The following is a 71,603-nucleotide window of genomic DNA, read 5'->3' as shown; positions in this document are numbered from 1 at the left end:
TAAAATTGCAAAATAACACAAAAACAAATAAAGTAAATAAAGATAGATCAAACCTGAACAAAATTTAGCTCTGATACCAAATGATACGAACCTAGGAAGACCTGCTCCTAAACCCGTATTATATTAGCCCGGATCTTAATTAAGTTCAAGTTCTAATGGAATGGACCTCAACCCCTAACCAACCTGTGGTTAGAAACCTTGGTATAATGTAGACGCCACAATAGGGGATGGAAAACCTATTGATAAGTCAAGCTAAAACAACCAATTCTCTAATGGTGTTTTAGGTGTTCTCAAAGAACAAAAAGATAATTAATCTCACAAGTATTTTCTTAATCAAATCAAAGTTGTATTCTTATTGAAAAATAAGCCTTTTAAATAGCCTACAAATCCACAAAATAAAACCCTAGAACATAAAGAAGACCGGCCACCACACATAAAGAAACCTAGTTGGCCGAAACTATACTTCCTTTCCTAATCTAAGTTTGATTAATTAATTCCTTTATATTAAATTAGAAATTAATTAATTTACAATGGAAAGAATAAAATAAAAACCTTCCTAAAGTTATTTGTCTAGAAAATAAATAAATAAAAGACAAAAAGTAATGGTAGTTTCCTAAAACAAAAAGTAAAAACAAATTAGGAAACTAAAAATGCTAGCCTTTTGATCAAGTTGACTTTGATCAATCTTTGACCTCTTTGAGCTTCAAATCAGCTTCTAGATTCTTTTTATGATGCCAAATAAGCTGAATATGAAGTCCCACACGTTGTCCATGCTTGGAAAAATAAGAAAAGGCTAATACAGTAAAGCCAGCAAGCAATACAGCAAATTCGGCCAAATTGTTGATGCTGTCCGTACAATCCCTTTTTGATTGCATTTGATTTAACTTGATTCCATGACCTATTAGGTATATGTATTGAACCCATAAAGCATTGGAACCATTTCATGCTTCCTGGACTCCAAAAATGTACCAAAACCGTCACCCGGGTCCGTATCAGCTTCCACCACTTGGATGCTTCGAATAGGCTTTGTATCTTCAAGTATAGACAAGCTATGTTGAGATTGATTACCCTCTATATAAATACTCCCAGGTTGCCCTTAAATCTCTTAATTTGAGCTCTTGTGATTGGCCTAATCTTCATCCGCGTCGAGTCAGCACCCCAGCGGGTTATCGGTAGAGCGGGCTCGGGCAGAATCAGATCAGGTATTATGGGATTATTAAAAATTGAAAGGGTAGAAAAAAAAAAAAAAAGATAGCAAATGAAGGGGTAAAAATCGTGAAGCTCATCCCTATGGGGGCATTGGGCCAAATTTCCCCCGTTTAAAACTTCAAAGTCTTAATCAACACATGTAAGGCCCAATCAAGCCCAATCTGTTTTGTTCTTCTTCTTCTTTTTCTTCTTCTTCTTCTTCTTCTTTTTTTTATATATATATTTTTTTCCACATGGAATTTCTATATATACTTGATCAAATTCACAGCATGGTATTCGCATTACCAAATTAATAATAACAATAATAATAATAATAACAGCATGGTGAATTTAAAACAAAAAATTGTTGGATAATTGAATATAAAAATGTATATGTATTTTTTTGTTAAGTAGGGTCATAAAAATAGGTATAATGAGAGGCTTTCAAGGTGGACAAGTTGGAATATTGTTTTTTTATTTCATATCACTATAATTAATAAGGCCCATTCATTGTCACATGAATATATATTCAAAAACAAATTAAACTCCCAATTCACAAAATAAATAAATAAATAAAAATAAAAGACTCCCAGAAAATATCAGCTCAATAGAGCCACATATGTATAATGGTCAAAATATATGAAGTGCGGGTACATTATGTTATGCACATGGTTTATTTATGTACACAGTTTTTTAATATTAAATCTAAGCAAAGTACAAACAAACAGTAAATAAAATGAGACATTAAAGATTTAATGTGGTCAATGGTCGAAAAGGGCAAAGAAATTTCATTAGAATACAAAAGAGTTAAATAAACTTTCATTAACTAAATAAACTTTCTTATCAATCAGAAAAGCATACAAAAGAATTGAATAAACTCTCAAAAACCCAAATATCACATGCACCTAAAATAAAAGAAAACCGAATAACAAAATATATATAAATAATTTTCTAGAATTTCAAAAGAAGCAAAACAACCAAAGACAAAGCTTTTCCAAATTTCTCCAATGGAGATGCACAAGGGAGAGAGGCCACATGTGATTGGCGGCTATTAAGAATATCACCAGAGCGAGGTGAGGTGGGGCGGGGTCAGTTTTTAAATTTCTGTTCTCTTCCCCGTAGGAAATTTTTTATTCCATCACCACGATTTTTTCCATCTTTTTAGATGTGGGACAAGAATGGGGATTTCCCAATCAGGGATGGGGGAGGGCGGTTTTCTTTGCTTTTTTATTATATATAATTCATATAAATTTTTTGAAAAATTTATATAATTTTTTTTTATAAATAAAATGTAAATAAAGTGACTAAAATACAACAAAAATACAATAAAATACATCAAGATGATGTCAACTACCAAAGTTGAGGGCTTGGTGTTAGGGCTTATAAGAAAAGAAAAAAATGATGTTTTATATAAATGAAATTATAAAAAATAAATAGATATACATACCGGACCGGGGTGTTTATTTCTCTGCCTTGGCCTTGGTCTCGGTCCGTTTACGATTCGGATTTTAAACTTTTACCCCGAACCCATCCCATAATCCTGATTTTTCAAGAAAAAATCATCCAGTGTATCATAAATATTGAATTGTTCGAGACAAATTGCCATTTCTAGCGGCTGTGAAAGGCAAAAGGAAGCTACAGCACTCCAAAGGTAATATGCGGCAACTATTTACAATGAAATGTAAAAAGCATATTTAAACATAGGGTCATCCAACCATTGTTTATCCAAACCCAATTGGACACTAGCTGTCCGAAACCAAAACTTATTGGTCTCCTAAAACGCGTACCTCATGTAAGCATGATGAATGTTCCAAAATCTATGTTTTGTACACGTGAATTTGAAAATTGCGTAAAATGAGTACCAAATTGTATAATGCATGGTAGGTCATGGCGGCCTATCTGTATCAAGGTGCTGGAAGCGCTGCAGTACATAGGCAATTAGACATTGATTAATTTTTAGTGCCACATAGCTACACCACCATCTTCTTGTCTTAAATGGCACTTGACCCGCAATCAATTAATAACATTATTAGAGTTTCTAAGAACAAAATCGTTCAATCTTTTACTGTTATCATTGTTATTATTTTTTTTCTTTGGTATAACAATTTTTTTTTTTCAAACTAAGATATTTTTTGAAGTAGTACCATGTTTGAGTCATTATATAATAGCATGCAGTAGTACAGATTTTTTTTATATTTTTTATTTTTTTTTAAGTACCAAAACAAGCTTATACGGATTGAAATAATGCCATCCGTATTTTTTGGTGGAAAGTTGTTATGTATGGACATTTATGTTCGATCGATAGGATATCGTAATTAGTAATGTGTTCACTAATTAATTAGTTTCATATAAATAACATTCTTTTGGTTAATTTTTTTCGCCAACTAATTATAATTTCACTAGGAAGTTAAATGAAAAAAGAGCATCCTCATTTATTTATATTTGACTGGATGAAATCCTGCAACACATCGATTTAGGCAACATGATGACACTATATAAGCAAATTCACAACTTAACCATTCAAAAATATTAATAGCTGATCATATTAATCAAATGATCATGCCAATTGAACAACGTAATTCAACTCATATATTTATATATATGAATCTATATATACATATATATTATGAACGTACAAGATGAATCAACCAAAAGAATAAAAAAGAAAAAGGTAATATGAATCCACCAAAAGAATAAAAAACAAAAAGGTAATCTTTGATTTCCACACATTTCAAACATTATTCTATTTAGAAGTCTTGTTGTAACCAGGGAAGCAAAAATCGTCGAGACGGTGGAAATATCGGCGACAATTTCCGTTATCGACCCCATCCGACACCGACAGGGGGGGGGGAAGAAATTTCTTGCACGCGTGTCGTCGATTTGTCGCCGGAATCGATGGAAGTCGATGGAATCGTCCATTGTCGGTGAAGATCTCGGGTTTTTGGTGGATAAAATGGAAAGATCGGCCGGTTATCGACGAGAGAAGGTGGAAATTTCTGGGATATGTCGGCCTTGGGTGTGTTTGTGTTGATTTGTGTGTGTGTTTTTGGTTTATGGTAATCGGCTGGAGAAGAACTAAAGGGGGAAGAGATGGGAGGATACACAAAGAGGAGAGGAGAGAAAAGAAGAGAAGAGAAAGAGAAGAGAAGAGAAGAGAAGAGAAGAGAAGAGAAGGGAGAGGGCTGAAATTGGGAATTTTGTGTTTTTTGTTTTTTTTTTTTATTGATTGTTAACTGATGTGCAGAGAAGAGAGGGAGGAAGAAGACGAAGGGAAAAGAGGAAGAAGAAAGAAAGGATATTCCACGTGGGGGGAAGGAAAGAGAAAGAAAAAAAGAAAGAAATTTTTCTTCCACGTGGGGGAAGGAAAGAGAAAGAAAAAAAGAAAAAAATAAATAAAATAGGATAATATTTTATAATAAAATAATATAAAATAATAATATGATAATATTATATTATATAAAAGATAATACATGATTTTTTTATATGCAGTATTTTAATACATATCTTCTTATTTTTTTATTTTAGTGTTCAATTTAATTTAATTTATTTTTTTTAATAAATTTAATTTTATCTATTTAAAAATAAATAAATAACATTGTTATATAATATATAAGATTTTAGTATATATGTTTAATTGGATGAGTATTTTATTATATTTTATTATTAATGTACTCTACTTATTGAATTTTTATATTATTTTATTATATTAATTATTTTATATCTCAAAATTTATATTTTAAATTAAAAATTTACAGTTTCCGTAACCTTATCGATATTTCCATCGATATCGATATTTCTATCGATATTTCTGTAAATTCATACCTTCGATATTTTTATCGACATCAATATTTTCTTCACTGGTTATAACTGGCATATGAATATTCTTTGCATTCAAGAAGAAAAAGCATCGCATTGCAATTTCTTGCTTTTATATTGTAGTTTGAAGATAAAAAAAATTTAAAAAAAAAAAAAAAGAACTTTTAAGTCATAATCTATCAATAATATTTAAATTCCACTTATCTCAAACATTGTGGAGTTAATTTAAGTATAATTAACTCCAATAAAATTTGGTGCACTTAATGTCTAATTAGAAGCCTTGTTGTACCTTGTATTTGGACATTCTTCATTTGCATCCAAGAAGAAAAAAGTTAAGCATCGCGGCAATTTCTTGCTTTTATGCTATAGTTTGAAGGAGAATATACATGTATATATATATATATATATATACATATTTTCCCATTTGACCGTCAAATGAGTTATTTTTTTAATTTTTTTAATTTCTTTTAATTTTTTGTTTTTGCAACATACTGTCAAATGCGTATCATGCATAAGCATTGGAGTTTTGTGTACATTCATGAGAAGTATAAAGGCTTCATCTACAAAAATCAAAGTTATAATATGGTAGTGATAATATTTATATATTGCGAATATTTCATTTACGTGTTTTAAAATTTGGAATAAATATACATTCTTTTAAGTTTTTAAAATTGTTATTCATATCCCTTCAAAAGAATTTAAATTTCCCTTCTACCCTTACTTAAGTTAAATTATTTTCAAAATTTTTTTTTTTGACAATAATTAATTTAAACACTTTAAAGTTCTATCTATATATATATATATATATTCAATTAATTTTTATTTAAATTATGTGATGATTTTTCTATTTTTTTGATAAAAAAAAGTTATGCGATTATTTTAATTACATAAGCTTTTCTAGGTATGTATATTTGATAAATATATTTAGCTAGATATAGTTGAATGTATTTGACAAATTATAACATATTTATTTGAATATATTTTATAACTTATAATACATATGGTAAAATATGTTTGATAAATTATCATTTTCTTAAAAAACTTATCTTATTAAAATTATCATATAGTGTTTTTTTTTAAAAAAATCAAAAAATTATAACTTGGTTTAAATATAATTAATTAAAATATAGATTAAAGTTTCTGAAGTTTTCAAATTAGTTATTGAAAAAAAAATGAAAGAAAGAAATAAAAGGAATTCTAAAATTAATTTAACTTAAATAAGGGTATACGAATAATTTAGCCTCCTTTAGAAAATATGGATAATATTATTAGAATCTTTGTATTTAATTTAAATTTTGGAAGGTGTAAATGAAATATTTCTTATATAATTTTATTTTTTTTGATAAATTAAAGAGAGGAGATTTTTTGATAATATGGCTCGTCATATGCTTATAAATTACGTACGGCTGAAGCATCCATTTTTATGATAAAAAAAACCTCAAAAGTCCCCCTTTTTTTTTTATTGGTGAATGAATTCAAAGTCCTCTTGCCGGGGGAAACATAAAATTTGGAGGGTCTTTTAGTATAGATGACCTTGTTTAGAGCCTTTTTAATAGAATATTTATTGGTTTTATCCATTTAAATTTTTTTTTTTTTTTTTTTTTTGCCATATAAGATAGACAAACAACTTTTTTAAAAAAATCTTTCATAGTGGTATTGTGTAAAATGTCTGTTAAGATGAGGCTGCAATAAAAAAAATAAAGTTGTCTAACAAAATCTGTTATACAATATGAGTTATAAATTCAATCTTTTCTCTCTCATCAATTCATAGCTTCTTCTCTCTCTTTTCTCTTCTTTCAGTATACCAACTATTTTATTTAAAATTTTAAACAAAATTGATTGTAGAAGAAATTTAAATAAACATTATATATTGATAGACATTATACCACTCAAGCTTCAACAACTTTCAAATTCATAAATTTCAATGGACAGAAACATTAGAAATGCTCAAGACCTAAGTTAAGAGTCGGCCCTTATATGCTAGATATTGATTCACAGACGCATTTTTTTCTATATTTTTCAAGAAAGAGAATCAATATATGATCTATTAGAAGTTGCGATCAGTATGAAAATGATGCAAAATTATTTTTGTATCGGAGGAGTAACTGCTGATCTAATTGAAATTGAGAAACCTCCTTTTTTTTATTCGAAAAAAAAAATGATTAGTTATATATCAATTTGAATTTTCTTAGATCATTAGGTTCGATTCAAATTTAAGAATGATTTATGAATTCATAGTCAGTAATTGACGATTTAAATTTGTCTTAAATTTTTGGTTTTGTGTAGAATATAATCAAAATATATCGATATCTGCCATATTTAAATTCACAACTAAAATATAAAAATAAATAAATAAATATGTATTTGTTACAACCACCATATAAGCCCCATATAGAGGTATAGGCCGGTTTGTTTGAAGAGAATCATTTCTATGATCAGACTCGATCATGTCGTTCCCTATCTAAAATTTAAGATTTTATCTGTCTCATCTTTGCACTATTAGTGGAATTTCCCATATTATCTTCGTCTTTTTTTTTTTTTTTTCCCTGCCTCATATGATCTTCCTTTTTAATTTTAAAATACTTACCATTCCATTTATCTTTTAATCTCATTTTTCCAATCTTAAAATTTAAATACAAAGCAAAATTTTCATTTGTCTCCATTTTTTAGCTTGTCTTCATATTTTTCAAAATTTTCCAATTAGGAGTTAGGAAATCCCAAAATTTTGGAAAAACTTGATAAATGGAAAGTTGGTACCAATTTGGGAAGGATGGGCATCAATTTGTCAAGGTGAAAATTTTAAAGTTGAAAACAAAGATTATATAGATGGTTTTTAAATAAATGGTTGTGATAAAAAGGCAAATATAAAATAACAATTGAAAAAAAGCTAACAGAGGATCCATATGGCTCATCTTTATCTTAGCTTCAATATATAAACAAATAATCATTTTTACTAAATAAACAATTACACATAAATATAGAAAACCAAGAAACTAAAATAAAAATATTAGCTGGCTATGTTTTTTCCAATTTGTTGAGAATAAAGATAAAATGAATATTGGAGATTAAATTAATTTTCATAATTTAGATTGAGAGCTAATATATGGTATGAAATATGATTCTCTGAAAATGCAATTTATAAATTCTACAATGAGTATGGAGGAAAAATGGAAAACTAGAGGAACTCAAACAAAAGAAAATGAAAGAGAAGAACATCTATTTTGTGAGTTTAGTTAACATATATAAATCATATACTATATTAATTGATATGTCATTTCTTTTGATAACCGAATGGTTTTTAAATAAGTAGAATCATAAAAAAGCAAAAATAAACAATAATTTAATAAATAAAGTCAGCAAAGGATTGGATCAAAAGTCTAAATTTTTGATAAGGAGAACTTTATTTTTTCACTTTTTCCGGGCATCCTACATGAAATTCTACCTCAAAATCCTTGTTATCTTACCTGTAAACATTAAATAAGCAGTAAAAAAAAATATAAATGAAATCCTTATAATTTAGACGAGACAAGCGCGGCAAGCAAGTCTCAAATAACAATGTATATAAGTTGGGCTCAGTCCCAACAATCATTCAAATAAGGCTCAACGAAGCCCAGTCTTGGTGCGGACTTTGTGGATGGCCGAGAAGAATAGCTAGTTTTGTGACTTTTTGTCGTGAGGGCAATTTATTTATTTATTTATGTTTTTTGTCTGGTCGTGAGGGTAAGTGATGGATGCAAAAAAATTTGCTGAGAAATTGCAATCAAGGAGTCATTTGAAAAAATAAATAATAATAAAAAATAAATAAATAAAAAGGCCTCTGTCTTAGAGGATTCCGATTCCAAAGAACTTATTTGTCTCATATATGCGCCTTGGTCCTTATACAGTCGACTTTTAAAAGAGCCACTATTACAATAATATACTTTTAAAAGGGCCACTATTACAATTATATATATATATATATATGTATAAAATTTTATTTAAATGATGTAAGAACGGTAAATATTTATTGAAAAAGTATTAAAGTACATATTTATTAAAAAAGGTATTAAAAAGCCTTATAAAATCTTACTCTTCACGTTTGAAAAATATTTTCTACATTGAAAAATATGCTTTTTAGAATAAAAATTCTTTTGGGATACTCAAAACTTTATAAATTATACATCACAGTGAATTTACGTTAATAATAATAATAGGGTGGGCAAATTGGAATTCCATAAGATTAATAAGGCCCACTTCTCACATGAAGCTTCCCCGAATTGACATTTAATGGTCTAATAATTTTGGGCAAAAGCAAAGCAAATACCCCAATAAGATATCAGCCCAATAAAGCCACATACATGATCCGATTTACACCTAAGTCTAGTTCCTGGTCCAGAGTTAAAAACCCGCTTCCGGTATTATTTAAAAAAACAAAAAAAAAGGAAGGCAAGGCGTACACCATGCAACGGCGTTGCGTGAACCAAAATTTGAAAAGCTCATAATGAAACCACTGTACACGTTGGTCTGAAAATTAAGTAAAATGAGAACCATATTTCCAAGGAACCTTTTGAGAGTGCAAAATGAAGTGAACTAGTACATATTTTGGGAGAGACATAGACATAATATAGTATTCAAACAATGTATGCCACACTATGTTCAGAGCTCCGAGAGAGAGAATGTTAGGTTTTGAATGGAGATGGTGGAAAGTGGGTGGGGCAAATCAGGGTGGGTCCGAGCTGATAGGTGTTGAGCCACGAAACGCATAGTGGGTCTGGACTCTGGAATGGTCCGAGTGCAGGCCAAGGCTACTGTAAATGAGAAAACCACTGCTTTTGCAAATAGACCAACCGGAGCAGACAGCCTCTGGTCCAAAACATCTTTCAAAAGCAATTCAACATTGTCATCGTCGGCTGATGTTTCAATGAAACCGAGGATAATGACTGAAGCATTTCACCAGGATGTTTTCCCATCATTATTTCTAATGCCACCACCCCAAAACTATACACATCGCATTTGTCCGTCACCCTCATTGTTTGCGCAAGTTCTATAATAAAATTAAATTAATTCAAAGAACTAAATAGTTAAAAAATAACAACAACAACAACAATAATAATAATTTAATTAATTTACCCGGCGCCATGTAGCCGTAGGATCCAGCAATGTTGGTCCAGTTGGATGAATCAGGTCTCAAAAGTCTTGCCACACCGAAATCCGAAAGCCGTGGCTCGAAATCCGATTCCAGCAATATATTATTGAGAGAAACGTCGCGATGGACGATCGGCGGTGAGCAGTCATGGTGCAAATAGGCAAGCGCGTGGGCCAGTCCTTGTACGATTCTGATCCTTTTTTCCCAATCCAGATACAGACCTTGTACGTTATCCAAACCATACAGCACCTTTCTCAAGCTTCCTCTTTCTACGTACTCGTAAACCAAGTGCATGAAACCCCTCCTGCTGCAGAACCCAAATAGCTTAATGATATTCCGGTGCCGAACGTCCGTCAGAGTTCTTATCTCGTTCTGGAAACTCAGGCGGTTTATTTCCTGAATGTCAGCCGAGTCTTCCATATTCAGACGCTTCACTGCAACAGCGAGACCAGAAGACAAAACTGCTTTGTAAACGACTCCGAAGCTTCCTTTTCCAATGCAGTACTTGTCATGGAAATCCTGTGTGGCGTTTACAATATCCAAGAATGTAAATTTTGTTTCTTTTTCCCAAATGATGGTCTCCAAATCTTCTAGTCTTTTGGTTTTCTCATCTTGCGATATGTCAGGTTTCCGATTCATACTAATTTTACAAATGACGGTAACAAAGACCAACACTGCCAGTAGAACACAGACGGGAACGAGGACTGCGATCAGAATCTTGGTTGAGGATTTTTTGGGTGAGGAAACTGAGCATGGTGCCAGAGAAGAAACGTTAGTTCCGCACAATCCGGAGTTTCCAATAAAAGCATTTGCAGGAGGATGTTTGAAAAAGCCTTCACCAGACGGAATTGGACCGCTGAAGTTGTTGTGGGAAAAATCTACGGATTGCAGACTAGACATTTCGGAAAGTGACGGAGGAATTAGACCCGAGAGATGGTTATTCGAAAGATTCAGAATTTCCAAAGCTCTAAGCTTGAAGAAGTTTGATGGGATTTGCCCAGATAGAGAATTGCTGCTGAGATCCAACATAGCTTGCATGGAAACCGAGTTACCAAGCTCGGACGGTATTTCGCCTGAGAGATTGTTGTGGCTTAGGTTCAGGCTTAATAGTTTCTTACAATTTTCTAGCACTTTTGGAATACTGTTGGAAAATTTGTTGGCTGATAAATCAAGCCATTCTAAAGCAGTCAGCTTGCTTATACTGTGTGGGATTTCCCCTGACAAATGGTTGTGGCTGAGATTGAGATGGAATAGCCACCCTAGATTTCCCAGCTCCGACGGAATTTCACCACTCAAGTCATTAGAGTCCAGGGTCAGACGGCGCAACTGAAGCAGCTTTCCAAGCTCAGGTGGGATATGCCCGGAAATTTTATTTCCATCCATCTGGAGGTTTGTGAGATTATGACATTCACCCCATCTGGCTGATATTTCACCCACAAACTGGTTTTCACTTAGAGAAACGTATTCTAGACTTGGATAAACACCAAATGCATCAGTAATGTTGCCTGTGAGTTTGTTTTTATCAAGACGTGCTCTTCTTAATCCAGAACAATTTCTCAAGCACTCGGGCAATGCCCCTGTAAAACTGTTGTTATTCACTAAGAGAACCTCAAGCGCATAGCCGCTGCATAGTTCTGGTGGCAGTTCTCCGGAGAAACTGTTATTTGAAAAGCTAGCTGTAAGCAAACCAGGACTGTTCTTTCCAAAATCTCTAGGAATGGTTCCATTGAAATTATTGGTGAACACAGAGAATCCCACCAAGTTACTGAGGCTGGAAATGGTATCCGGCAACTCACCGGACAATTCATTGGTGTTGACATCGAAACTAACAAGGGATGTCATGTTTCCAATCTCCGGCCTGATTGTCCCATTCAGGTTGTTATAGAAAAGTAGCATGTGTTCAAGGTTTGTGAGACTATACAGAGAGAGAGGTATTGGACCAGAGAGATGGTTTCCCGAGAGCTGCAATTCCGTCAGGCCCTTCATGTTTCCTATCTGATGGGGAATTGGGCCAGATAAATTATTATTGTACAGATAAAGGAGAGTGAGATTTTCCAACAAGCCAATCTCTGGTGGAATTTCTCCTGTAAAGTTATTAATTTGAAGTTGCAAGGAGTTCAGTTGAGTCCAGTTGGAGAAGAAATTAGGGGAAATAGTGCCAGAAAATAAATTATCAGATAAACCCAATTCGACAATATTTTTTAGGTTGGACAGGGACGGAGGAAGCTCCCCACTGAGCTGATTCTTTGCCAAGGCCAAGTAGGTGAGATTAGTACAAGAACCAAGCTCATGAGGGATTGTAGAGTTAAGAAAATTTTGCCGGAGATCTAGGTAGGAAAGCTCCTTGAGTTGGCCTATGGAGGAAGGAATTTTACCTTGAAAGGAATTATTGAACAACTCAAGACGTTCAAGTTTAGGTAAAAAGCCAATGTCTTCAGGAATTGTTCCAGAAAAGCTGTTGTTTGCCAGATTGAGATTTATGAGATTCGAAAGTTTGGAGATGTTTGATGACATGGGGCCCTTGAACTGGCAATTTGTGAGATTGAGATTTTCAAGCTTGCCCAGATTGCTAAAAACCCATTCTGGTATTTGGCTGGTCAATTCCTGATTCTGGGACAAGTCTAGGAACATCAAGTTCCTGCAATCTGATATGAAATGTGGGAATTCTGAAACAAGACTATTGAGATTAAGATCAAGGTAGGTCAACAATGGCATGGCTGAAAATTTAGACCAGTCAGGGGATTCTAAGTAGTTTAATCCAAGGTCCAAGTACCATACCTTTTGAAGATTGCTGAGCTGATAGGGAATGGTACCATTGAGATTGTTGTTGTGGAAACTAAGGTAGCGAAGCTCTGTTAACCTGCTTATCTCCAAAGGTATTTCACCTACCAAAAAGTTGTTGCCAATGTCCAACAAAGTGAGCTTGGACAGGTTTCCAATGGCTGCGGGTATTGGCCCGCTGAGAATATTGTTGTTGAGGTTGAAGACGGTGAGATTAAGAAACGGAGTGAAATTTAACTGGGTTAGAGTACCAGTGACATTGAGGTTGGAGAGGTCTATTTGGGAGACTGTTCCGGTGGAGTTGTCACAGACGATGGAAGACCAGTTGCAGAGGTTATTGAGGTTGGTGAGGGACCATGAATTTAGTGAAGCTGGTGGAGAAAACAAGCTCTTCTTCCATTGGACAAGAGCTTCAGATTGGGTTCTGGCAGATGATGCGGTCTTCAATGGAAGCAAGGAGAGCAAGAGAACATGAACAAGAAGAAGAAGAGGATAATTCTGAACGGGTTTCATGGTGGTGTTAACTTTGCCCTACGTTTGAAATCTTGATCTGCCCAATATAGGTTTGTTCTCTTGTTATCTTTATAGACAAAAGTGAGTCGGAGGACTTTTGTCTTCATTTCTTTGCATTATGCTGGAAAGCATGTTAATTAATCCTTGTTTCTATATTTGCGATAATTTGTCTACTTGGAAAAAAAATAATAAATAAAAATAAAGCATTTTCCTTGCCGCGTAGGCGTTATTTTCTCTCTTTCGTTGCAGCTGTGTGTGAAATGGACCTCTAATCTGAAAGAGTCTCGCATATGACTAAGAATATGCAACATCGTTTTTAAAAGTCAAGCTCAGTTTTGATAATAATGTTCCTAAGTTTTGTTTCGTTCACCGTATTAATCTATATCCACATAAAGTGCACACTAATTTTTAGTCTTTGCCACAAAATAAAAATATCCAGGCCAACCAGGACAATGGAATTTTATTTTATTTTTAAAAAAAGGGGAACAGATAATAACTAACCCTTATCAAGAATATCGAGCAAAGCCAATGAAATGGCGAACATAGAGGATTGACGATAATGATTATTCCTTCAGAGTTGTTAATATATGACTGAGTCAGCTGTGAGCCTTGTGCTTTTATTTTTTTGTTAAATTATTTTCTCTTTTTTGTGTGGAAAGGAAAAGAAAAAATTAAAATTAAAATCTCCAAGGTGAAAAAGGTGATTAGGATGATTGCAAGCATACAAAGAAAATATGAATCATGCATGTACTGATTTGGCACTGTAATTATGCCTATTTGGAGTGCATACGAGTTGCACTGACTGTTTTATCGGAAAAAAAAAAAAATGTTGCACTGACTAATTGAATCCTATAACTTAAACCGTAATAATAATAATAATAATAAGTAATAAAAACACCTTGTAGTTGTAAGTCGTAATTTGACAATTTGACCGTGGTCTTTAATTCCACATTTCAAACATAATAAACTCCAATAAAACTTGGTGAACTTAATGCGTATGAATATTCTTTGCATGCAAGAAGAAAAAGTTAAGCAATTTCTTGCTTTTATTTTCTCGTTTGAGGATTGAGAGAATATATTTTCTCTTTTGACCGTGAAATGATGAGTTTGTTGAATTACCACCTATTACAAAAATTTAAGTTAATAAAAATTAATTTTCATTTTATATATATATATATATATATTTATTATGATGAGTTTGATTATCGAGAACTACTAAACTATAATGTATATATATATATATATAGATTCATCAAATATATATATATATATATATATATAGAAGCACTCGATTTGGTGTAGATCCAAGAGAAGTAAGGGGACTTGAATTACAAAAATCAAAGTTATAGTATGGTAGTGGTAATATTATAGGACTCCAAATGCCTATGTGAAAATTATGCACGGCCAGGCGGTCAAAGCATCCTTTTTAGAGAGATTATTCGATACATTATGTTTGTACATCTTCCTTTTTATATAAGATATGGGTTTTACCATATGGAATCTGTATTTTATATAAAATGGAGGATGCATGTGCATAATGTATTGAATTATTTTTCTTCTTTTTATAATAAAAGAATCTCAAAGTCTCAAAGCAAAAAAAAAAATATACCCCTTTCTGCCAAAAAAATTAAAAAAAGAGAAAAAAAAAAAACCTCTCAAAGTCTTTTTTTTTTTTTTTTGGATAAATAAGTTCCCTTTTTTTTGGGTTAACATAAAACCTCAAGCTCTTGTGTAAAACTTCAAGTTCCTAAGCAACGCTTGTAAGGCCCAATTAAGCTCAATCTCTTTTGTTCGTCTTCTTCTTCTTTATTTTTTTAAAAAATTTTTTTATCCAAATGGAATTTCTGTATACACTTGGTCAAATTTACAGCATGGTGTTCTCATTATCAAATTAATAATAATAATAATAACAACAACAACAGCAGCATGGTGAATTTGAAATGAAAATTTTTGGATAATTGGATATAAAAATATTTTTTTTGTTTGGTAGGGTTATAAAAATACTTTTAATGAAAGGCTCGTAAGGTGGACAAGTTGGAATTTTGTTTTTGGTTTCATATCACCATAATTAATAAGGCCTATTTACTGTGACATGAATATATATTCAAATTATTACCATACAAAAAATGAATATATATTCAAAAACAAAATGAACTCCCAATTCACAAAATAAATAAATATAAATAAAAGACTCTCAAAAAATATCAGCTCAACAGAGCCACATATATATAATGGTCAAAATATATGAAGTGTGGGTACCTTATGTTATGTGCATAGTTCATTTATGTGCTTACAGTTATTTAATATTGAATTTAGGCAAAATACAAACAAGCAATAAATAAAATGAGACACTAAAGATTTAATATGGTCTATGGGTGAAGAGGGCAAAGAAATTTCATTAGAATACAAAAGAGATCAATAAACTCTCACAAACCAAAAAATATTTTAATTACATTATGAGAAGCAAGTAATGTCAAAAGTTTCTTTTTACATAAAAAATTCGTCTAAAATTTTTTATGGTTTAAAAAAAAAAAAAAGAAAGGAAAAAGTCTCAGATCCTATATATATATATATATATATATATATAGCTTCTCACCTCATTGAAGGAAGACAGGTAAGTTGAAAGAGTCATTTAGGAATTTTTAAAAGTATTAAATAGAAACAGATCAAATTTTGAGAGTTTATTAAATTTTTTTAAGATTTTTGGAATTTATTTAGTTTTTTTAAGGATTTTAGAGTTTTAAAATATCAACAAAAAAACTTGGAAAAGATATTGACATGAATTTGTTTAGAGAAGAATATCATAGCTTCGAAAGATTTTACGAGATTTTTTCACTAGTAATTATTTTATAATATTTTTAATAATTATAGAAGGAAGGCAAGGCGAGGCACACACCATGTAACCGTGTCGCATGGACCATATTTCCAAAGAATATTTGAGAGTGCCAAATGAAGTGAACTAGTACATATTTTGGGAGAGAGAGAGAGACATAATATAGTATTCAAAGGATATATGGTAATTAAATCACACGATAATTAGTCAATAGCTACGCTACATTCGGAGCTCCGAGAGAGAATATTAGGTTTTGAATGGAGATGGTGTAAAATGGGTGGGGCAAATCAAGGTGGGTCCAAGCTGATAGTTGTTGAGCCACGAAACGCATGGTGGGTCTGGACTCTGGAGTGGTCCCAGTGCAGGCCAAGGCTACTGTGACTGAGAAAACCACTACTTTTGCAAATCGACCTGCGGGTGCGGACAGCCTCTGATCTAAAACGTCTTTCAAAAGCAAATCAACATTGTCATCGCCGGCTGACGTTTTCGATGAAACCGACGCAAGCATTTCACCGGGATGTTTTCCCATCATTATTTCTAATGCCACCACCCCAAAACTATACACATCGCATTTGTCCGTCACCCTCATTTTTGCGAAAGCTCTATGATAAAAATAAGTTATATTCGTAAAATTAAATTAATTCAAAGAACTATATAATTAAAAAAATAACTATAATAATGATAATAATAATTTGATTAATTTACCCGGAGCCATGTAGCCGTAGGATCCAGCAATGTTGGTCCAGTTGGATGAATCGGGTCTCAAATGTCTCGCTGTACCGAAATCCGAAAGCCTTGGCTCGAAATCCGATTCCAGCAATATATTATTGAGAGAAACGTCGCGATGGACGATCGGCGGTGAGCAGTCATGGTGCACATAGGCAAGTGCGTGGGCCAGTCCTTGTACGATTCTGATCCTTTTTTCCCAATCCAGCTCCAGACCTTGTACATTATCCAAACCATACAGCACCTTTCTCAAGCTTCCTCTTTCTACTACTCGTAAACCAAGTGCATGAAACCCCTCCTGGTGCAGAACCCATATAGCTTAATGATATTCCGGTGCCGGATGTCCGTCAGAGTTCTTATTTCGTTCTCGAAACTCAGGCGGTTTATTTCCGGAATGTCAGCTGAGTCTTCCCTATTCAGACGCTTCATTGCAACAGCAAGACCAGAAGACAAAACTGCTTTGTAAACGACTCCGAAGCCTCCTTTCCCTATGCAGTACTCGTCATGGAAATCCTGTGTGGCGTTTACAATATCCAAGAATGTAAATTTTGTTTCTTTTTCCCAAATGATGGTCTCCAAATCTTCTAGTCTTTTGGTTTTTTCATCTTGCAATATGTTGGGTTTCCGATTCAAACTAATTTTACAAATGATCGTAATAAAGACCAAGACTGCCAGTAGAACACAGACGGGAACGAGGACTGCGATCAGAATCTTGGTTAAAAAAATTTTCGGCGAGGAAACCGTGCATGGTGCCAGCGAAGAAACGTTGGTTCCGCACAATCCGGAGTTTCCAATAAAAGCATTTGCAGGAGGATGTTTGAAAAAGCCTTTACCAGACGGAATTGGACCGCTCAAGTTGTTATGGGAAAAATCTGCGGATTGCAGACTAGACATTTCCGGAAGTGACGGAGGAATTGGACCCGAGAGATGGTTATTAGAAAGATTCAGAACTTTCAAAGCTCTAAGCTTGAAGAAGTTTGATGGGATTTGCCCAGATAGCGAATTACTGCTGAGATCCAACATAGCTTGCAAGGAAACCAAGTTACCAAGCTCGGACGGTATTTCGCCTGAGAGATTGTTGTGGCTTAGGTTCAGGCTTGATAGTTTCTCACAATTTTCGAGCACTTTTGGAATACTGTTGGAAAATTTGTTTGCTGATAAATCAAGCCATTCTAAAGCAGTCAGCTTGCTTATACTCTGTGGGATTTCCCCTGACAAATGTTTGTGGCTGAGATTGAGATGGTATAGCCGCTCTAGATTCCCCAGTTCTGGCGGAATTTCACCTGTCAAGCCATTGGAATCCAGTATCAGACCGTGCAACTGAAGCAGCTTTCCAAGTTCAGGTGGGATATGCCCTGAAATTTTATTCCGATATGCAAGTCTGTGAGATTTTGACACTCAAACCACTTGGCGGGTATTTCACCCACAAACTGGTTTTTATTTAGAAAAACATACTCAAGTGCATAGCCGTTACATAGTTCTGGTGGCAATTCTCCGGAGAAACTGTTGTTTGAAAACATAACTTTAACCAAACCAGGACTGTTCTTTCCAAAATCCCTTAGAATGGTTCCATTGAAATTATTGGTGAACACAGAGAATCCTACCAAGTTACTGAGGCTAGAAATGGTATCCGGCAACTCACCGCATAATTCGTTGGTGTTGACATCGAAACTAATCAGGGACATCATGTTTCCAGTCTCCGGCCGTATTGCCCCATTCAGGTTGTTGTTGAAAAGTTGCAAATATTCAAGGTTTGTGAGACTATACAGAGCGAGAGGTATTGGACCAGAGAGATGGTTTCCCGAGAGGTCTAATTCTTTCGGGCTTTCATGTCTCCTATCTGATGGGGAATTGGCCCAGATAAACTATTATTGTATAGATAAAGGAGAGTGAGATTTTCCAACAAGCCAATCTCCGGTGGAATTTCCCCACTAAAGTTATTGTCTTGAAGTTGCAACGAGTTCAGCTGAGTCCAGTTGGAGATGAGGTCAGGGGAAATAGTGCCAGAAAATGAATTACCAGATAAACCCATATGGACAATAGTTTTGATGTTGGACAGGGAGGGAGAAAGCTCCCCACTGAGCTGATTCATTGCCAAGGCCAAGTAGGTAAGATTAGTACAAGACCCAAGCTCATGAGGGATTGTAGAGTTAATCAAATTTTTCCGGAGATCTAGGTAGGAAAGCTCCTTGAGTTGGCCTATGGAGGAAGGAATTTTACCTTGAATGGAATTGTTGAACAAATCAAAACGTTCAAGTTTAGGTAGAAAACCAATGTCCTCAGGAATTGCTCCATTGAATTGGTTGAATGGCAGCATGAGGTGTTTGAGATTTGAAAGTTTGGAAATGTTTGATGACAAGGGTCCCGTGAACTGGCAATTTGTGAGATTGATATATTTAAGTTTGCCAAGATTGCTAAATACCCATTCTGGTATTTGGCCGGTAAATCCCTGATTCTGGGACAAGTCTAGGAACGTCAAGTTCCTGCAATCTGATATGAAATCTGGGAATTCTGAAACAAGACTATTTAAGTAAAGATCAAGGTAGGTCAACAATGGCATGAATGAAAATTTAGACCAGTCAGGGGATTCTAAGTAGTTTGATCCAAGGTCCAAGTACCATACCTTTTAGAGATGGCTGAGCTGATAGGGAATGGTACCATTGAGAATGTTGTTGTAGAAACTAAGATACTGAAGCTCTGTTAACCTGGTTATCTCTAAAGGTATTTCACCTCCCAAAAAGTTGTTGCCCAAGTCCAACAAAGTGAGCTTGGACAGGTTTCCAATGGCTGCGGGTATTGGCCCGCTGAGAATATTGTTGTTGAGATTGAAGACGGTGAGATTAAGAAACGGAGTGAAATTTAACTGGGTTAGAGTACCAGTGACATTGAGGTTGGAGAGGTCTATTTGGGAGACTGTTCCATTGGAGTTGTCACAGACAATGGAAGACCAGTTGCAGAGGTTATTGAGATTGGTGAGGGACCATGAATTTAGAGAAGCTGGTGGAGAGTACAAGTTGTTCTTCCATTGGAGAAGAGCTTCAGCTTGGGTTCTTGCAGATGATGTGGTCTTCAATGGAAGAAAGGAGAGCAAGAGAACATGAACAACGAGAAGAAGAGGATAATTTTGAAAGAGTTTCATGGTTTTGTAGACTTTTGTACGTTTGAAATTTTGATCTGAGCGATATGCATGGCGCTCTCTTGTTACTTATATAGACAAAAGTTGGTCTCTTGTTAACCACACGTCAGTTTGTCAGGAGTAATAAGCGATATGCGTGGGTTTCCTCTCGCATTTTCACAGGGAAATTTTCCATCCTACTTTTAAGTCTTTGCCACCAAACATATTTCAAGTCTTTGCAGGTCAACCAGGTCAATTAAATTTTATTTTATTTAAAAAAATAAATTAATGAGATCAGATGACCTCCCCATATTAAGATCACCAAGTGACGCCAGTGCAACGCTGGTACTGGTACAATTGCTGAGTCAGCTTGTGGCTTTCTGCTTCGACTTTTTTTGTTGACATTTTCTCTTTTTTATGAACAAAAGGAACCAAAAAATAAAATAAAATTTCCGAGCTCAAAAAAGGTAATTAGAAATTAAATATTTTCTTCAAGGAAAATATGAGGCATACATGTACTGCTGTGGCGATTAAAGCCCCCTGAAGTACATATAGCAGTTGCACATTTTTTTTTTTTTTTTTTTTTGGGTAATAACATGTAGGAGTTGCACTGACTAATTAAATCGTATAACTTCAACAAATAATAATAATAATAAAAATAAAAAGACTTTGTAATTCTAAGTCGTAATTTGTCAATCTGACCATAATCTTTAAATTCCACAAATTTCAAACATTGTGAAGTATAATAATCTCCAATATTAGAAATTAAGCATGGCATTGCAATTTCTTGCTGTTAGAAATTAACCATGGCATTGCAATTTCTTGAATGAGAAAATACCTTCCCTTTTGAACGGGAAATGAGTTTGACCGTGGATAACTAATACATATATATATATATATATATATGTCTTGTCTTTTTTCTTTTTCTTTTTTTGCAAAAGTTATTTTTTGGATAATTTTGTAAAAATTAATTTGAATGCTTGAAAGCTTTGTTAATAAATATGTATTGTTGTCACCTAAAATTTTATATCTCTTCCATGCATGAGTTTGTTTGGAAAAGAAGGCTACAGCTTCAAGAACTTTGCAAGATTTTTTCACTAGTTATTATTTTATCATATTTTTAATAATTATAAATGTTGAATTTATTTTTGTCATGATTATGATATAGCATTAACTATTAAGGTATAATTATCTTAATGTATATTGATTTTTTTTAATTAATAATATGTTTTGTTACTTAAAGCCATCTTAGGGTCATCTAAGCAAGGAGAGCAAGAGAACAAGAGCAAGGAGAAGAAGAGGATAATTCTGAACGGGTTTCATGGTGGTGTTGACTTTTCCCTACGTTTGAAATCGTGATCTGTCCAATATGGGTTTTTTCTCTTGTTATCTCTATAGACAAAAGTGAGTCGGAGGAAATTTTGTCTTCATTTCTTTGCAATATGCTCGAAAGCATATAATCCTTATTTCTATATTTACCATAATTTGTCTACTTAGGGAAAAAAAAGAAAAAATAAAAAATAAAAATAAAGCATTTTCTTCGCCTTGTAGGCGTTATTTTCTTTCTTTCGTTGCAGCTGTGTGTGAAGTAGACCTCTAGTCTAAAAGAGCCGCATATATGACTAAGAATATGTGACATCGTTTTTAAAAGTCAAGCAACATCGTTTTTAAAAGTTAAGCTCAGTTTAAGATTTTAGGGTGAAAAAGGTGATTAGGATGATTGCAAGCATATAAAGAAAATATGAATCATGCATGTACTGATTTGGCACTGTAATTATGCCTATTTGGAGTGCATACGAGTTGAACCGACTGTTTTATCCCAACCAAAAAAAAAAAAAACAGTTGCACTGACTAATTAAATCTTATAACTTAAACCATAATAATAATAATAAGTAATAAAAACACCTTGTAGTTGTAAGTCGTAATTTGATAATTTGACCGTGGTCTTTAATTCCACATTCAAACATAATAAACTTCAATAAAACTTGGTGAACTTAATGCGTATGAATATTCTTTGCATCCAAGAAGAAAAGGTTAAGCAATTTCTTGCTTTTATATTGTCGTTTGAGGACTGAGAGAATATATTTTTTGTTTTGACAGTCAAATGATGAGTTTATTAAATTATTATTTATTCCAAAATTTTAAACTAATAAAAAATGAATTTTTATTATTTTATTTTTATATATGTATATATAAATTATAAATTTTCAAAAGAAGTAAAGGGACTTCATTTACAAAAATCAAAGTTATAATATGGTAGTGGTAATATTATATGACTCTCCAAACGCCTATTTGAAATTTATGCACCGCCACGCCGCCATCAGAGCATCTCTTTTTAAAGAGATTATTCACTATATCATGTATATACATTTTTCATTTCATATAAAATATAGATGTTATTATATCGGATTCATATTATGTAAGAGGCATAATATATATATATATATTATCCACATGGAATTTTTATATATACTTGATCAAATTTACAGCATGGTGTGCTCATTACCAAATTATTATTAATAATAATAATAATAGCATACTGAATTTAAAAACGAAAAATTGTTGGATAATTGGATATATTTTTTTTTTTTCGTTTAGTAGGGTTATAAAAATAGTTTTAATGAGGCTCTTAAAGGTGGACAAATTGGAATATTGTTTTTGGTTTCATATCACTATAATTAATAAGGCCTATTTATTGTCACATGAATATATATTCAAAATATTATCATACAAAAAATGAATATATATTCAAAAACAAAATAAACTCCCAATTCACCAAAATAAATAAATAAATAAAAATAAAAGACTCCCAGTATTATTTTGACCGGCCTAGCGAGTAGCTATAGCAGCAGAAGAAATTTCTTTCATCAACTAACAAAAATGATGTTGCTTACATGACCAAACACATTGAGAGTGGGGCACTACATTCCAAAGCATGCCATGTCAGGTCTGAAATCTGAAATAAATCCCTCCACGTCCCCACCGTATATGTGATAAAAATATATGGATAGTATAATTTTATAAAAATATAAATAAAAATATAAATATTGATGAAAATATCGATAATAAAATTATAAAAATTATAAATATTTAATTTATAATATAAATTTTTATATATAAAATAATTAATATAATAAAATAATATAAAAAATATAATAATTAAAATAATTTATAAAAATTTAAAATTATAATAAATAAATAAAATATAATATTTATTAATACCAGACAATTATGCAACTAAGATAATCATGAAATTATAGTTAACCATGGAACTAAGCTCTTAACCTTTTGCTACCATTATTCTTAAAAAAAAAAAATAAATAAATACCTACCATTTACAACAGATAAAAACTTCTATATTATTATTGGTCATCTCAGTGCTCCAGCTGTTTAAACAAAGCTCTCTTGGTCTTCCCACCGTAAGCTCACCTTTCTAATTTACCTTTTTATTTATTGAAAAGGCCAATATTTTGGACCTTGTTTTTGGCTTTTGTGCTGCCCGAGACCTTTCTTCGTCTTATTCTTCAAGTGTGGCTTCTCCATCTCCATCTCCAGAGAAGTGAACAAAACCTTAAAGCCACATCCATATATTTATCCCTTTCTCTTCTACTGCCTTTACCAAAGTCTAGAACCATAAACCAACCTCGTTCATCAATTAACACTGGACTCTTCCGCAAATATCATCAAGCAGAATCTATTATTATATTTCTTTTTGTTAAAAAAAAAATTAGCAGAATCACTATTACTTTCATCAACAACGCTAGACTCTTCCACAAATATCCAGATCTTGATCTGTTTGGGAAAATTGATTGAGAAAATAGTTTATTTCTTAATTAAATATAATTGATTGAGAAAATTGTTATCGGATAAGTCAATCCCCAGATCTTGATCTATTTGATAAATTTGCAACTTGCCGTATTTTTATGATTATGGGTTGATTAGATACTTCCATTAAGTCATTTCTCCTTCGTTTGGAGAAAGCCCGAGTGGGTAACTGGACTGATTCCATCGGATTTCCACCGAAAGAGATGAAAAAGAGAGGGCGAAAATTTCCATTGGATTTCCACGACAACCATCGACATCTACATCGTGTTTCTACCATTATCTACCGGCAATCCAAAATTTTCACCGATTTAGAACCATACCAGCGATATTTTATGACGTCGTCCACATTTCCTTGGCATCTATTATAGATATTTCTTGCCCCTCTATGTCGGTGTTGCCAGTAGCCGAAATCCGATAATATTGCTGAAATATCGAAGTGGGTCCCCTTGACAAATTGTGTGTAGGAAAAGAATTCTAGGTCTAGTAGTTGATGAGAGAGAGAGAGAGAGAGAGAGAGAGAAGACAGGTCAAAAAAAAAAAAAAAAGGGAAGAGCCATGCATGCATATGTGCATGTGGAATCAGGAGAGGGGCCCATGCATATTTTGGGACGATGATGTTGGCTAAATACTTGATTAATGGAAGACCATATGCATGAGGTAATTTACTTGCATGTGCTCTTTACCTTTTGTGAAGGTATTAAATTTAAGCAAAATACAAACAAACGGTAAATTAAACAAGATACTTAAAATTTAAAGTGGTCAGTGGACGAAAAGTGCAAAGATATTTCATTAGAATACAAAAGAGGTGAATAAACTCTCATAAACCAATGAAAGTTCATTATCAATCATAGGAGAATATAAAAGAATTGAATAAACTCTCAAAAACGCAAATATCACGTGCACCTAAAATAAAAATAAAAATAAATATATATATATACATAAATATTTTTTTTTTATAATTTCAAAAGAAGCAAAACAACCAAAACCAAAGCTTTTTCCAAATTTCTTCGATGTAGATACACAAGGGAGAGAGGCCACATGTGAGTGGCGGCTATCCAAGGCAAAACGAAGCTACAGCACTCCAAAGGTAACATGCGGCAATTCTATTCACAGTGAAAGGTAAAAAGCATATTTAACCTTAGGTTCATCTAAGCATTATTGATCCAAACACCCAATTGGACTCTGGCTGTCTAAAACCAAAACTAAGCGCGTACCTCATCTGAGTATGATGAATGTTCCAAAATCTATTTTTGTACACGTGAATTTGAAAATTACGTAAAATTAGTGCCGAATTATAAAATGCATGGTCGGTCATCGAGGCCTATCTGTATTAAGGTGCTGGAAGCCCTGCTGCAGCACATACACAATTAGACATTGATTAATTTTTAGTGCCAGTAGCTACACCACCATCTACTTATTTTGAGGAGTACTTGACCCTCAATCAAATAATAACGTTATTGGAGTTTCTAAAACAGAATCGTTCAATCTTTTGCTGTTTATCATTGTTATTTATTATTATTATTTTTGAATAACAAAAACGTTTTTTTTTTTTTTTAATAATTAAGATATTATTTCAGGTAGTAACCATGTTTAAGTCATAATAGCATGCAGTAATACAGTTTTTTTTTTTTACAAAAAAACAAGCTTATACTAATTAAAATAATGTCATGTCAGATATTTTCATATCTATTAGCCATAATTATATAGCCCACTTACAAGTTTATTTGTGTTAATAAGGGCATTGATTTGTTTACTAACTTTTATAATAAGGTCTTTAGGCATACACTTTTTTTAATATTTCAGTTGGTCTAAGAGATTGAAAAACCTATTTTGTCTAAAAATCTAGTTGATTTGTTCCCTATTTTATTATTATTATTATTATTATTTATTAATTATTTTGTGTACATATTAGTAATCATTTAATGTACTTTCAATACATACGATATTGAGATTAGGGCTTGAGACATCTATGGTATTTGTTTGGTATGAACGTGAGGGAAAAATGTTAGAAAGGTGTATGTCCATTTAACAATGTGTTTTTCTGAATTTCTATTCTATAGGGATTAATAATTATAAAAATTCAATGATTGTGCTTAAGAAGTTAGTAAAAATTAATATATTTCTAATTAAAATATAGTATATAATTGTGTTTAGATCGTGTGGACATAATGCTCTTATGTTAATTAATCTGTATGATTAAAGCTTATTAATTGAGATAATTGTGTTAGCACTAACATGTCATCCCTATTTTTTGCTGAAAAATTGTTAGGCATTAACAGAAACCTTAGAAATGTAATTTGTGTAGTTACAATACTGAATTGTGAGACTCTAAGAGATTGCTTTGTTAGCAAGAATGTTAAAGGAACTGTTTGGTTGACAAGAAAAATCAAAAAGAAAAGTAAAGCTAGAGAGAGTTTTCATTTCATTATGAAGAAAAATTACAATGTGAATATGTACATAGGTATTTATATATCTAATCTAACTAATAACAAAAACAAGTAACTGTAATATCATTGGCTAGAGATAGAGATACACAGATTAATGAGTTGGTAAGACTGTTAGCTAACAACTTGTAACAGCAAGATTGTGAGCTGTCATAACCGTTTGCAGGACTTAGTTATGCCATTTGTACCACTTGTAAAAGATAGTTGAGCTGAAACAAACTTCTAGAAGTGTCTCTAACACCCTCCCGCAAACAAAGGTCTGTTATAATGAACTTAAACTAATAGTAGACTTTTGTTTGAGACTGTAAGCTTAAGATTCTAAAACATCTTGTATGTTAGTTACTTGTAATTTTGATATGAGAAATTGAAAACGAGATGTGCCTAAAGGGTTAGTAAAAATATGTGCTAATTGTTCTGCAGTAGGAACATATATGATTTCAAGTTGCTGCCTTAATACTCTTTCTCGAACATAATGCACATCAACCTCAATGTGCTTAGTACGTAGATGATAAACAGGATTGTAAGCCAAAGCTATATCTCCCAAGTTGTCTGACCACACTATAGGTGTCTGTAGGCTTAACTGCAGTTCTTTAGACAGCTCAGACAACCAACTAAGCTCAGTAGAAATGTTGCCAATGCACGATACTTTGCCTCTATACTTGATCAAGCAACAATAGATTGTTTCTTTAAGCTCCAAGAAACTAAGTTTGGTCCAAAGAAAATACAAAAACCACTACATGACCTTCTGTCATCTGGACAACTTGCCTAGTCACTGTCAGTGAAGTCATGAAAAACAAGCCTTTGAGGATCTAGTATAATAAAATGAAGACCACAATGAATTGTTCCAATTAAGTACCTTAGTAATCTTTTGCTTGCTTCCCAGTGAGTAGTTTTTGGAGAGTGAACAAACTGACAAAATTTGTTCACAGAAAATGAAATCTCAGGTCGTGTTATAGTCATATATTGTAAAGCTCCCACTATACTTCTATAATCTTCAGGATTGACAAGTAAATCACCATCATGACAGAAAAGTTGTTTGCCTGTGTTCATGGGTGTCGAGTAGCTTTTGGCAGCTTGCATTTTAGTCTTGCTCAATAGATCCTTGATGTATTTTGTCTGTGTAAGATACATTCCAGTAGCAGATCTTTTAACTTCTATGCCTAAGAAGTAGTGTAAGTCTCCAAGATCTTTCAAAGAGAAATTCTTATTCAAACTACAAACAAGCACAGTAATGTATTTTGTGCTTGATCCTGTGGTAATTATATCATCAACATAAACCAGCAGCATAATATGTACACTTGAATTCTTTAAAATGAAAAGAGATGAGTCAGCAACTGAAACAGTGAAATCTCTCTGTAGTAAGGCAGTTTTTAGTTTATCAAACCAAGCTCTAGGAGCTTGTTTCAATCCATAAAGGGCTTTGTTCAACTTACACACATGTATAGGAAGAAGAGGATTAATATAGCCCTCAGGTTGACTTATTTACACATTTTCAAGTAAATCCCCATTTAAAAATGCATTGTTGAAGTCAATTTGCCTGACTGGTCAATTATTAGCTAAAGCTAAAGTAAGAATTACCCGAATAGTTGTAAGTTTTACCACAGGATTGAATGTTTCAAAGAAATCAAAACCAGGTTGTTGGTGAAGAACCTTTTGCAACCAATCTGGCCTTGTGCCTTTATATTGACCCATCTGCATTATATTTCACTCTAAAAACCCATTTGTTGGCAACAATATTCATTTCAGGTGTTGCAGGTACTAGACTCCAAGTCTTGTTTCTTTGTAGTGCTTCATATTCACTATCCATAGCTGCTTTTCATTCAGGAATTTTAAGAGCTTGTTTAACTGTCTGTGGTAATTCTTGAGTAGACCAATTCTGTGTATCTGACCTTTTTGAAATATCATGATGTTGAGTAAGAAAAATTTTGGTTTTAATAACACCACTCTTGGATCGTTTCTGCATAGGATGGATATTTTGTGCAGCAGATGATTTTGAATGTAATGCATGTGTAGATATAGTAACAGATGAATTTTGTAAGTTGTTCATTGCAAAAGTAGGTATTTCTGACCTATTATCATCTGGAATAATCAAGGTTGTTGTATCTGTTTCATTAGAGAATGAGGCAAGATCTGTAGACAATTCTACTGTTGTGTCCATACAGGGTGTGTGAGAGATAGGTTCTGCAGAAATTTCTTCAGTAGGTTCTTGAGCAGATTATGTATTATCAATTGCAATGTCACTGTTTTCATTCTGTGCTGGTTTGTTGAGAACAACATAAAGATGAGCAGTAGACCACTTTGAATTTTGAGCAGTAGTAACAGTAGATGAAACACCATTTTGAGCTGATGAAGAAAATCCATGAGAAAAAGGAAACTCTTTTTCATTAAATTCAACGCTTTTAGCAATGTACACTCTCCCTTTTGAATCTAAACACTTATATCCATTATGTTCTAAACTGTATCCAATAAACACACATTTGGTTGTATGAAATTGGAATTTTTGAGAGAAGTATGGTCTAAAACAAGGGTAACAAGCACAACCAAACACCTTGAGAAAAGTGTAATCTGGAATTTTACCATATAACCTTTGAAAATGACTGCTGAAGTTGAGTACTACTGTTGGCAAACGGTTGATGAGAAATACCGCTATCTGAAAAGCTTCCCACCAGAATTGTAATAACATGTGTGCTTGAACAATCAAACATAGTCCAACTTCAACAATGTGACGATGCTTCCTCTCTGCTCTTCCATTTTGAGCATGCATATAAAGGCAATAATGCCTTATACTAATTCCATGTTGCTTCAAATAGGGAAGAAAACTTTTGTATTCACCTCCCTAGTCAGTTTGCAGACATTTAAGTAGAGAACCTGTATTCCTTTCAACCATTTTATGAAAATTGATAAAAACTGCATGAGCTTCACTCTTAGTTTTTAGTGGATAAATCCAAGTAAATTGAGTGAAGTCATCAACAAAAACAATATAGTAACGATACCCTTCCTTTGACAGAGTTGGGGCTGGTCCCCAAAGATCTGAACGAACCAATTCACAAGGCTGTTTAGTTTTGTTGACTGAAGCAGGAAAACTTAGTCAATGTTGTTTGCCAAATTTGCAAGCTTCACAAAATAAGAGACTATCTTTATTGACATTCTGAGATTGTTTACACAATTGCAAGACCTTATGTAAAATAGAAAAAGATACATGTCCAAGTCTTTGATGTAACAGGTTCACATCAGTTCCTATGTTCTGCTTAGAAAGGAAAGCTTCGTGACACTAATAACAACATCATCTTCTGTATTCACACTATTAGAAATACTAGAAGTTTCAGTATTGACAGATGCTGGACCAGTAGACATTCCAAGATTTACATAAGAGATTACACTAGATAGTACAAAAGCATTATAAGATTGTTGTGGTATATTATTGACAAAAGCAGGTTTATAAGATGCTGGAACTAGCTTGATTTGTTATAGCTCCATTTTCAGCAATTGTTGATATATTCAAGTGAAATTACGAGGAGTCACCTTCAGCTACTGTAATTCCTTGCGCCAACTATTGTATATCCAGCTTTTAAAGTCCATCTTCAAGTGTTCCTCTCAGAAAAACTACTCCCAGCTATTTATCCTTGATTAGGTAGTAGTTAGAATAGAACTCAACGATGACTGAATTATCCTGAGTTAATCTTGAGACACTAATTAATTTATTAGAAATACGAGGGACTACAAAAACATCTTTAAGTATCAATTGAGAAGAAGAATAACAAGATATTGCAGTATATCCAATACCAACAATCATTAACCCTTGACCATTTCCAACAAGTAACTGACTCTTACCATTGTAGTCTATGTATTGCACCAAGCTGCTGCCATCATTGACCATGTGGTTTGTGGCTCCACTATCGAGATACCAGTTTAGATCTCCAATAGTTATAGGAGCAGTCACATTGGCAGCAATAAAATTATGAGGTAAAGATGGCATAGCAGCAACTGGAGCTTGATATTGAGAGAACTGATTCACTGGCAGACTAGAATTGACATTTAAGTTTTGTCCAGGTTGATAATGTTGTTGAAAATGAGGTGAGGCTATTGGATTATTTGTAGTTGCACTTCCAGGAGCAAGGATTGATACACCAGGAATTGAATTATGCGAAAACTGACTTGAAGAAAAATGTGGAATTCCAGATGGTGAAGCTGAGGCGTTAGTTTGTGGAGAACCGAGAAATGCTGGAAAGTAAGTCACATTTGCAATAGGTGACTGAGCTTGATGTTGATGACCAAAAGTTGGAGTCACTGGTCTTCCAAAGGAATTTCCTGTGTTATAGAAGCACGTTGTTGCCACATGACCTAGCATTCCACAGATTTGACACTGAGGTCTATTTCTTCCTCCTCATCCTCTTCCTCTAAAGAACAAAGGTCTAAAATTCTGTGTATAACCAGTATTTCTGTTAAAGATAGATCTGTCTTGATCAACCATGTTGGCATTTCTAAAGTTTCCACCTCTTCCATAGTTTCTATATCCTTCATTTCTAAAATTCCACCTCTTCCATAACTTTTGTACCCTTCATAATTCTTGTCACCAACTGAATTACTCTCAATCTCAATTTTTTCAAGTTTTTCACCAATAGAGGATACATTTGCAGCAATATTATTGTAAGAAAGAGGTATTAAATTTCCACTGCAAGAAGCTAAAGCCTCATTTCCAGAACCAAAATTATTATGCATCACAGCATCAACTGTATGACTAGCATTAACATGAGGTTTAGCATGTATGTAATTCGCAGATATATCACTCAAACTAAATGAGGCTGTTGAGTGTATTTGTTCAAGTTTGGATTCAAAAGCAAGTAGATGACTTTGTACCTCTTCAACTGTGTATTGTTCCGACCTAATTCCAAGTTTTGTCGATATAGGTTCATAATTAGTGCCTAGAGCTCCAAGAATGTATGTTACAAGATCAGTTTCAGAAGCCTTATCTCCAGCAGCAATCAAGTTGTTCATTAGATCTTTCATTTTCAACACCAAAGCATCAACTGATAGATTTCCTTTCTTAGTATTCTGCAGTAATTTTCTGTAATGAAGAATACGACTCTGTGATTTAATTGCATACCTATTCTTAATTGCATTCCAAAGCTTATAGGTAGAATCTTTATCAATAAATGACCAGAAATCTGAGGAGAAATTGTTCCTTTTAGCCATCCGACTAGGAATTGGTCTTGAATATACCAATTCTCTCTAGCTTGTACAAAATCCCTAAGATTTGAGCCTGATTTTTCAGCATTTGCTTCTGAGTTAATACCTCCTCTTTCTTCCCTGATTGAGTCTTCAAAGGAAGAAAATTCCAGGAACTTGATGAATTTGTGTCCTCTGATAACTGGCAAGACTTGCGATCTCCATATGAAGTAATTGCTGTCATCCAGCTTGATCTGATTACTAGGAAAAGGAGACACCATGAGAATTGAGTTATACTCAGCCATAGACCGTGGCTCTAATACCATGACAGAAACCTTAGAAATGTAATTAGTGTAGTTACAGTACTGAATTGTGAGACTCTAAGAGATTGCTTGGTTAGCAAGAATATTAAAGGAACTGTTTGGTTGACAAGAAAAATCAGAAAGAAAAGTAAAGCTTGAGAGAGTTTTCATTTCATTGAGAAGAAAAATTACAATGTGAATATGTACATAAGTATTTATATATCTAATCTAACTAATAACAAATACAAGTAACTGTAATATCATTGGCTAGAGATAGAGATACACGGATTGATGAGCTGGCAAGACTGTTAGTTAACAACTAGTAACAGCAAGATTGTGAGCTGTCATAACCATTTGCAGGACTTAGTTAGGCCATTTGTACCACTTGTAAAAGATAGTTGAGCTGAAACAAACTTCTAGAAGTGTCTTTAACAGGCATAGACATTTCGTTGGATCTCAAGAGGATATCGTAATTAGTAATGTGTTCGCTAATTAATTAGTTTCATATAAATAACATTCTTTTGGTTAATTTTTTTTCACCAACTAATCATAATTTCATTAGGCAATTTAAAAAAAAAATGATCACTCACATTTGTTTATATGTTGAGTGGCTGAAATCCTCAATACATGGATTTAGGCAATATAGTGACACTATATATGCAAATTCACATTCACATCTTAAACCAATGAAAAATATTAATAGTTGATGGTATTAATAAAATGACCATGCCAATTGATTGATGCACCAAATAGAGTAAACAAATAGATTAAAAGTATGGATTTCTTATTATCCTACTTGACAAGATTTAGAAGCTTGTTGATTGTAATTCTATTTAAAGGCTCAGACAAGGAAGTCTATGGCCTATTCGTGACAGCTGACAGTTCTTGTACCACAAACCGCATGGCAGGACGTGACTGTGGAGAGGTTCGCATGCATGCCAACACTAAGCTCACCACTATCACCACTGCCATAGCAAGTCCACCTCTCGGTTGCTTAAGTCAGTGGTCCAAAATGTCCTTCAACAGCAAACTTTCTACATTAATATTCTCTGATGTTGATGTTGATGGCCATGATAGACCATCCAGAAGTTTCCCTGGATGTCTTCCCATCATTGTTTCCAAAGCTACCACTCCAAAGCTATATACATCACATTGCTCTGTAACTTTCATTGTAAGCGCTAGTTCTACATATTTTACCTATTAAAATTAGCATAATTTCATAATAATCTTTCTTTTGTCGATTAATAATTCAGACGGATTATAAGATGATTAATTAATTAATTACCAGAGGCCATGTAGCCGTATGACCCAATAATAGCAATCCAGTTTGATAAATCAGGGCTCAACAGTCTGGTAGTGCCAAAATCCGACAGCCGTGGCTCGTAATCCAACTCCAGCAATACATTGCCCAATGACACATAACGGTGAACAATCGATGGTGAACGGTCATGGTGCAAGTAGGAAAGTGCATGAGCCAGTCCTTGAACAATTCTCACCCTTTTATCCCAACCCAGATGCTTATCTTCTTCATTATCCAAACCATACAACACATTTCTAAAACTTCCTCTTTCTATATATTCATAAACAAAATGCATGAAGCCCTTCCTGGTGCAGAACCCATGTAGCTTTATGATATTACAGTGCCGAATGTTCGTCAGAGTCCTTATCTCATTCTCAAAACTCAGGCGATTTGTTTCCAAGATGTCAATGGACTCTGTTATCTTCAACCGCTTAACTGCAATGGTAAGACCAGAAGATAAAGTGGCTTTGTATACGATGCCAAATCCTCCATTGCCGATGCGGTACTTGTCGTCGAAGTTCTCAATGGCGTTCATGACTTCCCAAAATGTAAACTTTCCTTCTTTCTCCCATATTATGGACTTCGAGATGTTTGAGTTTTTAACAATTCTGTTTTCTTCATCTTGGATTCTTAATTGGCGATGACGCATAAGAAAAGTAGCCAACACAATGGTAAACACTAGCACTGGTGCACAAAGGGAAACAAGGATGATGATCAGAATGTTATTGGATTTTTTTTCGGAAAAAACAAAGCATGGAATGAGTCGTCTAGAAACATTTCCACATAAACCAGAGTTTACTAAAAATGCACTTTTAGGAAGATTTCTGAAAAAGCCTTCGGTTGGTACTGGACCCCGTCAGGTTGTTGTGAGAAAAATCAGCGGTGCTTAGACTAACCATTTTGGATATTGATGGTGGGATTTTACCGGAGAGATGGCTATTCGAGACATTCAGAATCTCCAAAGATGTTAGCTTGATGAAGCTTGATGGGATTTCTCTGAATAGAGAATTGCTGCTGAGATCCAACAATGTTTGCAAAGAAACCAAGTTGCCAATCTCTGATGGTATTTCGCCGGAAAGATTGTTGTGGCTTAAGTTCAAGCTTAACAGCCCTACACAGTTATAAAGTCCTTTTGGAATGTACCCAGAGAAATTGTTTACCGATAAATCAATATTCTATAAGCTTGTCAGATTACCAATACTCTCAGGGATTTTCCCAGAAAAATGATTGTTGCTGAGATTGAGCTTGTATAGCATTTGTACGTTACCCAGTTCAGCTGGAATCTCCCCACTTAGCTCATTGTTTTCACGTGTCATACGCTGCAACCAGGATAACTTTCTGATCTCAGGTGGGATCCGACCTGAAATCTTATTCTCATCCATTTGCAAGTCTCTGAGATTTTTACATTCACCCCACTTCACTGAGATTTCACCCATGAATTGTTTCTCACTGAGATCCAATTTTTCGAGTTTCAGATAAACCCTAAATGCATTCGTAATATTTCCAGTGAATTGGTTCTTATAGAACTGTGCAACTGTTAATCTTGAATAATTTCTCAAGCACTCTGGTAATGGCCTTGTAAAACTGTCGTTTTTCACACTCACATCTTCAAGAGCAAACCCGCTACATAAATGTTGAGGTAATTCTCCAGAGAAATTGCTGTCTGAAAATCTAACAGTGGTCAACTTAGGACTATTCTTCCTAAAATCTTTCGGAATGTTTCTGAATAAATAATTGCTGAAAACAAAGAATGCTTCTAAGTTACTGAGACCGAAAATGGTATTCGAAAATCACCGGAAAGTTGGTTGGTGTCGACGTCGAATATGACCAGTGACGTCATGTTTCTAATCTTCGACAGGATTGTCCCATTGAGGCCATTGTAAAAAAGTTGCACGCGTTGAAGTTTTGTGAGATTCCCAAAAGTAGGAGGAATTGGACCAATTAGTTGGTTTATGGAAAGGTTTAAATATGTGAGGTTCTGCAAGTTTCCTATCTCTGGGGGGATTGGTCCTGAAAGTTTATTACGATACAGAAAAAGATTATTGAGGTTTGTCAAAAGGCCAATTTCAGGAGGAATTTTGTAACAGCCCAATCCACCCGCATAAGATATTGTCCGCTTTGGGCCCAGCCCGTAAGGTTTTGTCAAAACCCATCTCAATGGTTAGGGGTCCCACCCCTTCACCTGCCAATCCCACTGACCCGAGCCTCCCAGGCCCAAGCGAGATATTGTTCGCTTTGGAAGCTAGGTGGTGAGTCCAATCTTACCCCTCACGGTTTGACTTCCCTCATGAAAACTCGTCTCAAGAGAAAGGTATCCACACCCTCTTATAAGGCATGCTTCGTTTCCCTTTCCAACCGATATAGGATCTCACAATCCACCCCCCTTGGGGCCCAGCATCCTCGCTGACACACCGATCCGAATACAGGCTCTGATACCAACTGTAATAGCCTAGTCCACCCGCATGAGATATTGTCCGCTTGGGCTAAGCCCGCACAGTTTTGTCAAAATACGTCTCAATGATTAGGGATCCCACCCCTTCACCTGCCAGTCCCATTGGCCCAGGCCTCCCAGGCCCAACCGAGATATTGTCTACTTTGGAAGCTAGGTGGTGAGCCCAATTCTATCCCTCACAGTTTTACTTCCCTCATGGGAACGCATCTCAAAGGAAAGGTATCCACACCCTTTTATAAGGCATGCTTCGTTTTCCTTTCCAACCGATGTGGGATCTCACAAATTTCCCTAGTGAAGCTACTATTTTGAAGTTGTAACGATTTCAGTTGAGTCCTATTGGAGATAAGAATAGGAGAAAGAGGACTAGAAAATGAATTACCAAACAAACCCAATTCAGTGAGATTTTTAAGATCGAATAGAGATAAAGGCAGCTCCCCAGTGAGGTTATTTACAGCCAGGGCCAAGAAAGTGAGACTAGTATAAAAGCCAAGCTCATGAGGGATTGTGGAGTTTAGGAAATTTTGTTACAGATCGAGTCGAGAAAGCTCCTTGAGCTGGGATATAGAGGTAGGAATTTGACCTTCAAAGGAATTGTAGGAAAAATCAAGAAGTTCAAGATGAGGTATAAAACAAATGTCATCAGGAATTGTACCATTCAAGCGGTTATTTGCGAGAATGAGGTGTTTGAGATTGGAAACTTGGAAATGCTTGAAGATAAAGGACCACTAAATTGGTTATTTTTGAGATTGAGATATTCAAGCTTGCCCAGATTGCTAAATACCCATTTTGGTATTTGGCCAGTTAACTGCTGATTCTGGGACAAGTCTAGAAACGTCAAGTTCATGCATTCTGATATGAATGCTGGGAATTCTGAATCAAGAAGATTGAGATAAAGGTCAAGGTGAGTCAACAATGGCATGGATGAAAATTTAGACCAATCTGGAGTTTCAAAGTAGTTCCATCCAAGGTCCAAGTACCATACCTATTGCAGATTGCTAAGTTGATGAGGGATGATGCCATTGAGATTTGTTGTTGTGAAGACTAAGATACCGAAGCTCTGTTAACCTCCTTATATCCAACAATATTTCCCATTCCAGATTGTTTTCTCCCAAATCCAACACAGTAAGCTTGGACAGGACTCCAATGGCTGAAGGTATTGTCCCACTGAGAGTGGTGTTGTGAAGATTGAAGACGGTGAGATTAAGAAACGGAGTGAAGTTGAAGTGGGTTAATGTTGCAGTTACATTGATATTTGAAAGGTCTATTTGGGAGACTGTTGAGGTGGTGTTGTCCCAGACAATGGCAGTCCAGTTGCAGATGTTGTTGAGGTTTGCAAAAAACCATGAATTTAGAGAAGGTGGTGAAGAAAAAAGGCTGTTCTTCCATTTGAAAAGGGCATGTGCTTAAGTTATTGGCGATGAAGTGGTCTTCGATGAGAGCAAAGAAAGCAATAGAGTAAGGTGAAGCAGGGAAAGCACTTGGATGGTTTTCATTGTACCTATTGACTAGTCTGAGAAGGATCTGGGTTCAGTCTCTCTATGAGGACAGAGTTTTAGGAAATTTTGTTGTCGTGGCTCATTACAGCCATCAATGTCTTCTTGGTTTCAAATTCGGGTTTGATTCATACTATCTTTTTTTTCACTTGTACGATTGATTCACACTGTTTGAACGCTTTGAAAGCCTAAATGCTAATCAGCAGAATTATGTATACAAATGATTTCATTTTTTGACAAAGTGTGGGAGTGATTTTCTTTTGACTTTTTGAACTGTACGTACAGTGAGAGACGGCTTCAGTTCGGCAATCAAATATCATGTCCAAAAAAGACATATGACATGTGTCTAAATAATATTCAATTATTTCACTGGTTGACATTTGATCTATTATTATTTAAAAAAAAAAAAAAAACTTATTAAAAACTTATTTTTACTTTCTAGACCATAAATCACCAAAGATTAACCCATTATTGGATTAGCGGAAATGATCCATCCCACTTGTTCGATCCATTTACCGTGATAAAAATAAAAAAATTTAAAAAGAAAATTCGATTATTTTGTATTTACCCATATGATATTTGCACCGGCCAAACAAATAACTCTCTGTTTTCAACACTTTCAGCTTTAGTTGATTTATCAAACCAAAAAAAAAAAAAAAAATGCTTTTAGCATGTAAATTTTCAAAATTCACATAACACCCTTGCACATTTTTCTTAAAAATTATTTTGGTCCATGATATCAGTTTTGTTTTTTTTTTTTTTTTTTAATCTCAATGTCACTCCTTTTTTACACTTTTTATGATTTCTTTTGCCTGTATGCTATCATATTTTTATGTACATTTACAATCAAATAAACTGTAATTAAAGTTTGCACAATTTTAAAATTAAATTTAAAGTCCATATATTTCAATCTTGTGAATGATCTTAAAAATTTTTACCTCTAAAATTTGTTAGACTTAATTAATTTATATGAAGCTTATTGTTTGTATCTCGAAATTCATTGCATCCACATCTAATCTTTTTTCTCGATATATTCAATGCATCCAAGTTAGGCAGGGCAAGTAATACCTTTTTCTTGCTTTGATATTATAGTTTGAAGGAAAATATTCTGTTGACCCTCAACTCAAATGAGTTTGACCTTTTTTAGTTGCTCACATGCATATCTTCCTTCTTTTTCACAAAGTTGTTTTAATTAATTAATTGATAGATCTTTGTGAGCGGTTATTAGTAGTAATAATTGTTACCAAAATTGAGTGGTCGGTCATATTTTTTACATATAATTTCTGGTTGCTTTTTGTATGGGCTTTGCACTTTTATAGTGGGTATATATCACAGTCTTTCTTCTTCTTCTTATTAACATTATTATTTTTCCATATATATCATGAGGCTATATAAAGGTGAGGAATCATCTTCAAATTTCATTAATTTAATACCTTAGATTATATAATTTGAATATAATCAGTTTATTATCCTCTATACAAATGGCAAACAAAAATGGGTCAGAGTCCATCACCATCTAACCCCACTTCAAATTTTAAGTGAACCTAATAAGAGCAAAATTCAACATCATCAAAACGTCATTCACTTGAAATAAGTACATGATTCTCACACTGGCACTAGTCAAATATCTAATTCACATTTTGTACTTTTTTTTTCTTTTTTTTCCTTTTTTTTTTTTGGAGAAAAAAATATCAGTATATTAACCAAGAGAAGAAGATACATATTCACCCAAAAAAAAAAAAAAAAAAAAAAAAAAAAAAACTAGATACATCGTTTTGCAAACAGGGAATCGGCCATTACTTTCCACCCAAAAAATAAAAAAATAAAAAAATAGAAAGAAAGAAAAAAGAAAAAAGAAAAAGGGAATCAGCCATTCCGGGCCTCCTCCAACCAGGTACAATAGTAATAATGGAGGGTGATCAGATAAAACCAGAACTGATGAAGATGGCATGTGAGCGTTTTGGAGAAACCAAAGAATGCTTAATTTACAGTTATCCAAAAAGGTACTTCACACATTTATTATCATATGGAATCAAAGGACACGGTGCAAAATAAGACATTTATGGATTTGTTTATTTATTTTTACTTCATTTTCCTCTAAAAGAGGTGATTTTAAACCAAATTTCCTTTTTATATATACATATTGTTTCAAGTTACGGTCTAAAATCCAAAGGTTTTAACTGTATTCGTTGAAATTCGTAGAAAACCAATCTTTTTCTCTTAAAAGAGAAAATAATTGCCATTTTTAATTTTTTGGGTTAACACTGAATACAAAAATAACCAACACTACTAGTACTTTAAAATAACAAAATTCAGCCTAACATAATTAGAAAAAAATTATTTGGTGTACTTTTTTTTTTTTCTCTTTTTAGATAAAATTGTCATATTGTTTTACAAAAAATAAATTTAAGGAATGTTGATAGTAATGCCCCCTAAACTATACCAAATTTTACATATTGCATTCTAAATTTTTTGTTTTTGACATTTTGGATCTCGAATTCTACTAAACTTTGCACTGTTGGTCTTCTTATAACCTCTAAAAATTTAGAAACATGCGTACTGCGTGACAGCTATGAAAGGACATGTAAGGTTTTGTCCACCCATTAACCCTCCTGCTTTTTCATGCTCTTGATAGATTAGGGATTTAAGATTTGGGAAAGGTCACGTATTACTCTCCGCACAAAACGTGAGAATTTTTACTTATTTTATATAATATGTGCTCTGTGAATCCATTCTCACCAAAACAGTTAAATATTTGTTCACGACTCAAGCCCTCAATTTATTTATTTTTACTTTTAGTTTGTCCTGGAAGAAATTGAAAAGCATGCAATTCCTCCACTTTATGATGTGGAATTTGAATATAATAATAAATTGTGATTGTGTATAGGGTTTTAACTCTGACAAACAGAAGTAAAAAGTAGGGAAGAAGAGATAACGGGTGGAAAAGAACTTACATGCCCTTTTATAACATGTTTTGCATGTGTCAAATATGTTAAGATGTTTGGATGGAAAATTTTAAGAAAAACCTACAGTCCAAGGTTTGGCAAAATTTAGAATGCAAAATACCAGAAGAAATATTTTAAGATGCAATATGCAAAATCTAATATAATTTGGAATACCTTCATGCTAATATTCCTAAACTAAAAGAAAATTGTTGTTAACTATTATGTTGTAATGGGTGAAGTAGGCTAATTCGGTTGACGAGCGCTACTACTTATGCCAAGGATAATGCGGGTTCGAGTCGCTGAGTCGGAGAACAGCCAAAAAACACAAAAATAAATAAATAAATAAAAACTATCATGTTGTAACAACAAAACCGCTTTGTAAACCATGCCAAATCCTCCTTCCCCGACGCGGCACCGCTCGTGGAAGTTCTCGGTGCCCAGTGGCATTAACAATTTCTTCAAATGTAAATTTTTCATATTTTCCTCATATTTTGGTCTCCAAGATCTCAAACTCTTTAGACATTGATTAATTTATTCATTTGATTTTTGTATACCCACCATCTACTTGTTTTATTTATTTATTTATTTATTTTTGGTAATAGCCATCTACTTCTTTTTAGGGGTACTTAACTTGAAAATCGAATAATTAATAACATAGGAAGTGCTTTTAAAAAAATAATTCTTTGTTCCTTTTTATTGTTTTTTATAGCAATTTTTTTTTTTATTTAAGACATTACTTTATGTGGTAACCATGTTTAAATCATAATATAAATAGTTTTTGCTATTTGTAATTGATTGTGATAATCACTAATGGCATCATCCACCATCGTTTATATAAAAATTATCAACTGATAGTATTTAAATATTAATTTTTTATTCCAAAATTTTAATTTGAAAAAGTAAATCTTTTTAAACATTTACTTAAATTGGTGACAAATGATAATTTATTTTTATATATAATAACACTAGTGCAGATTTTTTTAGTCAAAAAAAAAAAAAAAAGCTTATATATATACACCTATACTGATTGAAATAATGCTATCCATACATATTTTTTTGGTTGAAAAATCATCAGCCATAATAGAAAATTTGTTCAAAAGAGGATAGCGTAATTGCTCTCTCGTCAGTAAAAAATTAGTTTCATATAAATAACATTCTTTTGGTTAATTTCTTTTACAAGCTAATTTCACCCGGCATTAGAAAAAAAAAAGTCATAATTTGATTACATATTGACTGGATGAAATCCTGCATTATGTTGGGTGTTAAAAATAAAAAACTAAAAAATCCTGCATTACGTGAATTTAGGCAATATATCAAATATTAATCAATAGCTGATTATATATATCAATAAAAATGATCATGCCAATTGATTGATGCACAAATAGAAAGGTAAACAAATAGGTTATGGATTTCTTATTATTCTACTCGGCAGGATTTAGAAGCTTGTTGATTGTTAATCTATCTAAAGGCTCAGACAAGGAAGTCCGTGGCCTACTCCTAATAGTGGACAATTCTTGTGCCACAAACCGCATGACGGGTCGTGACTCTGGAGAGTTTCGCGTGCAGGCTAGCGCTAAGCTCACCACCATCACCACCGCCACTGCAACTCTACCTCTCGGTTGCTCAAGCCGGTGGTCCAAAATGTCTTTCAACAGCAAACTTTCTACATTAATAATCTCTGATGTTGATGTCGATGTCGATTTCGATGGCCATGATAGGCCATCCAGAAGCTCTCCTGGATGTCTTCCCATCATTATTTCTAAAGCTACCACCCCAAAACTATATACATCACATTTCTCTGTAACTCTCATTGTAAGAGCTAGTTCTGCATGTTTTATGCCAATCACCCAAATAATTAATTAGCATGATTTCATAATATAATGTTTTTGTTTTTATTAATTAATTAATAATTCAGATAATATTATAACAGATGACTAATTAATTAATTTTACCTGGGGCCATGTAGCCGTAGGACCCAGCAACAGTAGTCCAGTTGGATGAATCAGGGCTCAACAGTCTGGCAGTGCCAAAATCCGATAGCCGTGGCTCAAAATCCGACTCCAGCAGTACATTGCCCAAAGACACATCCCGGTGAACGATCGGCGGCGAGCAGTCATGGTGCAAGTAGGAAAGCGCATGAGCCAGTCCTTGGACAATTCTGACCCTTTTGTCCCAACCCAGATCCACATCTTTTCCATTATCCAAACCATACAACACCTTTCTCAAGCTTCCTCTTTCTACGTATTCATAAACCAAGTGCATGCGACCCCTCCTGTTGTAGAACCCATATAGCTTTATGATATTCCGGTGCCGGATGTCCGTCAGAGTTCTTATCTCGTTCTCGAAACTCCAGCGGTTTGTTTCCGGGATGTTGGCAGACTCTGTTATCTTCAACCGCTTAACCGCAACAGCAAGACCAGAAGATAAAACCGCTTTGTATACTACCCCAAATCCTCCATTCCCGATGCAGTACTTATCGTCGAAGTTCTCGGTTGCATTCATGATTTCCAAAAATGTAAACTTTCTTTCTCTCTCCCATATTACCGACTCGTTTTTAACAACTCTGTTTTCTTCGTCTTGAATTCTTAATCGTCGACTCATAAGAAACATAGCGAAGATGATGGCATACACGACTACTACTACTGCACACACGGGGACAAGGATTTCGATCAGAATCTTACTGGGCTTTTTGTCTGAAGAAAAAGGGCATGGAATGAGCCGCCTAGAAAAATTTCCACACAAACCAGAGTTTCCTAAAAATGCATTTTCAGGAGGATTTTTGAAAAAGCCTTCTGTTGGTATTGGACCCGTGAAGTTGTTGAAAGAAAAATCAGCAGAGTCCAGACTAATCATTTTGGACGTTGGCGGTGGGATTTTGCCGGATAGATGGTTATTCGAGAGGTTCAGAATTTCCAAACGTACAAGCTTGGTGAAGCTTGATGGGATTTCTCCAGATAGTGAATTGCTGCTGAGATCCAACAAAGTTTGCAAGTAAACCAAGTTGCCAATGTCCGATGGTATTTCGCCGGAAAAATTGTTGTGGCTTAGGTTCAAGCTTAACAGTCCGACACAGTTATAAAGTCCCTTTGGAATGTGCCCAGAGAAATTGTTTACGGATAAATCAATCTTTCGTAAGCTTGTCAGATTGCCGATACTCTCCGGGATTTTCCCAGAAAAATGATTGTTGCTGAGATTGAGATGGAATAGCATTTTTAGTTTACCCAGTTCAGCTGGAATCTCCCCGCTCAGCTCATTGTTTACAAGTGTCAGACGCCCCAACCGATTTAGCTTTCCGATCTCAGGTGGGATTCGACCCGAAATCTTATTCTCATCCATCTTCATCTCTGTGAGATTTTTACTTTCACCCCACTCTGCTGAGATTTTACCCACAAATTGATTGTGACTAAGATCCAATTTTTTGAGATTCGGATAAACCCCAAATGCATTCGTAATGTCTCCGTTGAATTGGTTTTTACCAAACTCTGCGGTTTCTAATCTGGAACAATTTCTCAAGCACTCTGGTAATGGCCCTGTAAAACTGTTATTTCTCACATTCACATTTTTAAGAGCCAACCCGCTACACAATTCCTGGGGCAATTCTCCAGAGAAACTGTTGTGTGAAAGTCTAACTCTGGCCAGCCTAGGATTGTTCTTCCCAAAATCTTTGGGAATGTTTCCGGATAAATAATTGGTGAAAACAGAGAATGCTTCTAAGTTACCGAGATCACAAATGGTATCCGGTAACTCACCGGAAAGTTGGTTGGTGTCGACGTCGAATATGACCAGTGACGTCATGTTTCCAATCTCCGGCGGGATTGTCCCATTGAGGCCGTTGTAAAAAAGTTGCACGTGTTGAAGTTTTGTGAGATTACCAAAAGTAGGAGGAATTGGACCGGTTAGTTGGTTTATGGAAAGGTCTAAATCTGTGAGGTTCTTCAAGTTTCCTATCTCTGGGGGGATTAGTCCTGAAAGATTATTCCGATACAGCAAAAGATAATTGAGGTTTGTCAAAAGGCCAATTTCAGGAGGAATTTCCCCAGTGAAGCTATTGTTTTGAAGTTGTAACGATTTCAGTTGAGTCCAATTGGAGATAAGATCAGGGGAAACAGGACCAGAAAATGAATTATCAGACAAACCCAATTCAGTGAGATTTTTAAGATCGGATAGAGACAAAGGCAGCTCCCCACTGAGGTTATTTACAGCCAGGGCCAAGAAAGTGAGACTGGTACAAGAGCCAAGCTCATGAGGGATTGTGGAGTTTAGGAAATTTTGTCCGAGATCGAGGTGAGAAAGCTCCTTGAGCTGGGATATAGGGGTAGGAATTTGACCTTCAAAGGAATTGTTGAACAAATCAAGAAGTTGAAGATGAGGTATAAAACCAATGTCATCAGGAATTGTACCATTCAAGCGGTTATTTGCGAGAATGAGATGTTTGAGATTGGAAAGCTTGGAAATGCTTGAAGATAAAGGACCAATGAATTGGTTATTTTTGAGATTGAGATATTCAAGCTTGCCCAGATTGCTAAATACCCATTCTGGTATTTGGCCAGTTAACTGCTGATTCTTGGACAAGTCCAGAAACGTCAAGTTCCTGCATTCTGATATGAATACTGGGAATTCTGAATCAAGAAGATTGAGATAAAGGTCAAGGTGGGTCAACAATGGCATGGATGAAAATTTAGACCAGTCTGGAGATCCAAAGTAGTTCCGTCCAAGGTCCAAGTACCATACCTTTTGCAGATTGCTAAGTTGATAGGGAATGGTACCATTGAGATTGTTGTTGTGAAGACTGAGATACCGAAGCTCTGTTAACCTGCTCATACCCAATGGTATTTCCCCTTCCAAAATATTTTGTCCCAAGTCCAACTCAGTGAGCTTGGACAGGTCTCCAATGGCTGAAGGTATTGTCCCACTGAGAGTGGTGTTGTGGAGATTGAAGACGGTGAGATCAAGAAACGGAGTGAAGTTGAAGTGGGTCAATGTGCCGGTTACATTGATATTGGAAAGGTCTATTTGGGAGACTGTTGAGGTGGTGTTGTCGCAGACAATGGCAGTCCAGTTGCAGAGGTTGTTGTGGTTGGTGAAAGACCATGAATTTAGAGAAGCTGGTGAAGAAGAAAAGCTGTTCTTCCATTTGAGGAGGGCTTGGGCTTGGGCTTGAGTTAAAGGCGATGCAGATGAAGTGGTCTTCGATGGGAGCAAGAAAAGCAAGAGAGTAAGGTGAAGCAGAGAAGGCAGTTGGATGGTTTTCATGGTATACGTGTTGATTTGTTGCGTATGGATGAAGTTTAGATATTGAGGGAATCCGATCTGGGTTCGCTTTCTTTATATAGAAGTTTTGAGGAAATTTGTTTTGTCATGCTTCGTTACAGCTATCCAGGTGTTCCGACAGTTTCAAATTTTAGTTTGATTCAGACTGTTTGAACGCGTTGAAAGCCTAAATATCAATCAGAATTATATATAAATATATATACATATATTTTTAGTATAATCAGAATTATCTATCTACTCGTACATGATGGCGCACATTTTTCTTCGTTTACAAGTGTGGGAGTTGTTTTCTTTTGACTCTGTGAGTGTGAGAGGTAAGCACAACAGTGAGAAATGACTTTAATTCGACAATCATACATATTATTTGATAATTTACCAAATATATATATATATATATATATTGTTTGATAACTTGATACAAAATAATTTATTATCATGACATTTTTTTGGAGACCTAATTATCATAAAACGTATGACTTGTGTCCAAATAATAACAATAATAATAATAATAAGGAATTCGAAAATTGAATACAAAATGAGAAAATTAATTAAAAAATCAAATTCAGAACCTATTATTAAGTAATCGAAGATTTAAAAAAGGAAAATGAAGCAAAACTTTTACTCTTTATTTTGTTTGCTATTTAATTAATTGAAAACTGTATATATAAATGCAATGTGAAAAAGAAAATTAGAGTCTACAAAGCAATTGATGTGACGTCGTACTAATACTATTTGGTACCTAGTACATGATACCAAAAAAAAAAAAAAAAAAAAAAAAAAAAAACCAAATCCATAAATTGAATCCTACTGAAGTGTCGTTACAAAGAGGAGAAGTATCTGTCAAACCTACAGATACCTATACATGTTAGGATGTAACCCCTCAGACCGTGTTGTGTTCGTATAAACAAAAATTGAATGGTGACGATAGAGACAGAATACCATACCGTGTTGTGTTCATGCAAAGGCATACATTGTCCTCTTTTGCATAACTTTTCCCTCAGCGTTTATTTACTTTTTTAAAAATATTTTTTGAGGAAGCATTTTGTATTAGGAAGTCATTTTTAATAGATTTTGATTAAAAATACTTTTAAGGGCATGAATTACTTTTTGAAAATTTTTCAAACACTTTTAAAAGCAGTTTTTGTGGTTTAGAAAAGTTGTGTTTTTACTTGCCAAAAAGTAGTATTCTAAATAGGGCTCATTACTACGACAGTTGTAAAACGTGCACATATTTGTTTAAAATATGGTCAAATACCACCTTATCTCTTCATCTGAGCAATTAATATTTATATTGGCTGGGGAGTTTGTGGGAAAACTATTAATTTTCTTGCTTTTATATTATAGTTTGAAAGTTAAGTAGTACAATGTACTACCATTTTCTTGCTTTTATATTCATTATAGTTTGAAGGAAAATTTACTCTTTTGAACCTCAACAAAAATGAGTTTTCACTTTTATGAGTTACGTATATGCACATCTTCCTTCTTTTCACAGAGTTGGTGTAATTAATGATTGATAGATAGATCTTTCTAAGTGGACAGTGGTTTCTGAGTATAAGTAGCAATAGTCGCCAAAAGCGCATATATGGTCGGTTGCAATGACATTTTAATTATTACTTTTTATTGCTTTTATTTATTGACATATCATTTAATTATTAATAAATACTAAGGAATGTAAATTAAAAAAAAGAAGATGAAAATAAGTAGAGGAATAAATGTCTATAAAAAAATAAAACTAAAAAACATAACGTATAAAGTATAAAACCTTTTAAAGTTGTATTTGTAAAAATACTGTTTATCGTTAAAAAAAAAGTTATATATATATATATACACACATATTTTTAATTTTAAAAAGCATCTTTGAAAATGCTGTCTCCTAAGTCCTAAACGTGAACCCCGATGTGATTGCAGGTGTGCGTGTTACATGAACACAAAGCTGTAGAATTGTCGTAAAATTCTATACAAATTGTGAAACATGAGCGACACGCACACATGCAGTTTTGGCTTTTTGCTGGAAAATCTTTTCGAGACGTTTGCCAGGCTCGATTTGCGGAACGTACATATATAGTCGGTCATAGCATGGCGGCTTATCTACATGTTTTCGTGCGACCCACACAAAGCGTTCGTGCATTGATGTTGATTAAACCTCACAAACACCAACCAAGTTGCTATGTTTTCATTCTTCGAAAATTCTTTTCAGGATTCACAACTTCAACTTCAGACTTCAGAGTTAACTCCACGTTTTTCATTAATTCGTCATCCGCTGAATAATTTTAATGTGCAATATTATTATTATTTTTTTTATTTTCTAAGTTTAGAAAGTATCTTTCTTTTTTTTCTCTTTTCCGTTGAATATTACAATTTATAAATCAAGCTCTCATAACTCATAAAGTTTCGTAATTTGTTGGTAATGTGTAAAAATTGGGTAGCGTATATAGATGGATGGGCATCTTAATCATGCATAAGATGGGTGCAGGAAATATGAATGATTACTTAGTTTGAAAAAACTAATGTAATCCAAAATGCCATGCATTCATGCATGAAGATGTTAACTTTAAAAAAATCATCGATTAAGAAAGCACATAAAATTTCCACCCTAAAGTATGAATTATTGACTAAGAAAGCACATGAAATTTCAACCCAAAAAATGAATTATTAAGTGAATCACAATTGAATTCTGTAACAGAATCAAATTCAATTCATACGAATATACCATCTAATATGGTGAGTAAAACTTGCATGGGCATTATTTTCATGGACTGGCTCAAGTGGGTCCTGCGGGGCACGGCCCACCCATCACTCTCATTTTTATTTTTATTTTTATTTATTTATTTATTTTTTTTTTTTTTTGGTTGTTGACTAATTTAATCCTCAAAATCCAATTGTGCCCCTCTATCAAGTCGTCCGTATACTAACTCTTTTATCTTTTTCTCTTTTTGTTTTTTATTTTACCATTTTCTTACCTATTATATGCTTTTTTACAATAATAACTATTTAATATAATTGAAATAATTTTTGAAATATATATAATTTTTCAGCAAAATAATCGTTACTTAACAAATATATTACATATACATTTTATTTATTTAACAACAAGCACCATTTTTTTTTTTGAAAAAATATATTAATTTTTGTACCAACGGATTTAAACTGGCTCAAATCCCACATTATGTGGCATATAGGTTCATACTAGCACGAAAATTCACACATCTCAAATATAGGTGCAACGAAATTAGCTTACCATATGGATCAAGTAAACCAATAAATACTAAACAAATAGCTTACCACATGAATCAAGTAAATCAATAAATAATAAACAAACACTTAGTAATATAATTAAATGTTATATGTATATGTATTAACGAGAAAAAATCACTTGTAAAGCTTGTTGATGGTGATCAAGTCTATAGGTTGACACAACCGAGTCCGGGTCCTACTCCTTTGGGATAGTTCATGCACCACAAAGCGCATGTCTGGTCGACACTGCGGAGAGGTTTGCGTGCAGGCCAAGGCTAACATCACCACTCTCACTACTGCTGCTGCAACTTCACCTTTCGGTGTCGGAAGCCGATCATCTAAAACGTCCTTCAACAGCAAATCTTCTGCATTATCATCAATGTCTAATAATGATTTTGATGGTCCTGAATTAACATAGCTAAGAAGTTCCCCTGGATGTTTTCCCATCATCATTTCTAACGCTACCACTCCGAAGCTATAAACGTCACACTTGTCTGTGATCTGCATTGAAAGCGCAAGCTCTGCAACTCCAAATTTATTTACCACAAAATCAAACATAATCAGTCCCAATACTAGCAATAAAAAATTAAAAAAAGTTTTTGCTAAAAAGTGAATTTTTATATTTTTTGACCTCACCCGGGGCCATATAGCCAAAAGACCCAGCAAAAGCAGAGGTCCAGTTGGACGAATCTGATGTCAGAAGCTTTGCAGTACCAAAATCTGAAAGCCTTGGCACTAATTCTCTATCAACCAATATGTTGTTCAATGTCACGTCCCTGTGAACTATTGGTAAAGTGCATTCATGGTGCAAGTAGGAAAGCGCATTTGCCAAGTCTTCCACAATTTTCAGCCTTTTAGACCATCCAAGTTCTGTTTCACCTTGAATCCCATATAATACTCTCTTCAGAGAACCTCTCTCTGCATATTCATAAACCAGGTACATAACTCCCTTCAAAGAACAGAACCCATGAAGCTTGATGATATTCCGGTGCCTGACTTCTGTCAATGTCTTTATCTCGTTTTGGAAACTCCGGAGATATATGTCTGGAATATCAACAGAGTACTCTGTTATATTCAGCCTTTTCACTGCAACAACTTGACCTGTCCTCAAAACTGCCTTGTAAACACTTCCAGAGCCTCCTTTCCCAATGCAGTACTTTTCGTTGAAGTTTTCGGTTGCATTCACAATGTCTCCAAAAATGAATCTGTTCCCTTCTCTTGTCCATATCACCAATTTGCAACACTGATATTCCGAAGTCTTTTCCTTCAGATCATCATTTTCTCTTTTGGGGTTTCGATGCAATATGAGAAACACAGAGATAATGCTTGCCAAAACTGACACGCCACAAATGGGAACAAGAACATAAATCAGAACCTTGTTGTTGGACTTTCCTCTTCGATTGCATGGAGCTAGTCCCTCTGCATCTCCGCACAAAGCAGAGTTTCCAACGAATGCATTTCTGGGAGCAAGATGGAAAATAGTACTATCTGGGATTGGACCAGTCAAATTGTTAAAGGAAAAATCTATTGTATCTAAAGTAAGAATGCCTGAAAACGAAGATGGAATTTCTCCTGAGAAAGAGTTCTGTGAGACATTGAGAATCTGTAACCTTTGAAGCTGACCAAGGCTTGGAGGGATTGACCCTGAAAGCAAATTTCTGCTGAGATCTAACAAGTACAAAAACTTCAAGTTTCCAAACTCGAATGGTATTTTGCCTGATATTCTATTATGGCTCAAGTTCAAGCTCAATAGATCATCCAATTTACTAAGCTCCATAGGTATATTACCAGTCAAATCATTGTTAGCCAAATCTAGATTTCGTAGCAGAGTCAACTTGCTTAAACACTTAGGCAAAGACCCAGTAAAATGATTATTGGTAAGGTTGAGCTTGTATAGCTTACCTATGTTTCCAATTTCTGTAGGAATTGTTCCAGTCAAATTATTAGAGTCAAGGCCTAAAGTCTGTAACCTTGACAACCTCCCAATCTCAGGTGGGATTTGTCCTGAAAATTTGTTCCTACCCATACTCAATCCGATGAGGCTTTCACATTTTCCCCAGTCGGGTGAGATTTGACCAACAAATTGGTTCCCATCAAGCCTAACCATTGACAATTCAGAACAGTTTTTCCAAACGTCCGGAAATGGCCCAGACAAATTATTGCCCAACACAGAAAATTCCGATAACTTGCTGAAGCTAGAAATTGTTTCAGGCAACTCTCCTGAAAGTTGGTTATTGCAAACATCAAAGAAAGACAAGGACGACCACATGTTTCCAATCTCCCGCGGGATTGGTCCACTGAGGTTGTTGAAGGAAACATGAAATACCTCAAGGTTTGTGAGATTCCCCACTTCAGAAGGAATGGAGCCAAAGATTTGATTGTCCGAAAGCATCAAGGTTTTAAGGTTTCTGAGATTCCCAAGTGTCTGAGGAATTAGGCCTCTGATTCTGTTGTAGGAAAGGTCAAGTATCTGAAGCTTTGTTAGATTCCCTATAGTTGGAGGAATTGGACTTGAGAGTGTGTTTTTAGAGAGGTCTAATTCTCTCAGGTCCTTCAAGTTTCCAATATCTTGGGGAATTGGGCCAGAAAAATTATTTTGATGCAGGAAAAGATAATTGAGTTTTGTCAACAATCCAATTTGGGATGGAATTTGCCCATTGAATTTATTGTTTTGAAGGTGCAATGAGCGCAGTTCAGTCCAATTAGAAATTAGATTATGGGATATAGGACCAGAAAATGAATTGCTAGATAAACCAAGGTAGGTGAGTCTAGTACAAGAACCAAGCTCAGAAGGGATTGTAGAGTCCAAGGAATTGAATTGAAGGTTGAGGTAGGAAAGCTTCTTAAGTTGGCCTATGGAGGAAGGAATTTGACCTTCAAAGGAATTGTTTTGCATATCAAGATGTTGAAGATTAGCTAGAAAACCAATATCTTGAGGAATTGTAGCATTAAAGTGGTTAGCCGCTAGATTAAGTTGTTTGAGATTGGAAAGATTAGAAATGTTTGAAGACAAGGGACCAACGAATTGGTTATTTGTGAGATTGAGATATTCAAGCTTGCCCAGATTTCTAAATACCCATTCTGGTATCTGACCTGTCAAACTATTCATTGACAAGTCGAGGAACGTCAAGTTCCAACAATTGGATATAAAATCTGGAAATCCTGAACCAAGTCTGTTGAGATAAAGGTCAAGGTAGGTCAATAATGGCATGGATGAAAATTTAGACCAGTCTGGAGATTCCAAGTAGTTGGATCCAAGGTCAAAGTACCATACCTTTTGGAGATTGCTGAGCTGATAGGGGATTGTACCATTGAGATTGTTGCTGTGAAGACTAAGATACTGAAGCTCTGTCAACCTGCTTATATCCAAAGGTATTTCCCCTTCCAAAAAGTTGTTGCCCATGTCCAACAAAGTGAGCTTGTACATGTCTCCAATGGCTGCTGGAATTGGCCCATTGAGAGTGTTGTTGTTAAGGTTGAAGACAGTGAGATTAGGAAATGGAGTGAAGTCGAAGTGGGTAAGTGTTCCGGTGACATTGATATTGGAGAGGTCTATTTGGGAGACCGTTGAGGTTGTGTTTTCGCAGACAACGGCGGTCCAGTTGCAGAGGTTGTTGAGGTTGGTGAAAGACCATGAATTTAGAGAAGGTGGGGAAGAAGATAAGCTGTTCTTCCATTTGATAAGAGCTTCTGCTTGTGTTGTTGGAGATGTAGTAGTCTTCAACGGAAGCAATGAGAGGAACAGAATCTGGAAGAGAAAGAGAAGAAAAAGCTTTGGAATGGTTTTCATGGTGTTTGTTTCTGTAAGCTATTATATTTAAGTAGACATAATCTGGTTGATACAGGGTTATAGTCTCCGAACAAAGAGATCGAAGGAGAGAGTGGAGGATCAGATTCCTAGCTAGCATATAAGGGATGATATAATTACCAAAAAAAAAAAAAAAAAGGATGACATTGGCTCATGAGCCAAGTTGGTCAAGCTCAGATTTTTTTCTTCAAGGTTAAAATTATATATCTCCATAGCGAAGGTATGTAGGTCAGTCACATGTGCATGACTGGTCTACTGAAGTGTAATATAATTAACTTACACAAGTTGCACCAGGACTCAATTAGCTAGTCCATATCACTATAATATTTTACATAATCCACTGCTGGAGGCATTGTGAAGGATGAGCCTTCCAATTTGACCTTAGTGTTTGTAAGTGGATTGTTCACATCTGTGCAAAAGCAAGAAATATTCAATATTACAGTGAGAATGCCCATAAAGAAGGGGGAATTGGACCCAGTAGTTGGTCCAAACCAATTAGTCCATCATGTTTCCTTCAAAATGCCAATTTTTCTCGTTTTATTTATTTATTATTTTTTTTCTGCTGAAACCAACAGATTGAGATCTATTTCAATGGAGTTAGTGCAGGGAAAACACCACTTGGAAAGAGCTAGCTTGGATATGTCAAGCATGTTTATCTTTCAACAATATAAGCAAAGTCACCATATTTCTTTTTTCCTTTTTTATTTTTTTTCTCTTTTTTTGGACAAAGATCTGAAGTTTGAATTCCTTACCATTAAAAAAAAAAAATTGAAAAATAAAAACTATATTAAAGTAAAACATGATAAAACTTATAAACCTTTGGTTTTAATTTTGTTTTTGTTTTTTTTTTTTTTTGGTTTTTGAAGAAATTTTGAAAATTTTGCAAGAAATAAAAAGTTCTTTTTTATTTTTATTTTTAATATTGGGGTGGGAGATTTTGAATTTGGAAAAAGTAGTGGCAGGTTTACACAGGAACCAAGAAATTAAGATTTAATAAACAAATTTAGTGTTTCTCAAAAAAATAAATAAACAAATTTAGTGACTATTATCGATCTTATCATATTCAAAATATTTTCCATTATGGAGGTGGTCTCTTGTGAATCAAGATTTGATTAGGCTAATTGACAGAGATTTATTGTTTATAAAAATCGTACAAAGTCAACATAACGAAAATGAATAACATATAAAGACAAATCAATAGGTCTTCTAGAGACATTTAAAATATACGTTAAAATTTTAAAATGAACTATAAGTTGCAACTAGGGACCAAGTCGATCTGCATTATTGAATCTTTTGAACAAAATGATATAAAAAAGATTTTCAACCCAACTCTTATCATATATTTGATTTCCTTCTAACTGCTTTCATAAGGTAAATTTATTATTTATTAGTTATGCATACGTAATATAGATAGAAAATTCCATAGTCAATGCTTAAAATAAAAAGTCGGATAAAAACTAAAAAAATTTATCAATTGCACACTTTAATCCAAAACTTGGTTCATAGGGTTGATAAAATAAGCTCTTAGTAGAGCTGCAGTACCAACAAGCATGGAGAAAAATATATGGAGAACTTTTTACTTACTCGCTTTGTTCCATCTTCTGGTAGAAATCTATGCACAGAAAGAAGCAGAGGCTTTGCTGAACTGGAAAATGAGTTTAAACTCTTCTTCCTTAACTTCGTGGACTCTCACCAATAGCAGCAGTAGTCCATGCCAATGGACTGGAATTGAGTGTGATGAAGTTGGTAGCATTGTTGAGATTACTCTTGCAAATTCAGGCGTGGATGGAACACTTGACAGGTTTGACTTCTCTGCCTTTCCTAATCCAACCTCCTTCAATCTCAATTTGAACAAAACTTGTAGGAGCAATCCCAGCTGGAATTGGAAATGCAACAAAACTGAGATTACTTGATCTGGGTAGTAACAATTTCACACAATCAATCCATGTTGAAATTGGAAACCTTTTAGAACTCCAATTTCTTTGTCTTTACAACAATTCACTTACAGGTCAAATTCCATACCAGCTTAGCAATCTACAAAAGGTTTGGCTACTTAATATAGGCGGCAATTATTTAAAAAATCCTGACCCAGTTCAATTTAAGGGTATGGAATCTTTGACAGAACTCTGGCTCAACTATAACTGTCTGAAGGAAGTTCCACCATTTATCTCAGAATGTCCAAAGCTAACATTTGTTGATCTCTCAGACAATCTGATTACAGGTCAAATTCCAGTTCAACCGCTCACCAGTCTGCAAAACCTGGAGCATCTAAACCTGACCAAAAACTCATTTGAAGGATCGATCCCAGCAGAAGTAAAAAATTTTACAAAACTTCGACACCTGAGGCTTAGGATGAACATTCCCTCCAATTGGGTTCTTGCTAAACCTTGAAATGCTTGAATTGCATGAAAATCTGTTTCAGGGACCAATACCATCCTCAGTAGGAAACCTGCAGAAGCTTGAGAAATTAGTTCTTAAAAATGCTGGTATAAATTCCACCATCCCAGAAGAACTTGGTTTCTGTACAAACCTTAACTTTCTTGATCTATCACAAAACAGCCTTAGAGGTACATTGCCTTTATCTATGGCCTCATTAACAGAGATCAGAGATTTAGGAATTTTTGAAAATAAATTATTTGGCTGGATTAATCCATCTCTTCTATCCAATTGGACAGAACTCATCTCTTTGCAACTTCAAATCAATGAACTATCAGGATTTATACCAAAAGAAATTGGATCACTCCAAAAACTCAACTATCTTTATCTGTTCGACAACCAGTTTTCCGGTCCCTTACCTCTAGAAATAGGAAATTTATCAAATTTGCTAGACCTTCAATTGTTCAACAACTTATTCACTGGTCCCATTCCTTCAACTATTGCAAATTTATCTAAGCTGACCAAATTGGGCCTCCAACTCAATAGAAATCCTCCCCAGGAAATAGGTTACTTGGAAAGCTTAGAAGAATTTGACATAAGTGCAAACAAGTTGGAGGGAATTTTGACTACATCAATAACCAACTTGGAAAAAGTGACTGTCTTCTATGTCTCATTCAACAACTTCTCAGGAAGCATTCCTAAAGATTTTGGCCCAAATTTCCTGAGAAATGTGAGTTTCTCCTCCAACAGTTTTTCAGGAAAACTTCCTTCCAGGATTTGTAAAGGAGGAAACCTTGTATACCTAGCAACCAACAAAAACAAACTAGTGGGACCTATTCCAGAAAGTCTTAGAAACTGCACAGGATTGAACAGAGTTCGGCTTCAGCAGAACCTGCTTGATGGAAACATCACTGATGCATTTGGCATTTACCGCTCTCTGGAGTACATCAACTTGGGAGATAACCGGCTCTCTGGCACTGGGGAAAGTGCACAAGTCTCTCTAACTTCCTGATATCTGCTAATATGATATCAGGTACTATCCCACCAGAGCCTGGCAAACTGGAGAATCTGCAAAATCTTGACCTCTCTAATAACCAACTTGTTGGGAGAATTCCTATGGAGCTATTTGATACTTCTTCAATTCTGCTAAAACTTAATTTGAGCAACAACCAGTTCTTAGATCGGATACCAGCAAATATCGGAATGTTGACAAAGCTAGAATATTTGGATTTGTCAGCAAACAATCTAAGTGGACCAATACCAGAAGAACTTGGGAACTGCCAGGCACTTATATATCTGCATCTGAAAATGAACAAATTAAACAAAACGATTCCACTACAACTTGGAAATCTAGTGTCATTGCAGATTCTCTTGGACCTCAGTCACAATTCATTCACTGGAGAAATATCACCACAACTTGGGAAGTTAACAAGGTTAGAAATATTGAATCTTTCTCACAACCAGCTCTCTGGTGCCATACCTTCCACCCTGCGAGATCTAATAAGCCTTCAACATGTTGATTTATCATATAATAATCTTGAAGGGCCTCTCCCAAACAATCAGGCTTTTCAGAAAGCTCCAGCAACAGCATTGACAGGAAACCCCGGTCTATGTGGTGAGAAGAAACAGGGTTTAAGCCCCTGCAGCAAAGACCCTTCATCTGAAAATCATGATAAAAGCAACAAAAGGAATCTAATCATTGCTGTAGTCATTTCACTTGTTTCCTTAGCAATTCTGTTAGTTTTGTTTGGAATTTACAAGTTGAGGTGTCAATCAAGGGCTCAACAACAAGAAAACAGCTACACTTTGGAAGGAAAAGTCTTTTTCTCTGTGTGGAACCACACAAAGAGAACTGACTTCTGTTGTGGTTCTCCGACCACTTTAGAGAAGAAATATGAGAAGAAAAAATAAAAATAATTCTATTACTCTCTTGGAAATAGAATACAAAAATAAAAACTTCTCTCGTGGAGATTCTCACGTGGAACCCCTCTCTACACTGTCAAATTCTCTCTAGAATTGCTCACTCTTCTCTCAAGCTCTCTCTGGAACTTAAACACTCTCTCTCTCGGAGTTTACTCTCAATACTCCTCACTTGGGATGATATTGAGCTTGCTCTCTTGACTTGGCTTGCATGCAATGGGATGAACCTATTTATAGGCTTACAAGGTCGGTTGCATGGCCACAATCTTCAACAGCTTCTGACAGTAGCCCACAATTGTTGAGCAAGTTGGAGTTCGGTGTTAAATGCAGCAATGGCCATTGTCAAAGATGGTGGCTGAGCAGTCTTCACACTGTCGATGTAGTGGTGGTGCGGCTGGACTTCACAATTCTCCCCCTCCAGCCGCATTTAAACTGATGGTCATCTGCCATCCATTCCGGCTATGTCTCTGCATAGCTTTAGCTTCTCTTGAGCAACAACTTTTGTTAGCATATCTGCTGGATTCTCTTTTGTGTGGATCTTCATCAGTTTCAGCAACTGTTGATCTATTACTTCGCGTATCCAATGATAACAGATATCAATGTGCTTTGTACGGGAATGATACATTGAGTTTTTGCTCAAATCCATGGCACTTTGGTTATCACAATGTATCTTGTAGTCTTCTTGCTTGATGCCCAATTCTGTGAGAAAACGTTTTAACCACAACATTTCCTTACCCGCTTCCGCTGCGGCAATGTACTCTGCTTCAGTAGTGGATAAAGCAACACACTTCTGCAATCTTGACTGCCATGACACAGCTCCCCCCGCAAAAGTGTAGAGATAACCTGATGTAGACTTTCTATTATCAGGGTCTCCAGCCATATCTGCATCTGTATAGCCTTCTAAGATTGGAGCACCTCCCCCGTAGCACAAGCACAGCTTCGATGTACCTTTAAGATACCTGAGAATCCATTTGACTGCTTCCCAGTGTTTCTTTCCAGGATTTGAAAGAAATCTGCTCACAACACCTACTGCGTGAGCAATGTCTGGTCTAGTACACACCATTGCATACATCAGACTTCCTACCGCTGAAGAATATGGTACTGAAGCCATCTCCTCTATCTCTTCTTTGGATGAGAGGCACAATCTCTTACTCAACTTGAAATGATTTGCAAGTGGAATGCTGACCGGTTTGGCTTTATCCATGTTGAATCTCTTTATCACCCGTTCAACATACTTCTCTTGAGATAGCCACAACCTTCTATTCTTCCTGTCTCGGATTATTTGCATTCCCAAAATTTGTTGAGCTGGTCCTAAGTCTTTCATATCAAAGGACTTAGAAAATTCTTTCTTCAGCTGACTAATCTTCATTGCATCTTGTCCAACGATCAACATGTCGTCCACATATAGCAAAAGTGCAATGAAGTTTCCACCTGAAAATTTTTGAATATAAACACACTGGTCTGCTGCAGTCCTTTTATAGCCTTGACTCACCATAAACGAGTCAAACTTCTTATACCATTGTCTTGGTGCTTGCTTGAGGCCATACAAGCTCTTTTTCAGCTTGCATACGAGGTTTTCTTTCCCTGAAACGTCAAATCCTTCTGGCTGCTCTATGTATATTTCCTCATGTAAATCACCGTGAAGAAATATTGTCTTCACATCCATCTGTTCAAGCTCTAGGTTTAGACTTGCTACTAAACCAAAAATGACTCGAATTGAAGTCATTTTTACCACTGGTGAAAAAATCTCATCAAAGTCAATTCCTTTCTTCTGAAGAAATCCTTTGACCACCAATCGGGCTTTGTGTTTCATCACCTTTCCACTGCCATCTTTCTTGAGCTTGAACACCCATTTATTCTTTAGTGCCTTCTTTCCTGTTGGAAGCTCAACCAACTCATAAGTATGATTTTTCTGCAAGGATTCCATCTCATCTTGCATTACTTGCAGCCACTTTTCCTTCTCTTGATGAGAAACAGCTTCCTGGAAACTCTCTGGCTCCCCCTCTTCGGTAAGCAAAATATACTCAAATTCTGGAAATCTCTTTGATGGAATTCGGCCTCGCTCAGATCTCCGAACTTGTAAACCACTGGTTTCAGGAGATGTACCATCATCTGACCGCTGTGATGGCCCTACAGCTGCTTGAGAGGATTGAGTCTCCCCTTACTCAATATCCCCTTCTTCCTCCTGGTCTGCTTCTGGTATATCTTCATGCACCTCATTATCCTCTGTGGCTATTTGTGCTGGTGCTGGATTAGGACAAAAATTCTCGGCACTAGAACTACAATTAGGAGACATTATGGGCTTTTCAATGTCTTCCATTGTCTGGTTTTCATAGAATACTACATCCCTGCTTCTAATAACCTTCTTTGTTTTCAGGTCCCATAACCTGTATCCGAATTCTTCATCTCCATATCCTATAAAGATGCATGGAGTAGATCTTGCATCGAGCTTCTGTCTGAGCTCCTTGGATACATGTACATAAGCTAAACAACCAAACACTCTTAAATGAGAGTAGGAGGGAATCTTACCCGACCACACTTTCTCCGGAATTTCAAAATTCAACGGTATTGACGGTGATCTGTTGATTAAATAGCAGGCGGCACGAACAGCTTCTCCTCAGAATGGCTTTGGCAGCTTAGCCATACTGATCATACTTCTGACCTTTTCCATAATGGTTCGGTTCATTCTTTCAGCTATTCCATTATGTTGTGGGGTGCGAGGGACCGTCTTCTCATGTCGAATGCCATGTCTTCTGCAGTAGGCATCGAACTCCTTGGAAGTATACTCGCCTCCATTATCTGAGCGGAGACATTTCAGCTTCTTTCCTGTTTCACGCTCTACCATGGTATGAAACAGTTTGAAGTAATCCAATACCTGGTCCTTTGTCTTCAAGAAATATATCCACACCTTCCGAGAAGCATCATCAATGAAGGTCAGGAAATTCTTGTTGCCACCTAATGATTCCACCTCCATGGGACCACAAACATCAGAGTGCACCAGACTAAGCAACTCTGATCTTCTCGATGCAAAGGAACTGAAGGAGACTCTATGTTGCTTACCAAACAAGCAGTGATTACAAGGATCTAGCGCAGCATCCTTGCAAACAGTGATAAGCTTCTTCCTTGCCAAAGTGGACAATCCTTTTTCACTCATGTGACCGAGTCTCTGGTGCCACAGATTTTGAGACGCCTCTCTTTCTGCAATATTGAGGCTATCTGCACATATCTTCACATGAGTCTTGTACAGCATTCCACAAATATGTCCTCGGGCGACAACTATGGCACCTTTCGTCATTTTCCATGTGCCTTTGCTGAAGTAGTTGTCATAGCCTTGCTTGTCTAAGGTTGCTCCCGAAAGTAGATTAAGCCGAAGATCTGGAACATGACAGACATCCTTCAAAGTGATTGTACAACCAACATTCGTTTTTACCTGAATATCACCAGTTCCCATAATCTTTGCGAAACTGGAATTTTCCATTTTTACCATACCAAAGTCTCCTGCTTTGTACGTTTTGAAGAAATCTCTGTGTGGAGTGACATGGTAGGATGCTGCAGTATCGACTACCCACTCAACATCTTGGGTTGATATATGAAGCCATGTCTCTTCTTCGGTGGAGCAGAGCGCCACTTCTCCTGTAACAGTGACTAGTGTCTCTCCATCCTTCTTCAGCTGATTACCTTGGAGTCTCTGCTCTCTCAACAATTTTCTGCAGTTCTTTTTCATGTGACCCTCCAGGCCACAATGATAGCACTTATATGATGATTTTCTGCCGTCTGTAGATCTGCCTCTGCTCTTGCTCCTGCCTCTCCCCCTATCTCGACCACCTCTTTGCTGTCTTCCTCTCTCTGTGACGAGGGCATGTGACTGATCCATGCCAATGTCCTTTCTCCTGGCCTCTTCGTTAAATAGGGCATCCTTAACCATAGACATAGTAAGTTTGCCATTCGGGGCTGAATTGCTGAGAGAGACTATCAATGTCTCCCAACTGTCTGGAAGAGAGTTTAGAAGTAGGAGGGCTTAATCCTCATCCCCTAGTTGGTAATCCACAGCAGATAGTTGATTTACCAAGCTCTGGAACTCACTGGTATGCTCGGCTACAGAAGTTCCACTCTGTAATTTTAGATTTACCAATCGCTTAAGCAACAGGGCTTTGTTCCGAGCAGTCTTGGCCTGGTACATGTCCTCCAATTTTGTCCAAAGGGCATATGCATCCGTTTCCTTCGCTACATGATGGAAGACACTGTGGTCGATCCATTGCTTGATCTGACCGATCGTTTTCTTGTTTAATTTCTTCCATTCTGCTTCTTTGCTGGAATCGGGGTTTTCTCTTTTAGCTTCTATAGGATCAAACAGATCCTTACAATTGAGGAGATCTTCCATTCGAGGTCTCCAAAGTGTATAATTTGTGGCAGTGAGCTTAACCATAGCTCCCGAAGATGATTCTTCCATTGACATTATGGCTTGACCAAAAATGGAGCCGAATTTGGCAAAACGGAGTTAACCGTTGCGTCTGGAACGGCCGAAAATGGTGGACTTGACTCTTTTGGGGTCAAAATATAATTATCAAAAATTTTGGGGCAAAAATACAATTTCATAAAAATTCTGGGTCAACCTGTAAATACAGAAACTACAGGGGTCAATCTGTAATTTCCAATAATTCAGGGGCTGTTCCGTAATTTCATAAACTTCTGATGGCGTGGCAGATTGTGTTGACGTGTCAACACGTGGCAGATGACGTGGTGATTGAGTGGCTGACGACGTGTCGGATCACGTGGCAGATGACGTGGCTGGGTGCGCTGACGTGTCTGATGACGTGGTCGTCTTCAACCTCCAAACGGCGCGTGCGGCGCGTGAGGTGCGTGAACTGCTGCAGAAAATTTCAGACGGCGCGTGCGGGCGCGTGAGCCTCTGCATTTCTCTCCGGCGAACTTGGTTGTTCTTGTCTCATCGAGTACTTTCACCTGGTATTGTCAAATTAATTATTTGAGCAACTTTACGAAACACCAACTTGAAGAACAGAGGCTCTGTTTCTTCAAATTTTGAACCCAAGCTCTCGACCTGGAGCTCTGATACCACTTGTTGTGGTTCTCCGACTACTTTAGAGAAGAAATATGAGAAGAAAAAATAAAAATAATTCTATTACTCTCTTGGAAATAGAATACAAAAATAAAAACTTCTCTCGTGGAAATTCTCACGTGAAACCTCTCTCTACACTGTCAAATTCTCTTTGGAATTGCTCACTCTTCTCTCAAGCTCCCTCTGGAACTTAAACACTCTCTCTCTCGGAGTTTACTCTCAATACTCCTCACTTGGGATGATATTGAGCTTGCTCTCTTGGCTTGGCTTGCATGCAACGGGATGAACCTATTTATAGGCTTATAAGATCGGTTGCATGGCCACAATCTTCAACAGCTTCTGACAGTAGCCCACAATTGTTGAGCAAGTTGGAGTTCGGTGTTAAATGCAGCAATGGTCATTGTCAAAGATGGTGGCTGAGCAGTCTTCACACTGTCGGTGCAGTGGTGGTGCGGCTGGACTTCACAACTTCAAGGACATAGTAACCGTGGCAGAAAATTTCAATGACACGTACTGCATAGGAAGGGGAGGACAGGGAAGCGTGTACAAAGAAATTCTTCCGACAGGTGATATCTTTGCTGTAAAGTGTCTTCATCCATCTCAGGAAAATGAGCTCCCAGCAGAATCCCAGATGAAAATCTTGGAGGTCGAAATTCTTGCACTGACTGAAATCCGGCACGGGAACATTGTTAAGCTATATGGATTCATTTCCTTCAATGGGTCCATGTATTTTGTATAAGAGTATGTCAAATGCGGCACTTTGGTCAAGTTATTGCAGGAGGGCAACACAGCACAAGTTCTGAACTGGGAAATCCGGTTGAAAATTATCAGAGGAGTAGCATATGGACTTTCTTACCTGCACCATGATTGTTCATCCAAAATAGTGCACCGAGACATTTCCGGGAATAACATATTGTTGTACTCGGATTTTGAGCCTAAGATAAGTGATTGCGGAACAGCAAGGCTGCTGAGAGATGGCAAATCTAATTGGACAGCTCCTGTTGGCTCATACGGCTACATGGCACCAGGTATTTCTCAAAACTGACAAAACCAAGGCTGCTGAGAGATGGCAAATCTAATTGGACAGCTCCTGTTGGCTCATACGGCTACATGGCACCAGGTATTTCTCAAAACTGACAAAACCAACTTCCTTACCATCGTCACAAACTTCTTTCTACAGCATCTTGAATAGCAATAATTTCCCAATTTCTCCAATCTTAATCCACATTCAATAAAATAAAATAATATCTAAAACCATGATTTGAAACTACATTTTCATTTTAGTTGGCAAAGTAAATGAAGTATAAGATTATAAAAGAGAGAGAAGAAGAAGATGATGATGATGATAAAATACTCTGCATACGAAGATATAAAGTTGGTAATTCTTTCCTTGCAGAACTGGCTTCCATAATGAAGTTGACGGAGAAATGTGATGTGTACACTTTCGGCATGGTGGCATTAGAAGTAATCATGGGAAAACACCCTCAAGAGCTCCTCTTATGTCTGCAATCTGGAGGAGATATGCTCGTTAAAGATGTCCTGGATAAGAGGCTTGGCCCTCCGGCTGCTCCAATCAAGCAAGACCTGGTCTTGGCTGTGAATCTCTCTCTGGCATGCATAAATCAAAACCCCAGCTCCAGACCCACCATGTATGAAGTATCCACTCAACTCTCAGATTCAGCAGCTACTTATCCATCTCTCTATGAATCTTCCCAAATGCTCACATTGCAGAATTTGATGAATTATGTTTGAAGAAAAAAGCTCGTAATGGTAGCTTCTAAACCATGCCCTTTTCAACTTGTACAACATATGACAATAAACTCTGCCATAAGGGCCGTTAAAGTTTTTTTTTTTTTTTTTTTTTTTTTTTTTTTTTTTTCAGTATTCGACATTAGAACCCAGATGAAAAGGGTATCGAAATTGGAATAAGATAACGAAAATTATTGACGACAGCCAAAACCACGAAAGCTATCGGCCATTGACGAACAGAGAAAAAGAATTTTTATTCTTTTTATTTTTTATTTTTTTTAACCTTGGGAGGGGCCCATCTCTTCCTACGCTCACCGATCTTCGACCCCATTAATAATTGTTGTTGAAAACCACGTACCACGGCGCTATATTGATTTTAAAGCACTTTATATATTCCATGTAACGCTCAAAAATATCAAAAATATTATTTTTCTTTCATAATTTAAAAAATATTAATTAATAAAATAAAGTTTAAACCATACGCATAAATACTATAAATTTTAGACTTGTGGTTTAATGCTGTGGGAAATTATTGTTTGGTGGTCTGGATAAGATTTTAAGTACAATAAAAAGTAATTATTTATTTTGATCAGGAAAAGAAATTTATCTTTTTTTGATTAGATAAAAGTAATTTATTTTTTCTATTTAAAAATTACCACATCACATATGTTTTGTTTTGAGGATGTTATATAAGGTCAAGACCCTGGCATTTTAAAGTTAAATTGTATTTCTTCCCTACTACTCTATTAATTTAAGTTGGTTTTTCAATTTTTGTAACAACGTGTATTTGTATTTTGATTTTGAAGTGTAGATATATGGACTTAAATTCATAACTTACATCAATTGAAAGGGAAAGAAATATTGGCTGAACGTTTCTACCCATCCCTTCACTTTGCAAGCCAAGCTACCATACAATAAAGCCTCAACTAAGAAAGTTATGTTTTAAAAAAAACACAAACCACTTGAATTTCCCAATCCAATAGCATATACTGCACTAGGGTAAATATGAATCAAATGAACACCTTATACTGCACTAAACCAATAAAGAAGCAAAATAACACACAAAAAACAAATTTATAATAATTCACAAAAAGAATAAAAAAAATACATGCCATGCCAAACACCAAAACATATATAGGCCAGAACAAGTTCAAAGTTAATGCACATTAGGAATTATATCTAGACTACGCATCAGCAACCCCTCTAGTATTCAAAGCTCTTTCCAACCTTGTCTCAAATGGGGTAGAGTGCCAGTTCACTTTCTTATCCTGCAAGCCCAGAAAACTCAATCAGAAGTCACACCAAACACCTATTTTGCAAACACATTCACAAAATCTTACTTCACATGTACCTCTCTGTACTTGCTGGTGGTGTTTGGTATTCCTTTATAAGAAGAGGCTGAGCCAGTATCCTTTACTGGGTCTGTGTGATTCCAGTAGGTCCCAACAGTCCCTATTAAGGGCATCTCATCAGGGCTTCGGCTCGGTGACTTTTTTGGTGAAGATGTAGCTGAAAACTGTCTCAGCTCTTCAACAGTCAATGCTCCTAAAATTGGCCTATCTTCTTGGCTCATGAATGAGTTTGATCCTTGAGATATGCTTCTTTCGGGTGTAGCGGTCTCTACCGCGAATGTGCTTGTCTCGTTAACATGTTTAGTTTCATCAGAACCCAACCAGTTTGAAAGGCTAGCATCAACTGCTATTTCTTGTTTTGGTTTCTTAGCTTGATCAATCTTGGATTTGAAACTGAATGATGACTCCTTGAAACTCGGCTCGGAACTAAACGAAAGCCTTGGTTCTGGATCCGAAGTCAAATTCTCTTTCTGAGGTACCTTCACTGGTTGAGTCCCTCTACCTTTAACAGCTTTCCATTGACTAAGATTCTCAACTGGGTTTAGCACAGAGTGAACATATTTACTCCTATCACGAACACTCCGATTAAACCCAATTGGTTTTACTTCTCTCTCTGGCAAATCACAAACAGTTATAGGACTATTAACCTCGTCAACAAAAGTTTTCCTGTTTGATTCAACAATTTCATCTTCATAGTCTATCTCTCCATCAAAATCTTCATCCTCATCATCATCCTCATCCTCATCCTCATCATCAAGATCACTATCCCCAAACTGAGGTTCATCATTCTCATCATCACTATCCCTGCAATTCTGGTACCTATGGTTTGGAGGGTACGATCCCAAGCTCGTAGTGATTGAACTATCTTCAGAGGAAGACTTAGACAAGCTTAATTTTTCTAAAACTTCTTCCTTCTTCTCATTCACCTTCTCCTTCTCCTTCTCCTTCTTCACACTCTCCTCTTGGGTCTCTGGTAAAATATCTGAGGATGATTCATGGGTTGAAACGTGCTCATAGGTTCTGACATTTGAATCAAAAGTTACTTTCTTCCTGGTACTGAAGCTCAATTGCTCCTCAGGTTTGTCTCTACACCACAAAACCCACCAGTTCGTCATCAATTTTGTCATTAATAAACAAAACCAGTTGTTTCTCTGTCTTTATACAAACCAAAAATATGACGGAAATAAACTAGAAATGAGCAGGAAAATTCAATTGCTTACCGGACTTCTAAAACCGAGCTAATAGGGTTTTGGGACTCTCCCTGTACCGAAGAGACAGCCAAATGCACAGGCTTGTAACTTGAACTTCTCTGTAATTTTCAGTGAGGGTTAATAGGGGAAAATAATTTCAAACAATCAAGGTCTGTTTAGTTTCAGAGAAAATCTAGAGAAAACAAACAAAAAAAAAAAGAAAAAAAACACAAAAACAAAAACAAAACCGTCAAACTAGCTGTGAGCGAATTTTTAACACTAGCATTACAAACTTACTGGCCTTTGTACTAACAAAGGCACCCAAAGTGGGAACACAAAGGAGCAAGACTTGGTGGGTTTCTTTATCTTTTATTCTCAGGAAATAAACAAAGCGGCAAAGAAAAATCAGTAAACAGAAGAATTAACAGAGATGAGAGAGGCATACTTGGATTCGATGAGGTTGAACCTTGCTCCTCTGTTTTCTGCGGGCATGATCTTTGGAGGAACCAAAACACGCAAGAAAGCAACCCATTACAGATCTCTGTTCCTCTTTGGTCTTTCTTTCTCAAAGATTAGATCCTTCTTGGAAAGAAAGTTTTTTTTTTTTTTTTTTTTTTTGGGCTAACGGATTCTCATTACTTTCAAATACATCTTTCAGGCAAAGAAAGAGAGAGACAGAGAGCGTTTAGGTTGGCAAAGAGGTAAATGGAGAAGGGACAAAACGGTCATGAACTTTTATATTTTCTTTGTAATATTTTTCTTTTTCCTTTTTTTTTTTTTTTTTTTGGAAGAAAAAAAGGAAAGTGACCGTTAGAGTTTATGATTATGTGTGATCACAGCCTGTAAAATTGTGGTTTCATACTATTATTATTATTATATTTTTTTTTTTTAAAGAGGGAATATTTTAAATTTTTGTGCAGGCTGAAGTTTGTCCCTTATGGACTAATCTACACCTTCCATCTGTATTCACTTTTTTGTGGGGCCCACTGTCCTCGACTTTCTGATCGTTGATCCATTCTGATATGGGACCGGCCTCACTTTCTTGGATTCAGATTCAGCGGGAGTTCGTTTATTTATTTATTTTTCAAATCTAATAAATAATAGCAATATTATTATTATATCAACAAAATCTTCCCAAAAGTACTTTGGTAGGACCATCGTATTGAAGATTTTTTCCAGGACTAAAACGTACACCAATTTAAGACTAAAGTGGTAAATCAATTCAACTTTTTTTTTTTTTTTTTTTTTTGGCTGGTGTGGCTGGGCCCCCCTGGCTCCCCTCCCCCCAAGACTCGATCCCAAGCACACACAGGCTGGGATGTGGAAACTCTGCGACTTGAGCTCCACCGCGAGTCTAAATCAATTCAAACTTGGTTCAAGGTCTTTACCCCCATTGAATATCCTATAAAACTGTGACCAAGTAAAACCAGCTTCTGGATTCTAATTTCTATTAAAATTACCATATATATGATTTGATTGTTTAGTGTTTTTTTTTTTTTCCTTTTTTACCCTAAAGTTGTTTTTTATTGTTTCAAAAAAAAAAAGTTGGTTTTTGTTCTAATTTTAAAAGATGAAAAATAGAAATGGAGTGAAAGCAGCTTCTAAATGCTAATTTATTTTAAAACTATGTTTTTTTTTTTTTAAGCTCTTCCTTTTTTTAAAAAAACAAAAAAAAAAAAAATGGGGTGAGAGAGGCTCGAACTCTCGACCTCAGGATGACTCAGAAGCTATGAGACCTACGCGCTAGCCAACTGCGCCACCACCCCTCGGTGGTGTTAATTTTTGGTGCTTTTATTAATATTCACAACAATTTGTTGAATGTCTTTCCAATTTCAATTCCACGTCCGCCTCATTCGGCGTCGTTTAGCAAACCCTAGCCCCTTTCGTTCTCGTCTCCTCCATTCTCATTTTGCTCCTCTAAGTCTAGAGAGAGAAACAGATACAGAGAGAGAGAGCGAGCGAATTTCGTGGAGAGAGAGAGAGAGAGAGAGAGAATGGAGTCGGATGAAGGAAAGCTATTCATAGGAGGAATAGCGTGGGACACGACAGAAGACAAGCTCAGCGACTACTTTGGTCAGTATGGCGACGTCACACAGACCGTTATCATGCGCGATAAGACCACTGGGAGACCCAGAGGCTTTGGCTTCGTCGTCTTCTCCGATCCTTCTGTGCTCGATAACGTCCTTAATGACAAGCACACCATTGATGGCCGAGTGGTTAGCTCCTAACCCCCCTTTCAATTTTAATTGCATTCACCTTTTCCTAGTCTCAATGCGCTTCAAATTTTAGAAACAATTACAATGGTTTTGCTGTTTTGTAGCCCTTTTTTTTTTTTTTTTAGGTTTTTTGAATTCTTTTTATGCCATGTACTTCTTCCTGCTTTCTTGAATATATTGCAGTGTATTTCTTTCTGGGTTTCGTTGAGTTCGTTGACTGGTTGTTTGCCAGCGATTGGCATTGTGGGTTTTATCAGTTTGTGGTAATTTTCAAATAGGTTATTCCTCGGATTTATCAGTGTGGTTATATTCTTGGGTTTTTCTGGGCTTTCGTCTGGTAGCTTAGGAATTATAAAATTAGGGTAAACAGTGTCGTGTTATAGGGATTGAGGCTTGCTTATAAATTAAGATATATTCTTTCATTTCTTTGTTGAATTTACTCTAATTCTCTATTTTCTGGGTGCGCATTATTTTTTTGGTTACGCTGTTTAAGATTCTGGAGATTTGTGTTTGAGTAGGCGTTCTAGTCTTTTGTTTCTTTTTCTTACATTTTTTTTTTTTTTTTAATTTTTCTTTCTTGAAGTTTTTATGGGGTTTTGTTGTTTGTGGTTTTAAGTGGGATTTTTATTTTATTATGCAGTGTTTATTAATTATAGAGATTTCATGTGTATTTGTATGTGGGTTACTAGGTTCTAAAGTAATTAGTTGATGGGAAAAAATACCAACAGGCTTCTTTCATGAAAACACGCGGTATTGCAGTTTGTTCTGCTTAGGTTCAGATAAAATGCAAAATTTTAACTATGGTTGGAGAGTACTAGAATGGACAACATTCGACACAAATTCTGTTTATTCCTTATTATTTATATCTCTGGTGTATTACATGGCGACTTCAAGTGCTCAATTCTTCATTAGATCAATGTTGGGAATTTAAGAATTCGGTTTGAATAATGAACCATTATAAGGTTTTCTGTTGTGTTTATGAATGCTGGCACTAATTTTTGTGTAATCTGTGACACATACCTAGCCAAGCATGGATATAATTCACTGTTGAAATTTTTTTTTTTAGATTAAAAACATAGAAATGTTATGGTTAAAAATTTGGTTAAAAAAACTGCACAAACATGCTACACCATCCCCCTTCTTATTCTCCTGAACTATTATGCCTTTTTCTTGCTCTTCACCATTGCACATCAAATCTTGGTAAATATATTTTTTGCTTGTATGTTAGTTTATGTCTTTACTTTGTGTGTCTTTTCATTAGATTAAACTTTTAATTTGGTTGCGTTAGGTGGAGGCAAAAAGGGCTTTATCAAGAGAAGAGCAGACCTCCTCTAAAACTGGAAACTTTAATTCCAGCAGAAACTCTGGAGGTGGAGGAAACTTTAAGACCAAAAAGATTTTTGTTGGAGGGTTGCCTTCAACCCTATCAGAAGATGGATTTCGTCAATTTTTTGAAAGTTTTGGCCATGTAACTGATGTAGTCATAATGTACGACCAGAATACTCAACGTCCTCGTGGTTTTGGTTTCATAACATTTGACACTGAAGAAGCAGTTGATAGAGTACTTTATAAGAACTTCCATGAGTTGAATGGTAAACTAGTAGAAGTGAAGCGTGCCCTTCCTAAAGATGCAAATCCTGGTGGAGGGGGCCGTGTTGGGGGCTATCAAGGTTATTCTGGTGCAAGTACAAATACATTTGATGGTCGGATGGATGGCAGTAGATATATGCAGCCTCAAACCGCTGCAGGTGGTTTTCCACCATATTCTGGTTACGGTGCACCTGGTTATGGTTATGGGGCTGCAAGTAGTGGGGTTAGTTATGGAGGCTATGGCAGTTATAATGTAGGTGGTTACGGAAGTGCTGGTGCAGGATACGGTGGTCCTGCAGGGTCCTATGGAAATCTAAGTGCTCCTAGTCCTGGTTATGTTGGTGGAGCGCCTGGTGCAATGAAAAATGCTTGGGGCAGCCAAACTCCCTCTGCTTACGGGGCTTCTGGCTATGGGGCTGCGGCTACTTGGAGTGCTCCTGCTGGTGGTGGTGCCAGTTCTGCGCCTAGAGGTCAATCCCCAAGTGGGGCTTCTGGGTATGGGAGTCAAGGTTATGGATATGGCAGTTATGCTGGTAGTTATGGATCATACTCTGGTGCATATGGGGCGTCTGGTGGGCGTGCAGGGAGTGTCCCAAACAGCAATTCAAGTGGTGTTGCTAGTGGAGGAGATCACCAAGGAAGTGGTAGTGGCTATATGGGAAGTGGCTATGGTGACACGAATGGGAATACAGGGTATTCTAATGCGGGATGGAGATCTGATCCTTCACAGCCTGCTGGTGGTTATGGTGGTACTCAGTCCAGGCAGGCTTAACAGGAGTGACGTGATGGTATTGATTTCTGCTCAAGTAATCCTAATGCGGGCAATCTTTTCCCTTTTCGAGTGCTTATTTATATGCATGATGGTTACATACTGGGTGAATTGCTTGATTCCCAGTGCTAGTTGGCAGTTGTAGTTCTGCTTATATTGTTACCAGTATTTTCCAGCAGTAGAAAATTTAGTTAAATTTGTTTCAAAGTTTAGCATTTATCTTCAGGTTTGTTATTTATTAGCTATGAGCTTGCTAATCTACTTCCCCTCATCCTCTTTTCCCTTCCATTACAGCTGTATGTAGCTTGGGCGCCAAATATGGCTATCCTTTTCTTTGATCATTGCGCTGCATTATTTTTTTATTTTATAATCGCTTGAAATTTGAATATATGCTTTCTGTTTATTATTGATTAAGTTTAGCTATTACCCAAAAAAAAAAGATGATCAAGTTTAGCAATACTGACTGCTTAATGTTAGGGATCGAACATTATTAGATGGATTGAAATGTAGTAAAGCTTTTTGGTAATATCTCTTCTGGAAGGCCACTAGAGAGTTTTGCCTACTCCGTTCTAAATCTTTTTGTTTTGCCCTTTAATTTTTCAATATTTCCAAATTAATCTTTTGAAATATATGAAGAAAGAGGAAAAATTATGAAAGGGCATTCCATTTTTCCTCTGAACTTGAAAGGAGCACAAAGAAGAAGGGAAAGAAAGTGAGAGAGAACGGCGAACAAAGCTTGGGAGAGAGATGATTTGTCTTAATAATGGCCGTTTCGGGTTATATTTTTTCTAGATGTCTTTTTAAATATCTGTAATTTTTCACTTAAATTGGATATTTTTTTCAAAAATTTAAATGTCATACTTGCATAGCTATTAGGGTTTTTTTTTTTTTTTGTTTTTTTTGGTTATCTGAAGTATGAATTCTTATTTAACTAGAAAAAACTACGTAAAAATCTTTCTTTTTTCTAAAGAATGCACACCTATCCAATAAGAAGAACAAAGTAAATTTTTTTTTTACTAGAATGTAG

At 35.5% G+C, this 71,603-nt stretch overlaps 5 protein-coding genes, 1 non-coding gene and 3 pseudogenes across 6 annotated transcripts; 2 read left to right on the top strand and 7 right to left on the bottom strand.

The window, feature by feature from the left end:
- Positions 1-9,459: 9,459 nt before the first annotated feature.
- On the bottom strand, positions 9,460-13,574 carry LOC107425820 (MDIS1-interacting receptor like kinase 2-like; annotated as a pseudogene).
- Positions 13,575-16,398: 2,824 nt separating this feature from the next.
- LOC112492834 (MDIS1-interacting receptor like kinase 2-like) lies at positions 16,399-20,121 on the bottom strand (annotated as a pseudogene).
- A 12,712-nt stretch (positions 20,122-32,833) lies between these two features.
- Positions 32,834-34,974, bottom strand: LOC107425797 (MDIS1-interacting receptor like kinase 2). The gene is made up of 5 exons (XM_060820347.1): positions 34,929-34,974; positions 34,330-34,842; positions 34,060-34,245; positions 33,120-33,818; positions 32,834-33,018 (listed from the first exon to the last, which is right to left on the bottom strand). The coding sequence occupies exons 1-5, from the start codon at positions 34,972-34,974 to the stop codon at positions 32,834-32,836; spliced, it is 1,629 nt and encodes a 542-aa protein (XP_060676330.1).
- A 6,434-nt stretch (positions 34,975-41,408) lies between these two features.
- Positions 41,409-45,303, bottom strand: LOC107425782 (MDIS1-interacting receptor like kinase 2-like). The gene is made up of 2 exons (XM_016035821.4): positions 41,977-45,303; positions 41,409-41,849 (listed from the first exon to the last, which is right to left on the bottom strand). Exons 1-2 carry the CDS (start codon positions 45,275-45,277, stop codon positions 41,446-41,448), a joined length of 3,705 nt encoding a protein of 1,234 aa, XP_015891307.3. The 5' UTR covers positions 45,278-45,303; the 3' UTR covers positions 41,409-41,445.
- Positions 45,304-48,497: 3,194 nt separating this feature from the next.
- LOC107425796 (MDIS1-interacting receptor like kinase 2) lies at positions 48,498-52,449 on the bottom strand. Its single transcript, XM_060811566.1, has 2 exons — positions 49,166-52,449; positions 48,498-49,050 (listed from the first exon to the last, which is right to left on the bottom strand). The coding sequence occupies exons 1-2, from the start codon at positions 52,317-52,319 to the stop codon at positions 48,665-48,667; spliced, it is 3,540 nt and encodes a 1,179-aa protein (XP_060667549.1). The 5' UTR covers positions 52,320-52,449; the 3' UTR covers positions 48,498-48,664.
- Positions 52,450-53,887: 1,438 nt separating this feature from the next.
- On the top strand, positions 53,888-63,525 carry LOC107425795 (MDIS1-interacting receptor like kinase 2-like; annotated as a pseudogene).
- Positions 63,526-64,571: 1,046 nt separating this feature from the next.
- On the bottom strand, positions 64,572-66,714 carry LOC107425803 (protein JASON). Its single transcript, XM_016035842.4, has 4 exons — positions 66,447-66,714; positions 66,032-66,120; positions 64,811-65,897; positions 64,572-64,727 (listed from the first exon to the last, which is right to left on the bottom strand). Exons 1-4 carry the CDS (start codon positions 66,531-66,533, stop codon positions 64,644-64,646), a joined length of 1,347 nt encoding a protein of 448 aa, XP_015891328.3. The 5' UTR covers positions 66,534-66,714; the 3' UTR covers positions 64,572-64,643.
- A 968-nt stretch (positions 66,715-67,682) lies between these two features.
- On the bottom strand, positions 67,683-67,767 carry TRNAM-CAU (transfer RNA methionine (anticodon CAU)). The gene is given in 2 exon segments: positions 67,683-67,718; positions 67,730-67,767. It is a non-coding gene; the product is annotated as a tRNA-Met (tRNA).
- Positions 67,768-67,879: 112 nt separating this feature from the next.
- Positions 67,880-70,917, top strand: LOC107425802 (heterogeneous nuclear ribonucleoprotein 1). The gene is made up of 2 exons (XM_016035841.4): positions 67,880-68,217; positions 69,506-70,917. The coding sequence occupies exons 1-2, from the start codon at positions 67,996-67,998 to the stop codon at positions 70,577-70,579; spliced, it is 1,296 nt and encodes a 431-aa protein (XP_015891327.2). The 5' UTR covers positions 67,880-67,995; the 3' UTR covers positions 70,580-70,917.
- The last annotated feature ends 686 nt before the right edge of the window (positions 70,918-71,603 follow it).

The sequence above is a fragment of the Ziziphus jujuba genome, chromosome 9 (genome assembly GCF_031755915.1).
Source record: "Ziziphus jujuba cultivar Dongzao chromosome 9, ASM3175591v1".
NCBI classification, from domain to species: Eukaryota; Viridiplantae; Streptophyta; class Magnoliopsida; order Rosales; family Rhamnaceae; genus Ziziphus; species Ziziphus jujuba.
Note: the sequence above shows the minus strand (reverse complement) of the source record. Positions and strands in the feature narration are given on the sequence as shown.

Coding starts and splice junctions, on each gene's coding strand:
- LOC107425796 (XM_060811566.1), bottom strand. CDS start 52,319: ATGAAAACCATTCCAAAGCTTTTTCTTCTCTTTCTCTTCCAGATTCTG. Junction 49,051..49,165: donor TTTTGGCTATATGGCCCCGG/GTGAGGTCAAAA, acceptor TTGGAGTTGCAG/AGCTTGCGCTTTCAATGCAG.
- LOC107425803 (XM_016035842.4), bottom strand. CDS start 66,533: ATGGGTTGCTTTCTTGCGTGTTTTGGTTCCTCCAAAGATCATGCCCGC. Junction 65,898..66,031: donor AGCTCGGTTTTAGAAGTCCG/GTAAGCAATTGA, acceptor TTTGTGGTGTAG/AGACAAACCTGAGGAGCAAT. Junction 64,728..64,810: donor CCACCAGCAAGTACAGAGAG/GTACATGTGAAG, acceptor CTGGGCTTGCAG/GATAAGAAAGTGAACTGGCA.
- LOC107425797 (XM_060820347.1), bottom strand. CDS start 34,974: ATGACGTCACTGGTCATATTCGACGTCGACACCAACCAACTTTCCG. Junction 34,246..34,329: donor GAAAATCCCTGAGAGTATTG/GTAATCTGACAA, acceptor ATAACTGTGTAG/GGCTGTTAAGCTTGAACTTA. Junction 33,019..33,119: donor ATACGGCTACATGGCCTCTG/GTAATTAATTAA, acceptor TAAAATATGTAG/AACTAGCGCTTACAATGAAA.
- LOC107425802 (XM_016035841.4), top strand. CDS start 67,996: ATGGAGTCGGATGAAGGAAAGCTATTCATAGGAGGAATAGCGTGGGAC. Junction 68,218..69,505: donor ACACCATTGATGGCCGAGTG/GTTAGCTCCTAA, acceptor TGGTTGCGTTAG/GTGGAGGCAAAAAGGGCTTT.
- LOC107425782 (XM_016035821.4), bottom strand. CDS start 45,277: ATGAAAACCATCCAACTGCCTTCTCTGCTTCACCTTACTCTCTTGCTT. Junction 41,850..41,976: donor CTACGGCTACATGGCCCCAG/GTAAAATTAATT, acceptor TAAAACATGCAG/AACTAGCTCTTACAATGAGA.